Here is a 72089-nt window from a genome sequence, read left to right on the forward strand (position 1 = left end):
CAGCAGGTCGTGCCAGCATTCCAGCCTCAGGAAAGAAGACCTGCCCTAGCTCAGGGGTGATCTGGCAGTGAGTTTTACCCTCTGACCATTCAGTATGTGCAAATCTCTCCTTAGAGCCAAGTCCCTTCCTCACAGCCCACTATAGAGAACTTCCCCACAAACCACTGAGTATTTTTGCCAAATGCAATCCCAGCAAGACCTGTTTGGGGGCAAACCCTTGCTCCCCACACTCAGTACAGGAGAGGGGTGTTACACAGTGGAGCACAGCTTCTGGGATCCCATGGATGCTCTGAGAGTTTGCTTTTTGAAACACTGACAGCAGAATGCAGCTGGATCTGTCCTCAGGAAAGCTGAGACAGCCTGCCCCATCACCTCCCATCCCCGGGAACAGATCCCAGCATGGGGAACAGCACGGGGGCTGCAGCCTTGGAAAGCAGCAAGGAAATGAGTAACAGCAGCAAAGATCCCGGCACATCCCAAACCCTGCTCACCACTGCGGTCAGAAACCCCGTTTTCTTGAGAGACATCGGAAAGGTTAGGCTGGAGAATTAGAGATCCCTCTTGATCCCCTTCCCTGTGCTTTTTCGAAACTGAATCCTGCCCAGGTTTTACTGAGCCCTGGTCTAAGGCTCACAAACCACAGGCCATGTGGGAGGTGATGTGGGAGCTCAGTGACCTGTTCACATCCTCGCCTCCTCCCATAAACTGAAATCAATGTATAAATAGAAGTATTTGCAGGACAGACTCAGGAGGCTACCCCAGGGGTGGAAACCAACATTCAGCTCTCCTGGAGTGCTCATACACAGGGCTATTAGGACCAGCTGAATCCCAGGACTAATGATGGTTTATGTTTGTGCTTTCCTCCAAAGCAGGCAAAGCATTGGAAAATGGAAATCTGAATCTTGACCGTCTCGCTGCAGTCAGCAAAGTGAGCTCTGGCACAGAACTGACAGGAAACGGGGTATTAGCTGGGGGAAAATAAATGGAAGAAATGTCCTTCAGCTTGGCCCCCTTTCAGGGGAACTGTAGGTTCTTCCCTTTGGTCCCCAGGTGAGCTTTAAACCTCCTGTTTGTGGCTACTTCTTTAAGCTCAGTGTAGCTCAGCATCTCTGAGTTGCTACAGAGCCAAATAGCAGCGAATTTTGGTATTTTTCCTTCCAGTGCACCAGTGTCCATGTCCTTGACTCAGGATCTGCATCTTTTGTTCAAACACCTATCATAACTAATTTTGGGAACATTTTATTTTTGTCTTTTCAGCATAAAGTCATCAAATAAATACAAAATAAGCAAATATTACCACATAGCTCGACTATTTTTCCATCATGTAGTTGGTTCCTCAGCTGATTAGAACATGAATTCTATTAATTACATATAATTTTCCCCCCTCTATTTTACTTGATTTATTTCACATTGCCCTATGAAAGATACTAACATCACTATTTTCATTTTTCACTGCCTACCTCAAGCACAGAATTGCTGCATATAGATTTCAAAAGACTGTCTCTTACTGAGTCCTTGTCCACCACAAAATGGTTCACATTTTCCTTTATTTTTATCATTGACAACTGTTTAGTATTTCTACTATCTCTGATTCCCACTGTACAGAGACCAGAAAGGACTCACTCATTCTGGCAATAAAAGGGGCTCTTGAAATGATCCCACAGCACAATAATGCACGGGTGGATTTAGTACCCCTTTTTAAAGCCAGACCTAAATTTTAAGTCATAACTCATCTGTCAGCTTCTTTCAAACATCCTAGAGATAAAGAGAACAATTTAGGTTTACAATACAATAGACTTGAGGAGTCTGGATCTGTAAATCTGAAGGAGGAAAAGAGAATGGAAGAAAAGTATCCAACCCCAGTATTGTATGGTGAAGATATCCCATGGGAGATATGTAAAATCTGAAGCATACAATTAATAATACTTTTCAAAGACGTGCCAAGATACACTTAATGACTATTTTAAAAGTACTTGGAAACCCTCAGAATGCAAATGAACCTAAATGCAAGACAGCAAATGGAGCACAACAAAGTCCTGATGACAGGAACGGACAAGTATGAGCCTCTAAAAAATACAAAGGAAAATATTACAAAAAAACAATGTTGGATGACTCTAGTCCAGGCACTCAAAACTACACTGTCCAGATGCATTAGATTATGAAACCTCTTCAGAGAGCCTATTTTTACTATGCTTCAAGCCCCTTTCTCCCATGTCTTAAAGCCACGTAGCTATGTGTTATCAGATCTGCTCTATTAGCAATTAAACCAGCCTGCACACTCCTGGACAGGAAATCACTGGCAGGGGTGCAGCGTGTGCTGGCAGCCAGAGGCAGCAGAGCTGAAAGTACAGTCGGATCCTTGTCACCTCAGCACTTCCGCAGAGCGCAATGGAGCAAAAACGGCCCGCTACGGACGGTCCCGAGGGAGCACGGGGCCTCCTCGAGGTACCACAGCAAAAATAATTAACAAACAACAGCACCAAAGGCCGGGGGTTTTTCCCCCAGTAGGCCAAGAGCTGCTCCATGGGCTCAGTGTGTTTCCTTTCCTGTTAAGTGAACAGCCTGGGCTCTGGAATAACTTGGGGTGTGCTGCTTTCCCACAGCCCGTCAGGCAGTGTCCCGCTGGTCCCACTGCTGCCGTGGCCTCGCTTGTGCCAGTGCATGATGGAGCTCTGAGGGAGCAGCACAGTCTCAGCCAAAGCTGGAGACACACAGTGACCAGAGCAGCCCCAGGCTCAGAAAATTGCTCTGAGACAAGGGCAGGACAAGAAATGACACTGCCAGAACTCTGCTTCTGAAAACCACCCCCTCCCTTGCCCCAAGGGGAAGAAAAGCCATGTCTTGACAACAGGCCTGAAGCTTTCCTCACGGAGAAGCACAACATAAAAGGGTTTTTAATGCCAAGTTGTTTGCAGAAGCCATCACAAACCACAGAGCTGGAAGCCAAAAGTGAAAGGCTGATGCCTCCCAAGGCCAGGAGTGCCTGAATCTGGTGTTTGTTCACTCCTGTAGCCATCTAAATGTCACAACAGCTTCCTTCTGCATCTTCCTGTTCTTTTGCCATGAGCTGCGGACAAAAAGGGCTGGGAAAATGATCAGGGAGGCTCAGGGCAAAACTCAGCAAGGTGCAAAGATGGTGAAGATGTCTGAGCAATCCAAGGCAGTCACAAGTGAAGATTTCTGCTTAGTTTATAGAGTTCTGTTATGACTACAAAAGGCCATACACTTCTAAAAAGATACTGTAATTAGCACCAAAGCTGACAAGGACCAGAGATAAATGTGAAAAGAAATCTCTTTGCTACTAAGAAAGGCAAGATTCATAACTCACACACTGTGCAGGTAGATGGCTCCTGTGCTAGAATTAAGCCCATGAAATCCCCTTCCTGCCAATCTCAATTGTGCTGCTGCCCCTCGAGAAGTGCCAGCTGGAAGCTGAGACAGAGTTTTGCAGATAACATTACTTGGTTGCTACCAAACTCCAGTTGCTGTTTTATATATTTACTCACTTAATTCAAGGTTTAGCAGCTAACTCCAGGATAAAAACCCTGCACCAATTGCTTGCCACATGTGAGACAGACAGCAGCTAACTGCACGGATAGAAAGACAATCAGTCTTCATTTTAACGCTGCGCTAGTGGATGACAGCCACAGCTGTTCTGGGCAAGGCAGACTGTGCAGAGCACAGTGGACTGCAGTCCACTGCAGGGAGAGACAGACCTGAACCACAGCTCCACGGAACCCACCTTCTTTTCTTTCTGGGGTGGGACATCAATGCCTAAAACTCAGATCTGCATCTGGGCTTCAGATCAGGCTCAGTGAGATGCAGACTGATTTTTTTTAAATCTTATTTTCAGTCTGAAAAGGGCAAGGAGAATTTCACAAGATCCGTTTGTCTCAGTATTTTTTTTCCAATTTTAGCTGACCACATGAGTACAAACATATGAAGGTTCAGCAAAATCAAAACTGAATCCATATCTTAAACGTGTTACAACTGAATTTTAACGTTATCCCCTAGTCTCAACTCCCTGTCCAAGACCCTACCCTTGAAAGCTTTGCTTTTTTCTGAAGGCCTCAGATTATTATTAAGTTATCCACTTAACTGGAGGGGCTGGTGGGGAAATGGGGGGAAAAAAAAAGCTAAACTTTTGAGGTTTATCAATGAGATGATTTCAATCTAGTTTGTACTATTAAAAATCTTGAGTAACTCCCTTTAAATCAAAGGAGGAGCACCAGGACAAGCTGCCAAAAGGAGTTATCAGATGGAAGATAAATTCAAGTTCCCTTAATTCAATGTCATCTTTATGTTTTCCTTTAAGACAAATTCTGGCTATTAAAATTCCATTAATTCTGAATTACTTAGATAGAGGGATATGAAGAAACCTTCAGGTGTCCTGAATGTGGCATTACTGATGCACAAAGAAATACTCATTCTAATCTCTTTTAGCAGATGTGAGCCAGGATAAAAAGCTCTTCTGATTGAACTCTACCCCCTGAAAACTCTGGCTCGAACATGGGCCATCAGAAAGGCCTTGCTGAGGAATTACTTACAGGGAATCACCAGGATTATTTGAACAGAGTTCCCCAGTGGATATGGAGAGCAGCTTTGTTTCCAGTGTGTTGGTGGTCTCTGTGAAATTCCTTCACAAAACTCCTCCTTCCTCTGGGAGGTGCAAAAATTCATTGGTGAGATCAGCAGCAATCAATGAAGGGTGGTAAAGACAGACCAAGATTTACTTCAAGAGATGGCAAATCAGTCTCTAGGTTCTGAAAAGACTTAGCTCCTGATTCACATTCAAACATCAACTGGGAAATTTAATCAGAGTCCTTCCATAATATTTATTTTTTTTCCGTGAGATACCACAAACAAAAAGGGATAAGTGAAATCAGCAAATGTGATTTAGAAGGGAACCCTTGCAGGGTGGGAGTTTGGACTGAGAGGCAACAGGTCACACAAACTGAGGTATCCCTGAACCTCCCTGGATTTATAGGACACCAATGCTGAAGAACAGATATGCATTATTTTTTGCTTTAATGTGCAAGTGTGTGCAACACAGATCAGGCTAGAAGAGAATGAAGCCTACTGTTTTGTGGGTAAGAAAAAGTAAAAAGCAGAATGAGGAAAGACAAGACTCAAGTTAAATTTTTAATAAGGAGCATTTAGAAGCATCTTCTGAAAAGCCAGTGAATCTTTAATGCAAAAATTGCTTTGAAAAGGCAATTATCCAAAAAAGAAATTACTCTGCTCTGCAGAGGGACAAAATTTAATAATTGAAGTGCACACTGAGAGATTTTACTGCTATTTTAAGTACTTTCCTAGTTCAGCCCAACTATGAAGATTCAATTGTTTCCTCCCTTATGCAAGGCCAGCAGGCAGTTCAAGCTAAACTTCCTGTAAACCAGGATGTTGTAGAAATCTGACTGCCTCTGGCAATCACAGATAGAAGCAGATTCTCTGAGAAGACGAGGGGGATTGTTTCAGAGAGAATGATGCAAAGAAGTAACTTCAAAAAATAAAAACACCCAGGTTATCTACAGGATGAAGGCATTAGCCTGATGTAAAGCCCAGTTGCGTCACATTTCCTGATCTCAGGGCTTCATTTGCCATCTTTCAAGGGACATTTCAACCTGGCTGCCTTGGTGATGGTATTATGATGGCACCTAGGAAGAGACAAAATATTTCATTAGCAGTCTCAAAAACAGCAATGGAAGAACCAAGAACCCAACACAGTGACCCCCTTCTTCTCTTAGTCCTTTCACACTGCTCTCCTGAGGGGGTTAATAGATTATAAACATGTCCCTTTTACTCCTCTCCTCCCTTATTAAATGACCTGGGGTAGGATGCCATGGTAACCTGCTGGAAAAGGAGCTGACATTCATGCATGCCAGAAGGACTCAGTGCAAGTCCTCCTCACTCACCCAAGAGCACTGCTGCACAGGCAGGGGGTGCAAAACAAGTGCCCACCAAGCAAATCGGTGTCTAACATCACAGAGCTCTGCTGATGCCTTCACATTTCTGCGTGTTCCCTCCACTCCACTCACTCTGCCTAATCAGCAAGGGGGAAACCTAAAACCAAATGGCAGCAGAGGTTTGTGATGGGTGTGGAAAGCACTGAATGTATCTCAAATGGGACATTTTCAACCTAGCACCTACTGAAGTGATGGGGATTTTGGAAGGAATTTTGAATAGGTTAGAGACAGGACCTCTGAGTGTTTTTGATAATGCAGTTTTTTTCTTATCTTTTGCATAGGCAGGAAGGGTGAGTTTGGCTCACATCTTTAGTGCGTGGTTCAGAAGGTCACAAGACCCCTAGTTACAAGACCTTTTAAGGGTTTATTGACCAATAAAACACCGCCAGCAAGGATATTTATGTTTTTGACCCAATCCTTAAATATTTTCTCCTATAGACTCATGCTACAGTGTAAACTTTCTTAGCCAATCATGTTATGACACACAAACTTCCAGTATTGCATTCTAAACTCCTTGTTTACCTTCATTACTACTTTTATTTTTATATCTTAAACTCTGAAACTTTCTTCATCTTAACGTGACTCTGCTTTAAACTATAAATCCACATTCTTGTCTCTAGCACCTAAGTTTGGAAACCTTTTCCAAGGTCTCAAATCAAATCTTGTATTTAATTCTAAGCTTTGGCTTACAGGCCCAAAGTTCTGAGAGTTCCTTGCCTTCTGGATTCCAACATGAAACAAGAAAAATGAGGGGTGCAGAGGTAATGCTGAATATCAACTACAGCAAAGTGCCTCTAGGGCAGCAGAGGCTTCCAGACAGCACTGGGGAGTGTCTGACCCCTCAGGATATGGAGGAAAGAGGCTGAATTTATATATCTGTCCATGTAGACAAGGCCAGAAAGACTCCACAGATGAGGTTCTGCCAGAATCTCTTAGAGCCCAGGAGCTGAAAAGACTAATAGACAGCAAAGACATAAAATAACTAAACTCTCTTTCCCTTCTCTGACTTGCAGGATACATTATGCTCTCAAGATTACAGTAGAAATAGCCTCAATTATATGCTCCAATCCTTTTTTAAGTAATAAAATAGAAAGGTAATGTGATCTTGAAAATATATGCACAGTTGACCTAACTGAAAAATACTGCTCACATGTCCAGGCTTCTTGCTTTTCCCTTCTCCTTCCCCTTTCCCCGTCCTTTTTTTTACATACATGGTCTACACAAATATCCATCCAATGCTGAAAATTCAGGAGGTTTTTCACTTATTCATAAAAGAAGATTTGTTGCTGTGCTTAGAGAGTGTTTTTTGTGATGTATTTTATTTTTGACAGTTTTGGTTTTTTTCATAGCTGTTCAGGACAAGGTTGCTGAGAATGACCATGGCTGTCCACTCAAAGATTGGTGTCTGTGTGAGATTTAATCAGCAGCAGTGAGTGCTCTAGGATTTTTTCTGAGACATTCATAAGGGTGGTTGGAGCTCTCAGGCTGCACCAGAATTCTGCTGTCCTGTCTAAACCTGCCTATGAAATTTTAAAATCTTTTGTTTATTTGAAATACTATTCTGCTTTCAGAAACCGAGGTGAGTTTCCCTGTTCTCTCATCTCCTCAGCAGAGTTCAGGTTGAGTGGAAAGGGCTGAGAAGAAGGAAAATGTATTTATTTTTAGCTGCATGTGACTGAGAGGTACTGCAGGAGAAATCAGAAAGACACACCAGAGGAACATATCAGGGAGTCATGTCTCCTCAATTTGGTAATTAAATCCAAGCAAGCAAACTTTTCCTCCACAAAAGGAGGTATGGAAGAAGAGGAGGATCAAGAAAAAGAGCAAGACTGTCTGGGACCATGAGCAGCTGGTTTCCATTCCCTGAGGAAGAAGAGGGTGGCTCCAGGGGAGGGTCTAAGGTGATGTAGTGGCTGTCAGTGCAAGAATGAGAGGGGAGGGTGCTGCTAAAACACACTGTGGTTGTCATATCCAAGGCATCTTGTTTCCCTGACATCTGATCTCAAATGGAAACCATCAAAAATGCTGGAGACAAATATTGGAAACAAATGCAGAATAGATAGGTAACTGAAAGCAAACACTGAAGAAAAGCATTAAGTTGGAGAAAGAAAAATACTGAAGAGCACAAGAGTTCACCAATATTAACAGAAGACAGCAGCAATCAGGTAGTTTCACACCACTTTCTCCACAATTATTTTAGTTAAATTGCGTTTGGTTTTGCTTTGGTTTGTGCTTTGACTTAATTCCAATCTTGCCAAATATTTTCATCTTATTTATTGAAGCGGCTCACAAACCCAAACCAGGGGAAAGCTGAGCAGATCAGCAATTAAAAGGAAAGGTGTGTACTCGGGGCCAGACGGTGCCTGAAGGAGAAGGCTTGGATTGAAACTGTCTGCAGAGAGGAAGAGCAAAGATGAGCTGATATTGTTTTGGGCAATAGGTACAACCAAGACGCTTTGGAGCCAGTAGTAGAACCTCTGCTTACAGCAGGGTCAGCATTTCACTTTCTTGTTTTCAGTCTTGAGGGTTTTTTCCCACATATTGACATGGTGCTTCCTTCCCCATAAGGGTGAGTTGTCACAGGTCCTAACCTTCATTTTAGGGCAATATATAGCAAAGCAGCACTCTCAGAGCAATGATATCAATGTCAAGAGAGAAAAACCTCACTGACAGCAGCTGGGCAGTGTCTGAGAGACTCAAAGCCATGGGAACAACTCTCTACAGGCAGCACTGACAGGGCTTGTGCTACACTGAGCTGCAGCTGTGTTTGTGCAAACCCCTGGCAGTACTGACCAAAAAGGACACTCAACACCCAGATTCAGGCTCTGTCTCTGTCCCTGCTCCCTCTGAAAACCAGATCAGCTGCTGCCTTCCCAGAGGTGGAGTTAAGCCTGAGCTGTGCCTTCAGGAGAGCCTCAAGCCAGCTGAGACTCACCACCATAGAGAGCTGCCAGGCTCCAGGAGATTTCCCAGGGAAGAGGGGGCCAGGGGTGACATTCAGGCACTGCAGATTTCCCCATTCCCTCCAGCCAGGAGGGACAATCAGGACGTGCCACTGTCTCCCCTCCCATCCTGCACCCCAAAGCCCCTCTGGAGAAGGAAATCCTCACACCCAAAGCACATCTGTGCAAATCACTGGCAGTGTAGGGAGGTGTCTGGGGCTGGCTCAGGTCCACAGCCCCTGCAGATCTCTGGGGAAGGGGAAATGCTCCCATCCTCCCAAGGACAAACCTACAGAGTACTCCAATTAAATGCAAGAAGTTAAATTACTCCCATAGCTGGCCCTGCATTTTCTCCCCTCCACTCTCTGGGTGTTGTTCAGAAGCTGTCAGATAATGAAGTGCAAAGGCTAAGATAACATAATTTGAATAGCAGCTAATGAAACACTCTGCAATTATTCCTGAATGTGTTATCTGTCTTCCCTCTCTCACATGGTAACTGCAATTGCCTCTCCCAGAAATCTCCAAGCAGGTGATGATACACCAGAAGTGCACATTCTTCACTTCCATCTCTCCTTCTCTCACCCAAAAACCTCTCAATCCACCTCTCATTGCCTCTGTCAGAGGGGATTTCTCCTGGGTCTGTACACAGAGCCCACTCCCCATCACAGCAGCCCCATTTTGCTCCTCTCTCACTTCCATTCCACACCTGCCCTCTACCACTGTGTGGAACTGATCAAATTTTGCATAGGAAATCCCTGTGAGAAAGGAAAAAGAGAAAAGATTAGGAAGCAGGAGCTGCCGCTCTCACCTCATAATCTGTGAACATGCAGAAGAAGCAAAGCTGGCTCAAGGATTTATGGGAAGCAGCACAATTTGCTGCCTTAAGGATGAGGATGATCACAGGAGCTCATGGTCTCACACCTTTGTTTCCAGCCTTTCCATTCGAGGAAGCAGCAGCTTCAAAAACTTCTGTGGGTAAAATTATCCCCTTTGCTGAAGCACCTGCACTCTTGTGGAAAGACAACAGTCCCTTCCCTGAAAAGAAGCTGTGATTTATAGCTGCACTCCTGAATTTTTCACTGAATTTAATTTGAGCTCAGTGTGATAAAATCTTTGCCCACTGAGACAACAACATAATTTACAAAACATAACTCGGGTGTTTATTTATAACAGCTTCAAAAGTATTTCACCCACAGGTTTATGGCTTGTCTGGCAAAGTGAGGACTTGACCAGCTGGAAAAGGAATTACCAGGAAGCTCAGTATAAAACCACCTTCCTGATCTGTTTAAGGTATTCAAATAAATTACTGATAGGAGTCAAGTTTGGACAGGTGACATGGGAACCATCAGCACAAGAAATTAATCTCCAACATGTCTGGAGGCAGAGAGGTCAGGAAACACCCAGGAAAGGGTGATGTCCAGTGCCAGTTCAGTGGAAAGACTGTGCTGTAAAAAAGGCAGGGGCAGCACTGAGGGATGCTGTGCTCGACACTTCCAAAAAGCAGGAGATGCTGCAAGTACAATCCTTGCAAAGGAAAGTCATAGATCAGGGCAGAGTATTTTTAAATGAACTTGTAAGTTAGATTTGTGGGGGGTTTTATTCTTTGGTGATGCCTTTTCTTTTTTTTTTTTTTTCCTCTCCCCCAGAACTTCCTCCTCTCTGGAAGGCAAAAAAGTGGGAAGTGTAGTAAGAGTAGTGGGAGAATAACAGGAGGCAGACAGAAGTGACACAAATTTCTGCTATTATCCTTGGAACCACAGGAGAGACTGACTGGAAAAGTAGCTGAATTTAAATGAGAGGATATGTTGTAAGCTGACAGCTCTAAAACAGAGTAGGAAGCATATCTAGAACTCCACATGAGGCAGTAGGCTTTAATTCTGTAGTATCCACTTTATTGGACTCTGCTGGATCTCAGGTTCCAACATGACCTACAGTTTATGTGGAGCTGTTAGATCCATCTTTATAGAGTTACCACCTGGTCTCTACAGTCAATTGCCTGTAGTAAATGAAAATATTGACAAAGGCTTCACTAGTCCTGGTTTCCTAGTACTTGATGGCAGGTCAGGAAGGCATTTCTATTCATCTAAAGTGAATTTAGAACTGCTTGGATAATAAAGCTTACATCTGAGCAAAGGGCCCTCACTGGATGCAAGAGGATTCCACAGCACACACAATCCAAATGATGGGGTAATATCCCAAGTAATATGAAACAAAAGAGGGCCCACATGTCTGTGGTGTTTTGCTATAAGACCCTGAGAAATGGTCATGGACAGATTCACAAACTCCCTAAACATCAGCTCAATGTTGCCCTCCAAAACCATTCACTCAGCTGGAGAGAAAGGTGTGACTGGAGGCTATAAACAGAGTACAGCACAGCAGAGTTTTCCACAAGGACTGCAAAATCAACCCATCCCAACTACTTCCACATGTGGAAAATTACATATCTGTAAGCTGAACGGGGCAGTGGGACACTTGTCCTGAGGAAGGAGTTACCTTGGATGGATCTCAGTCAGCTGAAATTTGACCAGAGGAAAGGAACTGGCTTGGACAGTCATCAGAGGTAAAACCTTCTGGTTTACAGGAAGCACAACCTCATTGAGTGGTGCAAAATAATAAACCATAAATAATAAACCAGGTCGGCTAGAGGAAGGTATTGAGTGTGATAAATGCTCTCAGGATCTCTACAGCACCTGATGTGTTGGTCCTGCTGCTCCATGCTGGAGCAAGGAGTGAAACCCTGTACTTTTCCAGGCTAATCTGTTACCTCTAAAACACATTTGAAAAAAACCAATTGCCATTCATTAAAAAATATTGTATCTTAACACTCACTTCAATGTAAAGCAAAATGCAGAAAGTTATAATGTTAATTCATTTCAAGCAGTCAGGAAAAAAAAATCAGCCTTCCTAGGCCACCATATCTGCATTATCTGCATCTCCATCTTCCTGGCTCTCCACCACCCAGCTCCCAAAGGCAAGTCCTGGTTACACCTGGTGCAAAGCATGCCAAGAATATACATTTAGAAGCTTCAAAGGAAAATGAAAGAGGTCCTAAGATGAAACAGAAACCCTGAAGAATGGATAATTCATGCATATAAAAAAGCTGATAATTCACTGATTAAATAATTGGTTTCATTAAAAGATAAATATCCCTCTCTCCTAATGACATTACTGTTGATATTACTCCATTGATAACATCCAGCTTAACATAACCCCTACAGAGTCATGTTCTGCTTTCCAAAAGAGCCTTTGCCTTGAAGAAAAATCAAAGAACCTTGTTCGTGACCTGAGCTCTTCAGCCATCAACCAGTTCTTTTCACACAGCCCCTAAGTGATGGATAGCTACATCCCAGCACAAAGAACCAGAAAAATAAACTGTGCCAGACAGAATTAATGTTAAAAAAGGGGTATGCATTTAGAACAAAAGAGAATGGAAAGAAAAGAGTGTGAAATATTTATTCCCTCCCCCCCCCCCAATAACACTAGGCAGGAAAAATGGCTGAAGAACACTTCTTTATGTTATTTCTTAACTTCTCAAGTGTTATGAAAAATCATTCCATTTCAGAAAAGAGCCCAAGATATGCAGGGCCATGGAATATTTTGGGAGAAGATCCCAAGCGGACTGATGTGTCTCTATGGAATTTCAAAGCCAGAGAAGAATATATATTTCAAACACAGAGAAGAATGATATCATGAATATATCAACTATTTTAAATACTGGGCAAATGCTAACTCTGTTTTCACGAGATGTATTTTCCCTGCTATTATAAAAGGAGGATTACACCATAGTAATATGATATTCCCTTTATAACTATGATTGATCCTCATTTTATCATAACTGAAAAATTATCTGTAATAAAACTATACAAAATCTGCCTCTTGTGCATTGAGAAAGCTCATTCACAATCATAATTTGAATAATAATTTGAATCCTAATTTGAATTGCACTCCTCCAGAAGATGGCTTTGTTGAGGGTGGTTAGCCAGCCCCAGACAGGGAGCAGAACACACAGCACATACCCAAAATTGTTGTATCCATATTCCCCTGGACTCAAAACCCCATGAGGAAAACAAGGCAGCACTCAGGGGTAGCATTTCATTCCAAAGGACACTGACAGTCACAAGGCCTTGTCATGATCTTAACTGACTCTGCCAATTGAAAATTCCCAGAAAGATCACACTACATCCTGAACTGACAGCTGCTGGGATGATGGACAGGAAAGGAGAAAGTCTGGATCCCAGTGCTGCAAAACTGGGTACCTTTGCTGCTTTGGATGTACAAGAGCCCATAAGAAAAGGTATTCCCCTTAAACACACTCCAAAGTCTCCCCCGATCAATAGAAATATTTCCTCTGCTTTTACCCAGTGGCAACAGGACTAAAATGTGAACTCAGTCTGTATTTGGTAAGGGTTTGCTTGCTTTTCCTGAGGGTTTTTTTCCTTTCTTTTTTATCCCTATAAGAAAGCCTCCCAGCCTTATTCAGCCCTTATGTTTCCTGTCCTAAATTCATGCTTGACATGTTTCAAGATGAAGACATTAGTGCAGTGAGAGTGGAATGAGTGTGGCCACATTATCATCAAGTAATAACTTGATCAGTACCCGAGATAACTTAAAACCTAACTCAGCTCCAGACACAGAGGCTTGTGCTGCACTTTCTGTGCAAACATTCCAGTGCCTCTCCAGCTGCTGAAGGATTGAATAATCACCAGAAAAAGCACATTTGCAGAAAGTTGGTTTCAGAAACATCCTACAGCTTTTGGTTCTTGCAGCACTCTGCTGCAGGTTGCCCAGGAATCTGGTGTGCTCCAAGTTTGGATGTTTTTGAAATGATCTGGATGTTCTGAGATTCCCACTCAAGAAGCCCCACAGGCCATTCCCAGCCTCTGCATAATGAAAGCAATGCACCTGCTCCATTTCGTCAGCTACAGAGCAGTAGAGACACAGATGTGGCACTTTCCTGTCACAGCAGCCCTGCCTGGGGACAGTGCCACACTCACTGCAGCCATCGTGCCCATAAAGCTCAGCAAAAAAACGTTAGGCAGAAAAAAATTCCAGCAATTCTTTCCCTCCAGTTACAATAAACTTGCTTCCAATTTGTTGTCCATCCGTTGCTAATTTCATTATCATTTCACACATGTTAATGAGACACATGCTGGTCACATGACCTCCCCTTTCCCTCTGGGGCCTAATGAATTATATGTCATGAATAATTAAGGGCAGTTTGTTTTGGCATACAAATTCATTAGTGTTTTAATATAAAAATGCACAAAAAGGGAATTAATGTTTCATGACAACTAAAATAACCCTTTCTGTTAAAGATGTGGCCACATTGAGACCATTTATTTATGCTTTTTTTTTTTTTTCTAATTAAGTCAGAATTTAAAGATCTCCAGACCACACCACTAAGGAGTAGCTGAGTATTTTAAAAGCAATAGTGTGCAGCTTTTGGCAGATTTCCTCCAGATCCCATAATGTTTCCTGATGCTCTGGCATGACTGACAAGAGTTTCTCCCCCTGTGAGTGCAGAGATTTCTCCCCCTCCAGCAATTCACTATCAACATTTGAAGAGGGAGCTGCAGCTTTTAGTTTGAATGCCACATTAAACAAGCTGATAAGGCTGTCATTTTTTATTTTTAAGCTGTAATTCAAGTGTAGACTTATATGGCTATGGCAAGAATCTCATTTCATAGCATCTAAGAAATCAGCTGGGCTTCTCAGATTTTTCAGAGGAAAACTGAAAAGTGAGAAGTCAACTGGAAAATTTTTGTTTTAGGTGCAGATAGTGACATTGCTTTTTTAACCTTTTCATGCCTGTTAGAAGGATCTTTTAATGCCCTTCTAAGGAGCACACCCTGGTAACACTGTCAGCATTCTGTCAGCCCCGCACATAATGATCAGCCCAACTGGTTTGGATATGAACAACCCCACAGCAGAGAGTGGCCAAAATTCAGTCTGACATATGACTGGAAAATGAGAAAGACTCAGATATTTTCCATGGAAATCAGGGGTAAAATCTAAACTTTTTTTTTTTTTTTGTACTCTTGGAGTGGGACATCCATTCTGCAGCTTTGCTGGCCTTGAATTCTAGATATTTCAGCATTCTCAGAGAAACACAGAACCAGACAGACAGAAAGGCACCTCAGAAGACCAGTAGAGAGGCCATGTGTTCCCATCCCTTGCCAATCACCTGGAAGTGCTGAAGCACCAAAGTGCTTCAGGACATGATTTTTTGAAAGCATGAGCAGTAACAAGATTTTGATACAGCTTTATGAAGACATACATTGTCAGTTTTAAAAGAGCTCTCATAACTGCTCTTCACAAAATTCAAGTGCCTTCATACTCTGCAGTGAGCAGATTAAATTTGAAAGGATGGGTTCAAGTATGCAAGACGTGGCCTTTGCTACCCCTGTTAAACATTACCTGGTTCTGAATGAGTTCTGGCTGAGGTGAGGCCCCACTCAAGGAAGGTTCAGCACTTTCAGGCCAGCAGCTGGGTTTTCCGAGGGCTCCCTGTACCCTGAGTACCCCTGGCTCCCTCTCCTGTGGCCATTTTCCCCCTGGGGCTTTGGGACTGCTGCAGGATTCACCCCTCTCGTGCTGTAGTGGCACTTGGACAGCAAGGAGGCTGGAAAGAAGTGGGCTCCCCGGGATGAACAAAAAATAAAATCCCGGATGACAAGAGTGGCAATAGAGGAAGCAATTTAGGACAGAACTGAAGAAAGTTCTGACTTCTTCAGCTGGAGATAAGAGATCTTTGAGCATGAAGGCTGGAAATGGGATCAGAGCACAGAGCACATTAGGGAAAGCTGCATCACCTTTTTTGGTTATTGAGGAAGGAGTAAGGGTGGGTGAAGTCAAACACTGAGGGCTCTAAGCAAAGCCAATATACATCTATCTCCCACTAGAATTCCTGCAGAAGGATCTGGGTCCTGCCAGTAAATCTCATATATCTAAAATAAAAATGATGTAACTATATTATAACACATAGCATGTCCTGACTTTGGCCAACTATCCTGAAAGAAGCTATTCATATTCCCCTTCATGGATAATAGTGAAAAATCTGGCCTGATACTAATCCCAGTTCTTCTCTTTATAAATGGAAAGGAAAAAAAAAGAAGAAAAAAGAAAATTCAGATTAATCAATCACTAAATTATCCCACTGACTGTAAAGGAAAATACAACTAGAATATAATTGGTCTAGACTGAGATATATTTTACTACCCACCACTCTAGAACCAGTCTGTACTTTCACTTCCTTTGTTTTACTATTTTATTTCCCATCAAAATCACAGCATAAAGTTTGAGCACACGTTTTTAAATGATGGAATAATTTATTTAGAATCATGCATTCCCTAGCTACTTGTATGGTAAACTGTGAACAGAAAAGATTAAATGAATACTGTTGGACATACTGAGAAAAACAAAAATTAGGTTGAAATACAGGAAAAACATCAAAATGTTCAGAGAAAAATTCTGCTACATAAAAGTAACAGAAAGTGGATGATAATGCTCTATCATCAAATTACATATTACTTACATGGTACAGAGGGACTGTGAAAATCAAGATGCTATTGGGATGTACATAATAAATAAATAAATTTTAAAAAAAACTTATAAAGACAGCAATCACTTTAGGAAGTAAATGCAGTAAGAGGAAAAAAGAATTGGCAGAAGCCTTTAATGGAATCTTTTACCTTCTGCAAGTCCTTGGATATAAACCCTGACCTCTCAGTAGGTGCAAAGGAGACAGAGAAAACAAGGCAGAGTAAAATAATCAGGTGGCCTGGGAAATATAACTTTTAGACTTTTGTGTTTCTAATAATGGAAGGAAAAATCAGGTACGAAATAGGGTTTTTGTCATGGAGGATGTGAATCCAGAGACAGAAATGTTAGCTCTCAGTGAGGAAATTATGTTGGTCCTGTACAAGAAACAGTTGTCAATGAGCCTGAGCTGATGTTCACATCTGCAGTGGAAAGCCACAAATGCCAATTAGAGACCAGGGATCCTGAACAAGTTCAAGGTCATCCAAGTAGCAGAGCAGAAATAGTAAAGCTAAAATCTCTCATCTATTGACAAGCTCATCCACAGGGTTTATTTAATTGATAAACACTTAAAACCTATGAAGCATGTGCTAATGCACTGGCTTGTGAGTTAATGAGCCAGGACATTCCTCTGGATAGACTCAGAACAACTTGGCTAAGGTTCCTAAGCCATGATGGTTTTCTAAGATTCATGTGCCAGATGCCTGTAGTGTCAGGCCAGGTAATCCTACTGGTTCTTTGAGCTTTTAAAAGCCTCGTGTCTTTTGCACAGTGGCAATTTGTAATTTCTGAGAATCAGCCTTTTTCTTTCCATTTCTGATTCTGTATAGTTGTTTAGCTCTGTTTTGGCTCACTATTTTGTGGCCTTGCTTTGCTCAGATGTTTTTCTCTGATAAAAAAATGCATAGTTTTTCAATAATGTACTTCTTTGTGCAGTTAGGGAGAGTGATGCTGTAATGGACTTTGTCTTTCAGAGTTTGGTGTGGGTTTCTTTACATGCTTCTCTAAGCCCTCCCCTGCATGGATTTTAATTCAGCGAAGCTGAGAGCAGAGGGGTGGAATCCCCTCCCTCCACCTGTTTTTGGTGCAGCTTTCTGGAGTCCTTCAGAGCCCCACCTGTATCCATGGATTTATAACTCTGTGGAAAGGGAGGAAAGACAAATGGCTCCCCATAACCTCAGAGATGTTACCTCCACCCTCACTCCTGTGCCAGATGTAGAAAATCTCCCAGGCATTCTTCTCAGCTCAAAGAGAGCACCAGCACCAGCCAGGAGACACTTCCAGATGCAGAAAGTTTTAACTGATGGTGCTGGATATGCTCCTGCTCTAATCTCAATTTAAATTAGTAACTAGAGGCAACACACTGGGAGCTTTTCTAGTCTGCTTCCTCAAGAAGTAAATCAAATCCCAAATAAAATATTCAGCATTTGGAGGCTAAGCACAGCCCTTGGTGTGCACTGAGGAAGCACCTTTCCTAAGACACCAGAAATGCTGGCAGCTCACTTTGGTAACATGTCCAGTTTTATTTGTTTTAGAATCTCTGCTCCACTGGGGGCATGCAAAACGATCTCAGGCACTCTGGGGAATTTCACCTCTACATCTCTTTACCCTTGCACTTCTCTTCCTTTTGATCTATTGCTACCCACTGCCCAGGGCTGACTTAATTTGCTGTACAAGCCACTGTCTGACCCATTCTCTCCTATCCTGATAGCCAGAGCCACCCTTCCCACTACACCCAAACTGCTGATACTGTGACAGCTCCTAAGTCAACACTTCATCAGCCAGGAGCTTTTATCAGCAGGAGAGAGGAATCCCAGCACTGGCAGCAGTAACAGCCCTGGCCAGCAAAGATGTTTTTGGAATTATATTCTTGGTGCCTTGCGGCATCTTTAGCAAAGCTGGCAGTGACTGCTGAAAACCTGCCAGGTAGATTTGCCCAGAAGAAGGAAATGGGATGTGGTAGGGTGTGGTGGTGAAGAGAAAAGAACATTTCAGAGCATATTCCCATTTTCTCACCCCTTAACACTTGGGAAGGGAGAGACATTACTTTGAGGGCCATGTCCCATCCAAAGAAACAAGACAGTGGGAACAGACCAAAGGGATCCATCAGCCTTGTAAAAACCATCTCTTTTCCACATCTGGCTTGACAGATCAGCACAATACTTAGAGGGCACAAGCCCTGCCTGAATCAACACTCTGCTAAGCTTGTAGAAAGAACAAAATGAATTGTGCAGAAATGAAAGTTCACACAAAAGGTCTGGGTTTCATATCAAGATCTGCTCACCAGCTGCACAGCTTCAGATACATATTTGTAATGCTCCATGCCAGAACACCTGCAAGATTAAAGCTCTATGATACCTAAAAATCACAAGTTCTGCTCCAGTAAAGACCAAAATCTAAAAGTGAAGTCTAAAGACCCTCAGCTACTTGCTGAAACTCAGTGATGCTGAGACAAAAATCCATTAGTCTTAAGAGGACATATTCATATAACCATTAATTTCAGCTCCTGCTCTGTAAAATGTGAAGAACAACTGCTTTCTCTCCTGGATACTGTAAAGTACAGTGTTTTAACATTTGTCAAGTATTTTCTGTCCTCATGCAGCAAGAAGTGCTGCTTTGGGTACTACATCTATACTGCCAGTCAAAATAGTTGGCTGTCTCTGCCAGAGTGGTTAAATTTCTTTGGGGTAAGTGAAAGCAGTCATGTAAATTAAAGTGAAAAACCAAGCTAGTGACTTACTTCAGGTGAGAAAAGAAATACAAGTTTTTCAAAAAGATCAAAAGCATCTTTGTAAGAAAAAAAAAAAAACACAAAACAAAACCAAACCAACCAAAAAGCCTACAAACAAACAAAAAACCAAACCCACTCCTGATGCTGTTATATTTCCCTGAATTCCATGGTTACAGCTGGTAGATTTACAGAAATACTTGGGAAAAGAGCTGCTGCTGGTACTATGGACTGGACAAGACAAAAGGATGAAGGGCTGAACCACAAACCAGCCCTTTTTGATATATTCTCCATACCAAGATGGCAGCCAAAGAAGTTTCTATAAAAGCCACTGAAGTTTTTCAATGTTTATCACCACAGGGAAACCAAAACTAAATCCAGAGATTGTTTTAGGTACAGAATGGATTTCTTTAAATCCCATGAAGTTTCTAGAACCTGGCACATCAAACACAGGCTTTGGGTTTATACTCTCTCCACTCCCACCATGTCTATCTCTAAAGATCTCTCATCCGTGCAGAAAAACCAATCATGCCCAGGGAACCAGTTGCAATAAGGTCCTCCCTGACACTGACCCAGCAGAACTTTTTTCTGTGAAGGGAAAACTGTTCTGTGGTTTTGTTTCTGGAGGATCCTGCCTCATGTACCGTTTGCTTTTCAAGCCAAGGGCAGGAACATGAATTGCAGCCATGGTTAGGCCATGGTTGTGTATGTTCTGTAAAGCACTCCTGGTTTCTCCAGTGGCAGAGACCAGGTCCAAAGGACACAGCTTTTTACAGAACATCTTCTGCAGCTCCTGGTGGGCATGGTCACAGATTTGAACCCTATTAGCCAGATTTGGACCCAATTAGCACAGCACATGTCATCCACATTAGTCATCCTCTTTGCCCGTACTGTACTAAGGCAATTATACTCAAAATCAGAGTTTACTTATTCTGTTTCAGAACAACTCCATCAGCTAAGCTTGTGTCATTGTTTCCAACCTAGGAATGCCTGCATTTCAGACAGGGCATCAAGAGCATCAGCTGTGAGTGCTGCATCCCTGTGCCTGACTTGTCCTTTAATGTACCACACAATAAATAGGGACATTCCAAGGATTTCACAAAGCCCTTCACAGAGGCCTCATTTGCATGTAAGGCAACCAAGTATTTTGAATCATTTAGTTCACGTCCCTGGGGATAAACCCATGGAAAGGGTCCAGGACCTGACTGTCCAGAGGCTGGGGTAGGTGGCTGCAATGTCTCCATGGGGGTGAGTGACTCCTGGTCTGGCTGGTGGTGTGTCAGCTCCCACTGCCACCTCCCAGAGCACATTCAGTCACTGGCCTCTGTTGAGAGGGACAAGGCAAAAGGAGAGGTAAAAAAACAAAATGGAGGGAAAACACTCCACAGAAGAAGATGGGATGGAGTAATTAGCTTCACCCTCTGCAGCCTCCAGCATGCTGCCAAACCTTGCTGCCACAGGACAGGCAGACAAAAGGCTTTTTCAGCTGTCACACATTTCACAACCCCAGCCAGGGACAGCAGCCACGTCCTCGTGCCTTTCAGGGATTTGCACACACGTGCTGCTCTGTCTGCAGGCCAAGAAAAAACAGCCTTAGCCCTTACCAGATGTACAGATACAAAATGCTCATTGCAGTGCTGCTGGCACTCAGCATATGGTCAGCCTAATTTATTTCTGTTGAAACAAAGCCAGAGCTTCTTCCTGCCTAGGCCGTCTGTGGTAGAAATAAGGGGCAGTCTTTGTCCTAGAGACCTTAATTCAGCACTAAAAATGACACTTTGTCCTCACTCTTTGCCATCATTTCTGGATGCAGGCACTTGAATAGAAGGAAGCCAAGGTACAGATATTACACGTCACGTATTTCACTTCCTAGGAACTAAGTGGTGAGTGTTGCTCATGCAACCTTAAAATGAAAGTGTGTTACAGGAACAGACTGTCCTTTTTGTGTTTATTCTGCTCAGTAAAAAAAAAAAAAACCAATAACATTTAAAAGGATTCACCCAGCAGCAAGATGGTTTTCCACCAGGACTGCTGGAACATGAGTTTCTTTTCTGAACATGTGCATGTCTGTGTTTCTCACAGATGCTCATGGGAGCTGTGGTTTTCAGCTGTGTGCAGAGGCAACAAGGACAATTAGCATAAAATTAACATGTCCTACCTCTGATTGTAATCCACATGAGGAGAATGACAAACCCCTACTCCCTCTCCAAACACTGACTAAATCCATGGGCCTGACTTCATGTAACAGCTAGTTAAATGCCTGAGACCAATTGGGATTTCAGACATTAGAGAAATAGAAGTTATTAATTGGATGATGTGTAAAAATCTGTGACTTGGTGTTAGGGTGTACCTCACAATACCAGTCAAGTTATGAAATTCAGACACAATTACATGCTGGCTGAATACATTTGCCTTATTTCACTATAGTGTATATTAAACTTTCCCTTTCATGTTTGCATAATAAATCTGAATGGAGTTCTTTACTGTATTCACACTTGGTTGATTGCTTTTGGTTATTTTGTAGCATGTTATAGGGGGAAAGGGAAAAAAACAAAGGTTTTATTACAAAACTGTAAAGCAAAACTAAATATGATGAAGATACTTCATATTAACTTAGAGATGCCACTTTTTATCACTGACGTGTAATTGCTGATGATATTATTGTTATTATTTTGGGGGATGCCTCAGTACCAGAACACAGAATAAAGAATGGTTCCTCAGTTTTATTTGCTGCAGGTGCAATGCCATGGGGAGGCAGACACTGCTACAGGAACACCCTGTGACTTGGCCACAGAATTTTTTTAAGGAGCTACCCCAGGTGAAACTCTCCTGGTGGCAGAATGACAACACAGAGCCTGAGCAGGGTGTCAGCCTGCCTCTCACCAGCTCTACAGACCACCAGTGAGTCTTACACAGCTCAGATGTGGTGATGACTCTGAGGAGGGGTGAATTCTCACCTTCTAATTTCTGTTCTCAAAATGCCACACAGACAGTGCATGAGAAAAGAAAGATTTGGGGGTTTCCACTCTTGCAAAACAGGGATGAAGAACCTGCTCTTTGCTGAGTGTCAAATCTTTCAAATCTTTGGCAAACCATGAATTAACACACCCCAAATACACACCAAAAATAAACCACAAAAACCCAAACAACATTTAAACACCTCTCTTCCACCCCCTCCAATAAAAGCTGTCACAGTAAAACAAGAATAAAGAAGGTATCAGTAGTAAAACATTACATGTGAAAACACAGAAGTCTTGCACAAACAAGAAAACAAGGAAATCATATACAATGACAATAAGGTTGCAGAAAAATATAATCTTAAAGAATCATTGAATAAAGACATAAAAGCTGATATAAACCAAGCGTATCAGGAATAATGAATGTGAAAGACAATCTAGAGAACGACTGGATGAAGAAACAGAGAAAAATATTAAACCGGTACATTAGAAGCAATCCACAATCCCACAACCCAGCTAAGGGTTCTGTCTGCAAGTGATCAGTATTTGGTTATATGAAAAGCAGGCTGAAAGAAGGACTAGTACATTTCTTCTCACCTTCTGGCAAGGTGTGATTTAGAGATTCTCTAAAGTAAACTTGCACCTTCATCTCCTCAGTTTTACACACCTTCATCATATATCCCAGTCACCTTTTCTCCAAAATGAAAGCAACAAGAATGAGGAAAAGTATGCAAAGTGTGAGGATGAAGCAACAGGGATTCTTCAAGTAAGAAAGAAAAAACTGGCCTGTGGGCTGCTGGCAGCTCTATACAGTCTCAGGTAGGATGGAGATAAACAAGGGATGATTACTCACTCACTGTTTCTTAGAAACAAGAAATAAGAAGTACTTACTTAGAAGCTTACTTACTTACTTAGTTTCTTAGAAGCAAGAAGTAGGGAACACTTGAAAAAAATAGCACATACATGTTTTATAAGAAAGGAAAGGCAGTGAATTTCCAAGCCATGTACTGCCACAGGACATGCAGATACACAAAACAGTGTAAACAGGTTCCAAAAAGACAGACTCACAAAAGAAAAGCCTGTCAATGACTAATAACCATCAAAGGCTCTACTTCTCCAGAAAGTGCCAAAAGCCAGAGACAGCTAAAAGCAATGACTTTGTGCCCGGGGTGGTTTGTCTTTACATGCCCTGGGTTTGCATTTTTTCTCTAAGCAACTGCTACTGATGCTGGGTAGGAGAGATCCTTAGCCTTTCCCAGATTCACATGGCAGTAAGGCTGTGCCATTAAAACACACATTAATTAAACATCATGTTATGAAATGAGCCCGTGGGTTATAGCTAGGTCTCAGGCTCTGGTGCCTATATTCCAACTTTCATGCAACTATAAATATTAAAAAACCAAACAGCTCACTTGAATTTGCAAAATGCAGGCTCATCACCATTCCAATACTGCATTTTCTGATAGAAACAATTTATTTGCTCATCAGCCCATCATATTTTTTTTCAAGTCCAGTAAAAACTATCATTCCATTGTTCCAAACAAGCCCTAATCTCAATATGCAGCTCTCGATCTTATACAGATGCTAATTATTATAACTGCAGGGCAAATCAGCACAATATGACCAAATGAATAAATTTTGCTGAATACATAAAAGAAAACCTCCCACAACCTTGTACTTGTTGATTCTCCAGAATCACAGCTTTACAGTGTTAATACTGTACTCATAATCCTAATAGAAAATAATCCCTTGAAAATTAATTACCACTAGACATTAATAAGCACTTTGTTAATTAAGCCAGTAAGCCAATTAGGCCCAAGGTGAACTCGAGGGCAATCAACTCTATAAACAGTGTGAGCTAAGTCTTAGAAGTACACTCTAATTTTTAAAAAGCTTGTTTTTGGAGACTAGATAGCTTGTGGGATTGCTCATTACTGAACAAAGCTGCTGCCCAAATGCAAGCCAGGTCAGGAGCAGCCAAGAGCCATCATCACCCAGCAGCTTATCTGTATCCTCAGAGCAACTGGTCTAGACCTCATATGAGATCTTACCAACTTGTAATTAATAGCTTCTCTAAGTAAACCAAATCAGAAAGCCAACAAAAAGCAATTCAGAAGTGCCTCCTGGGAAAGGGCCTAAGCTGTAAGGCAGGGCAGGGTGTAGAGAGCAATTTACAGCTGACTCCCTTTGACTACGAGTAAGCACCAGGCAGCTATCCTTTCTCCTCCTGCTGGGCTTTCACAGACCACGGGACACTGACAAAACCTGCACAGAAATGGCTCAAGCCATTCTGAGATGCAACTATTTGGCAGCTCTTCCACCTCCAAAAGTCTGCATTGCATGGTATAGTAAAAAAGGGCAACCCCGACTGCAGGAAGAAATGATGATGTCTGGCTCCAGATCAGAAGGCTGAAGGATCTGCTTTATTAAAACTATACTATATGGTATTAATATACTATTTAAAGAGAAACTATCCTATTCTACATATTTGCTTCTTACTTACCTATCTAACTAATTAACAAAACCCGTGACTCTCTGCTGAGAGTCCGAGACACAGCTGGATCCAATTGGTCATTGAACCCAAACAACCTTCACCAGAATCCAATCGAGCAATCTTCAGGTAAACAATCTCCATACCACATTCCACATGGAGAAAACAAAGGAGGAGAGATAAAGATTGTTTTCTCTTCTTCTCTCTGTGCTTCTCTTGAGAGACAGAATTATGTCTCTCTGTCCAGAGAATGTGAATGCCACAGCGTGGCCTTTCTTATTCACTGTCCAGGAGCAGAGACAGCACAGGCAGTAGTGCAGATTTCTCAGAAACCTTCATTTCTGCCTTTCCTTTACAACTGAGAAGCAGATCCATTCCTGGGTTCCCATTCCTGAGGAGAAACCTGTGTTTCTCAATACATTGCAAACAGGAAATCTCTTAAGGGAGCACCTTGCTAAATCACTCCTCTGTGGGCATGGCTGAGGATCTCCCCAGGGCAGTGGTCACTGCCCCAAATCTGCCAGAATTCAACAAGCATTGACTGGTGGGACTCTTGGGGCTCTGCTGTTCAGGGATTTGGACTTGACAATCCCTGTAGGTTTCTTCCAGCTCGGGATATTCTACAATTCCATTATTTTCTCCTCCTCCAATCCTCCTCTTCTGGGTTTTTTTTTGTTCTGTCTTTTCACAGGTCTGAGCAAGCTCAAATACTTCAAGCCAAAAGCATCCTACTTCCCCTTCTACAAAGAAGTTTGTCCATACAGTGAATTTGGCACAGGGCTGGAGAAAATTAATTTTTTTCTCTAATTGATTCCATTTGAAAAAAGATGCCATTAATCCTTACACATCTGTTGGCACTTATAAATGTGCCCTGTGTTTTGAGTGTTTGTCTGAAGGCCTTGCAGGCTGGGGCCTTAGCTCTACCATCACCTTCTCACTTGTTTTTTCCAGTAGTGTGTGGACACTGAACCCACCAAACTGGAGGAATAGTGCCACTCCTCACACTCTCTCCAGGGCTAACCATTCCTTGTTACTCCATCTTTCCCATCCCAAGCTTGGACTGCAGTAACTTGTATGGGAAAGTAACATGTGCAGTTAAAAGGCCTTAAAATTCACAGGATGCAAATGAGCAGACAATTATTCTGTGCATAATGATGAGCTGCTAGGTTGGAACATGTTCAGATATACAGTAAGTCTCTGTAATAATTTTTATTAATTTTTAAGAATGCTGGATCATCTCATCTGAAGCCAAAACCATTAATATTTGCATTAATTAGTGCTCATAATACAGTATTTCTTTTGAGTTTTACTGCAGTCATTTGAATCTTTCCATACATTGACTTTCTAAAAATTATCACCTTGATGAAGAGGGTTTAGGGATTTTTTTTCAGCCTAGTGAAAAATAATTTCCTGGAATAGTGGTCAGTTTTCTGCCTTTGTTTTTCTTGTCTTTTTTTTCTGAGTGTTGGTTGCTTGGGGTTGGGTTTGTTGGGTTTTTTTTTGTCTCTTCCTGCCTTAGTAGAATATGGGGATAATGAGGTAGTCTTGCATATAAATTGAATCATTTGCAATAATGCTCTAAAGTGCCACCAGGATGGAATTCAAAGGGCTGTTTGCAGAAACAATTGCTTTTTAAAAAATTAATTTCTGAAAAGTAAATGTAGAAAATGGTGAGATGGCTCAGGGGATTGAAAATGCAGAGAGACTTTCTGGTCACTGCTTCAGACCCTATTCAGGCTGAAGCACAACTACAAAATGTTACTGTGAGAAAAATACTTTGAGTCTCTGCAAATTTTAACAGAATAATTTGTGCTAAGGTTATGAATTAAATTGGAGTTCACTGAAAATAATAGCAGAGGGTCAATTCTACTACATATTTTGGAAAGCTTTGGTTTTTTTTAAAGTCATTCTACCGACAGAATATAAATCTATCTTTCAAATAACAATCATTTAATCACAGACATTGTAAAGCAAAACAGAATTCATATCCTTGGCCACAAGTAGAACTGGTTACCCTTTCTCAGACCTATATAGACTTTTGCCAATATTATCAGGATAGATAATGTATTTTCATGATAGCAATCACATGTGTTGAGTTGGTTATGTAACAGGAGAAGACAAAGGGCATTTAAACCACTTAAACCAGACTGGAGGAAAAAGAAAATTATGTTTTCAGGATGGGGTCATGGCTCAGTGATGTCAAAAATCTCATGCAGTTTAAGATAAATGCAAAATCACTTTACACTTCCCATCTATTTGTAAAAAAGACATCAACAATCCATTTTCCTACGCAAAACTGCCAAATATGTCTATGTATTTCAGTCTGCTGATTTCTGGTCAGGACCAGAACTAGCCCTGGAAGCTTTAAAATTACCCATGTGGATTTCTGACTTATCAGACATCAGATCCATCCCTTCCACAGAGAGAATCAGATGCTTCAGAGAGATGCTTCCCCAGAAGCAGGCTTGCCTGAGGATGGGAGGACGCCCATTTGGATGGACAGGAGGGACAAACCATCACCAACAGCTCCACAATGAAACCCTATGCTGGTTTCCAAAGCCCCTTGCATGGAGATTTTTAAACACCTCCAGGAGCATGCACTTCAACACTCCTTAAGGTGCCTAGCAAGTATCTCAGGAATGTAGTTATTGATTTCTGGCAATATCTCGTATCTTAAGAGATTTCCAAACAGAGAAGGAGGAGCAGCCTGTGGCCTGAACAGGAAACACTGAAGATTGAAAGCATGCTATGACCAAGTGTTGAAAAGCTGCCAGCAGCAGCTTTCTAGCAGTGCAGGCACTGTGAGAGGCTACTCCAATGTCAACACAGAAAAGAGTTGAGAGTTGGTTTTATTTCAAGCTTGAATAAACCTGCTGCCAGTTATTCACCTAACTTTGGACGTCTGCCTGCTCATTTCCCACAGAGATGACCATCCTGAGATGGAGCTTTGGGGTGTCCATGAGGCAGCTGCAGGATTGGGAGCAAAGGGAGCAAGAATGTGAACATGTGGAAATGGACTGGCCTTCTAGACAGGGCTGAGATGACTGGAATGAACTTGAATGAACTGGATGAACTTGAATTACATGAGATGCAGCTCTGAGCAAAGTCAGCACAATCCCAAGCACTACTCTGTGGAAGGTGGATGTGGATGTACAGCGCTGTCAATCCAGTGCTGCACATGAACTAAGACCAAAGAGATGGTGTGGAAACAATCACTGTCATCTCTTTCTAGAGAGGATATTTACTGCTTCTGAGGGCAGGAAAGACTTTTACATCAGCTTCATAAGGCACTTAAAAAGCAAGTTCCAGAGGCACAGGCCCTGGCTGCTGAGAACAACACAGTCAGTGGAGCTGATTTTCTGCTGTGGGGACATGAAAAGAATAGCAGAGGGTCAATTTTACAATGGCTGTGACCACCCTCTGACACAGCAGTGCTCTGCTCCAAAGGTGGTTGAGCAAACAGAGAAACACATCTCTGCTCAGAGGCAGACAGCAGAGAAGAGCTCAGTGATCTTTGCTGGATGCCCTTCATGATCAGGCAGTGAAACACTGTGTGTTTAATCATGGTGAAGGATAATAGAGAGCAGAGAACCAGGGAGGCAGCTCAGCTAACTCCAGGCATGCTCTGTTAAACCCTATATGATATAAAAATGGTTTATAGCCCATGCAGCATACTTGCCTTGGATAAGGACCATCGCACACTGAAATTAAAAGCAATTAGTGTCCCTTAAGCACTCGAAGAGAATTGTTTTTATAAAGCGTTTCCTTCAATCTTTAGGGAAAAAAAAAATACAGGAAAGGCATTTTTCTGCAGGATGGCATTTGTTTACAACTAACACCCTAAGAGATTAGACCTGGCTTTCAGGCCTGTTATTACAGCTACAAAAAAGTTGCTGTTAAACTCCCATTGAGGCTGACTGATAGGTCCACTATGTGTGAATGCAAAACACATTGTTTCAGGATGCTACAGCAGCTCCACATGTGCAGCATGGCACTTTTTATAAAGCAGGAATTTCATGTTGTCTATTAACAAACTCCTTCCCCCACAACCATCACAGAGTTTCATTCAGCCAAACCCCACTGTTTCATCCTCTGTTTTATTTGGTGATTAATCTGAAGGACTAATTTCCATACTAGCATTTAAACAGCAGCCTGATGCTAGGAACACAGTGGCCTACATTTTGAAACCCAAAGAATGAATGTTGTGCTTTATTTATGAGCTATTAGTTTAACAACTTATGAAATATCCATCAGAAGCCACAGACATTAAACAAAATTAAGAAATTAAATACAACTTAATAAAAACAAAAGCACTGATAAATCCCCACTCCTCATTAAACCTCACATCACCCTGTAAAACCATGTCCTTAGACTATGATGAAGAGTTTGAAAAAGTACTGAAATTTCTTTGCCTTGTTTTTAATGCTTTATTAGTTTAGATTCTACCACAAATTGAAATATTTATGACCAAATGCTCCAGTGCTGTATAACAATGTCCTCTAACGCTCCACTCTGAAATAATTTCTAATTGCTGTGCTGTAAAACACTACCAAAGAGCTACAAAGAATGGAGCTGGACATCATCTTGCAAGGCTTTTCTACAATCACAGTTACATTTACTGATCTTTAAAACTGTTCAAGATCCAGAATCTTCTCCAAGGTTAAACCTTCAGAGCTAGCCATGAAATAACAGAAATTAGCATTTCTATAAATGGCGCTAGGTTTGCCAGCATGGGAAATTGTACTTAATTACAAAATATCTCAAGGGCAGCAGTAATGATGTTTACTTTACAGTAAATAAACGTGCTTCAGCTTCATCTGATCAGCTTAGGAGCTTGTCTGATCCCTGAGCCTGCTGTTGAGGAAGGCAGTGCAGCTGCCAAGTGGGATGAGCTTTTGAAGAAACACAGTCACAGTGTGGTCCAGAGGAGCCTGAGAGTTTCTTTCCATATGCCACCATCCCCCTCCAGGACACCATCAGCTGTGCCCAAGCTGTTCTCCAGGTGCTGGTCACCTCACTCCCCAGCAAGTGACAGTGACAATGCCATCTCCCCTTGTCATCTGTTTTGCCATGCATAACCTTTATTTCCTTTTTAAAGCTTTCCACCCAACACCTCACTTTGATCTTGCTGCCTGCAGTTTCAGCTGTTCCCTCTTGCCTTACCAAGAGAAATACATCCATGTGTGTTCCTTTAGAATTGCCTTTACATAGAAATACTTATCTCAGGGCTTTGTGACTACAGCATCCTCTAATCTCCTAAACACTCCTTTCCTTCCTTCACACTGCTGTGATTGAAGAGAACCCATTAGCTGACTGCACACAAGCATGAACACAAGGAGAAAAGAAGAATTATAAGTACAATATCAAGCAGCATATGGCAAACCCATTTATGCTTTTCTACAGCAGGTCAGGCAATGAATGGGACTCATTCCTGGGAGTCATTGTTGGCAGTGTGGAAACTACCTCGGTGGTCATGGCTGGAATACTGAGTGCTCTGGGACTAATTGCATATTTGATATTCATGTGATAAATTAATTAGCTGCTTATTCCCAATGAACAGCCTGGATTCAAATAAAGCTGTCAGATGAAAGGTATGGTAGAAGCACATGTGTTAAAAATAGCTCCTGAGGGGTGTGTGTGTAAATATATATATATAAATACGTGCATCAGTCTGCTACTACAATCATTTAATTTAGCTTTGCCCTCAGCCAGGAGTTGCCTGGAGACTCACTAATAACAGAAGCATTCAAGATACTTTTTCTTTTGTGTTCCCTTGCCTTTTTGAATAGATGTGTTTTACACCTTCAGCCTCGATGTAAAATACATAGAAAAGCTCTTCAACACGGCTTTAATTTATGCAAAACCTAATCTAAATAATGGATGAGATTAAAAAAAAAAGAACTATGACTTTTAACTAGTATAGGACTAAAGCTGATCCCAGTTTTAGTCTTACTGGTGTGATTTAGCTACTAGTTACTTCTAAGGCTTTTGCTCAAAATTAGTGCATCTGAAAGGGGTTATATGTCCCAAAAATGAACTAAGAGCTTATAATTTTCCCCAAAATAACAGCCACGTAAATGATGGAGACTTTATTAATATTCTCACCCATGCAAAAAAACGCAGCTGCACTGTCTTGTTCCTGGTGAACACAGATGCAAGACAAACTGGTCAATCCCTACCAACCCAAAAAGAACAATCACAAACGTTTTACCTTGTATACAAAACCCTGTTGCAAAAAGATATCGAAGCTTAAAAGCACCTAGGTTTTATTAGAGCTGAAACTTGTTGATTTAGCAAGTGCTCTTGCAGATGAGACTCCACCACTGTCACCTACATTTGTCTTGTAGTTCACACCCTAGGGGTGTTCACAGCTCCTGGTTTGAGATTAGATGTGGGAAAAGGCTGGGAATTCCACCCAGAAAGGAGTTTTTGAGATATTAAATATGAGATTGTTTCAATTGGAAAAGAGGAGATATGGTCTCCTGAGGGACTTTTCTTGACCCTTTGTAGACTGAAGTTTGCAGATGATAGAAAGAAGTACTTTTAAAGACTTTTTCTTGAAGGAGGAATATTTCATCCTGAAAACGTGTCAGCAGAACACATCAAGATGGGATGAGCATAGGATTTTCCTTCTATAACTGATTTTCTGCACCACTGGCATAATTTCACTAAATAGTTCAGATTCAGCTATGATCCTTTCAACATTTAAAAATATTCCTGGGACAGTTTTCCCACAGCCCTACCTGTCTGCATCACTGATGAGCTCTGTACTGCCTGCTGTGCCTTCCCTTGGCTCCCACGAAGGAGGGAAGCACTCAATGGGACAGCACACCTGGACTTCAGCTGTGCTGCTTTGTCAGGACCTGAAAACAGCTGGAAACACTTGCAATGCTTAAAAATACCTCAGAAACACAAAAGTATGGAGGCAGGAAAGAATAAAACCGAGTCTAGCTCTGCTCTGACAGCCCTGGCTTCCCTGTCATGGATATTTTACATCAAATCCAGCAAACCATGTGTGTGTGCAGGCCTGAATGTTGTCCCAACAGCCAGAACCTGATGTGCTCAAAGCAGAGGACACGTGAAGAATAGAAAGTAGCTGCCAGCATCTCCTCAGTGTTCATGGATGGTAAGATGTCCTTGCAGCTGTGTCCCCAAGAAAATTCCCAATTTCCAAACAGGCAGGGAATATTACCTAGGCTAAGTGCCTTTACCAGTGTTTAAACACAAGTAAATGAAATAAAGATTGTTGTCACCACAACAAAAAGAAATTGTCAGCTCCATGTCCTGCCTTGCAGCCAAACTCCAGGAAGCCAGGAATGTGTTGGATGTCTCACATCAAAGCAAAACCAATCTTATAGCTATTCCACCTTCTGAGAAGGATCAAAACATGAGAGGAGGAAGAAGGCAGAGGGATGTCATATAAAATTACACTGACCTAAGGCTCTCAAATATGAGAAAGGAAGTATAAGAGCTCAGGCTCAAGAGCTGTGCTTTTTTTCTGGGGAAAAAAAAAGAAAGAAAAAAACCAGCACACAACAAAAAAAATAAAGCACCCCAAACATATTCACTACCATAAAGAAATCTTAAATTACATTGTTTAAATACTTTCTAAGGAAAGCTGAAAGCTATAAACAAAGGATTACTGATTATATTTTTATCTCATTAAAACTGAATAAATTATATACATTTTACTACAGAAAATAGTTCCTCTTAAGCTGATTATATCTGAGCAGTTTTATCTGAAATTCATAGCTGCAGATATATTCATCTGCAGCATTTATCAGGTGCAGCCAAAGAAAAGAAGAAATTATTGGCTTCTGTCTCCTGTAGCAGTTTTACATTATATGGAAGCAGAAATCAACTTAGCCTTCAAAAAAACAAAAAAAAAAAAAAAAAAAAAAAAAAAAACAAAAAAAAAAAAAAAAAACCAAAAAAACCCTAATCCAAATTTAGGGATTGGGGATTTTCAAATTGTCTAATCCACAGGTTACTAAAATCAAGATATTCTTCTATATTCATTGTTTGAGAATTACCTTTAGATTCTTATTTTCTTAATTTTTTAAGGTCAAAGATAATTATGCACAATATCTTTGTACATAGAGTGAATTTATAAAATAACAATAAAACCACAAAGGCTTCCTCAGAACATTAGATTGCATGACTAAGCAAAGCAACACCCAAAAGCACTGAAATTCAGGCTGTGCTCATATTTTAATTGAGCTTTCCCCTCTCTTCAGCAAGAATTCCAGGATAGTGTCACAATCTGGTCTGGCACACAGGGACTGCTCTACATTTTGAGTGTTTTACAAATGACATTTAAACTCCAATCTTGGATATATAACTTGAAAGTTTCATTTCTTGTAGCCCTGGACTTCACAAACACAAGTTGCACTCTATTCTTTGAAGTACAGGCGCTCAATTCTTAAATCAGAGAGGCAGCAGAATGGGTTGGGGTTGTATTAATTTTTCTAACATTCCCAAACATTCCTCTTCTCTCCCAGCACAGCACCTACAGCACCTGCATAGGTAACAATTGTTCTGTATGTGGGAGGGGGAATCCCAACACTGAAATAAGCACAGATCAGGTCAGGAATAAAACAACAACTAGTAGAGCTCCACAGAGGAAGTCACATCAAATTCTCTGGTTTATGAGCACCAAGCACAGAACAAAACTGAAACCAACTCTTCTCCAGGGACCTGAGTTATCTGTGCAAGGAATGCTTGACTGGGAGCTTTGTGTTTCCTTAAAAGCTAATAATGACCTTAGGAAGTTTTAAGAAGTGTTTGGGAGGAGTCTTTTTGGGAAAAGAAATCCCTTTTTGTCCAAAGATAGTACACTATTCCCATGGTACACACTTGAGGAACCTAAGAACAAAACAGGATTTAAGTATCTTTTTTAAAATATCCTCCAACAGCATTTTCTGTTCTTGGTACTCTTCCAGATGCTTTCTCTGAACCAGAACCACATAGAACCTCTGCTCTTGCTAAAATCACAAGAACAGACCTGAGGTTTTATTCTCTTTTGTACTGTGCATCTACACTTTGGCCAGTGAGGTCTGTGAGGCAGAGAGGATCACATGAGGCTTTGCAAAGAGACACTGGATTATCATCATTTTCTTCTCTAGTGCAAGGAGATTTCCTGTGTAGCCCCATTTATGCTGTCACCTCCTGTCCTCATCAGTGTGAATAATCCTGCTGTGTTGCTTTCTTACTTATGCACAAGGTTTCGTGACTGGCAGTAAATCAGTAGGTTATCCAGAAATAACCTGAATCATTCCTTTTGGGAAGGCAGAAACACAAAACAGGGTTGCAGATATTGGCCAACTTTTTCCTTCTTTATATAATTTTTCTCTAGTATTCTTTTCTGACTTTATTAAATACACTAATAAAAGTAATCTAGCCTCTTGTCAAATATATTGCTTTTATTATGCCAAGCAGAGAGATCAGGCCTTTTTACTTTTCCACTTTCCAACATCTTCATCTCTTAGTTAATATACAAATCAGGGACAAAGACTGGTGTGCCTATAATAAAACCAAAAAATCGTTCACATGTTCAAACATCTGACAAAAAGGGGATTTGTCACTTGGCTCAATGCACAGCTCGGTTTGTTTCTTTTCAGGTGCTAACAGTAAATGCCATGGAGCTCTGTTTAATCAGCTCAACCTCCCATTATCAGTATTAGCTCTGAGCAATTCTCTCTCATTTTTCCCTGGAAAGCTGTGGGACTGCTGCTTTCCAAAGGGGTCTGTGGGGGAATGGTTTGTGTGGGACAGCTCTGATGGAGGATTGGACCCGGGAGCAGAGCAAAAAGGTGCCAGGATTAGATTTTTTTTCCTCCCACATGAATTTTTTTCTGAAATGTCCCTGCTAAAAGCACACACCTCATAATTTGCTGGCTGCAGCAAGACTATGTTCAGAAATACCATCAGCGGTCTTGAGAGCTGTGAGATTTATTCAAGTTGAATGTGGGGAATTGGAAGATTTTTTTGCAGAGTTGCTCTCCTTTCATACCACCAAACTGAGTTATTTTCCATTATATTTACACCTATCAATCCATACTATAATTTGAACTGCTAAGATGAGGAGATCCTTGGGACACAGAACAGACTCGAGCGTTGTTCAGCTCAGTAGCTTGGCTAATGAGCCAGGCTCCACGACATCCCAAAAATACAAGTGCATAAATCAAAGTAATTTTTCCTATTAGCCAAAATCCACTAAGCAAGTATTTAGAAACTGGACAACCAGTGGCCCAGAGAATGAGCAGTTTAGCTGTGGAGGACTCAGTGCTCTGCTAGTTCTCACAGAGGATGGGAATGCAAGCATGCTTCCTCTAAGGGATACACATGTGTGTCTATAAATTCACATATGTGCACAAAAATAAACCTCCCAGACAAAAGGCTGATGGGTGTAACAGGAGGTGACAGATACCACAGACCTTCTGCTTCTCCTCTGAACAAGCAGGAACACCCAGGGTGCTGCTGCAGGAATAGATCTAACGCTCCATGCATTCAGGGACAAGGCTGTCCCTCCCCTTCATTGGACTATGAGGCGAAACTCCAAGAAAAGCATGAAAAAAACGGGTCCAAAGCAAAATACTCTGGCCAAGGCAGCCTACGCTGAACTGCCTGTGATTTTGTATGAGCCCCTGTAAGCATCATGATGTTTTTCACTGTTTGTACTGGTTGTCTTCCACCATAGTTCATTCAGTACTTCAAATTACTGATGCAATAAAATCTGTTCAAGCAGCTTAAACACGCAGCTCAAACACATCTTTCAAAAACACAGCATTGCTACATAAACCCCTCCTACAACGTCCTGAAATGAGGCATAAGAGATGACCTAGTGATACACATATGACATTCCTACCTCCCTAGGAACAGCTGTATGAAAGCCTGAAGAAACTTTTCTGGGAAGACACTGGAACTGTTGCAGGGTACAAGTCTTTCCTTAGGCCTAAAGAAACACACAGCACTAAAAATATTGTGACTAAATTCATCCCACTTTCATGGCCTCACTGGAACCTACTCAACTGAGCCTGAGTCACCGTGATTTCCAGGAGGATATTGGCGTGAGTGGGCTCAGAAAATTGAGTCACAGCTGACTAACAACTCACAGCAGGTCAGGGAAACTGCCTGACACCGGCAAGGAGCCCTTCCAGAGAGGGATCATTAACAAACAGCTATTCACACTTCCTATCCGAGCCATTGTGTCAGCGGAAAAAAAGAACAGGGGCGTGTTTAGTGCTCTTTTTGTGTGCAATCAGAGAAGAGTTAAAGGGGCACCTTTAAAGGGGATGCTGCCAGGTGCTAAACTTGATCCCATACACTACCCAGGCGTTGTCACTCGGTTGATTACACGGGAAGCAAATCTTGCATTGTCAGCTTTATCCTACTCCTGTTTATACCCCTTGACCAGCCCATATTCCATATTAACCACCCCAACCCTGATGTTCAGTCACAGCCACATACAGGGTGAACACTTGGATGTGTTTTTATCATCCCACCTGTGTTGAGTGTTTCAACCAATGTCAGCACACGAATCCACACCACCAAATCAAAACCTAATACAAATATATGGCCTGGAAGCCTAAGAAACACATTTTATTGCTGACGTTGCTGCTTAGCAGAGTTTACTGTTTCAAAGGAAAGCTTTCCTCTTTCCCCTCCTATCATGGAGTGGCATCCTGGGTATCTCAGCCAGTCCCCTGCCTCTCAAAACAGGGAAAGTCGATCTTGGCAAGCATCAGCAAGAGTGGTAACTGCTGTGTATTCCTACCCATCCCTTTTACTCACATTTGGTGATGCAAATGTCTATAAATTAAACACGAATATTGCATGAGCAAGCCAGCATTTCAGAATCAGACCAACTGGTCCTCACAAACTTATTTGTCTTTGGCTTATGTGTGCCATTGACTATTAATAACCCAACACACACTATGGAAAAAGTCTAATAAAATAAAATCACTTGTTAAATCCACTCATTTAGGACATCTATCAACCCATGCTAGTCCACTTTTTGTTTATAAAAGCACTTTCATTTTTTGCTCCTGGTCTAAAAAAAACCACCTTTTTTTTTTTGCCCCCCCAGTAACTGAAAATGTTGGTCTAGTTGGACAAACAAAAACTGGGAATTCTTTTTTTCCAGGAGCTTGCTGAGCTTGTCTGCTCAATGGGTCTGATAAAGAACTGTGCAACAACCAGTGTGTGTTAAAATGTTAGCCTCAATTTGTTTCATTGAGTGTTTTTTTTTAATAGTCTGATGTCCTTTAGAATTATTTTTGTCCTACATAAATAGGATCTGTGCAGGGTTTTGAAACTTTAGGCATGCAAAACAAAAAGAAGAGTACAAGGGAGAGCTGCAGAACATGAAAACTGTGGTAAAATCCCAGCAGCAATTATCTCCTCTCAAATATTATGGGAAAACAAAGAATTTTGTTTATGTACATTATATATATATATATTTACACATAAAAAACTCATACATGCACACCTCCCCCCACAACATTTCTTATTATCACTGTCCCTTAAAATGAGATGCAAATGAATGCAAATTGCTGTTGTCTTCTAAGCACAGTAAAATAAACAGAACATACAAATTATTAGAGGCTGTAAATGTTGCTTGCACAATAAGAACAAATACATTTGTCAATAAATACAAAATTTTGTTTTAGCTACACAATGGTCACAATGAGAAATTTCAATGTCACTATTTGAAGTTATTTATCCATATTTACCAATTCAAACACATCTTGGGATGTAGATTCTTGTGAAACAAGTGATGCGAGGGTTTGATTTGCAGAACTAGGATGATTCCATTGTTTTTTGGGATTCCTTAAAGCTGCCACAGGGTGAGTTTTGTTCCTTAACTGGAGAAGGTCAAAATGTTTGGGAAGTGGGAAAACTGGTGGTCAGAAACATGTAAGAAAACTGAGAATTCATTTTGTCAGCATATGTGGAAACTCTATAAATCCCACTTCTACTGTATAAACTGTAGAAATCCTTTGCTTTATATGATCTCTCACACTGGCTGGATTTGATTGCTGAACAAAATATTAAGGAGTCAGAGGAAAATGAAACCATAAAGATGTGTTTGTTCCCAGAAATCCAAGATCAGCACCACTGGAGTCTGGATCTGACATCTCAAAACACAGGGAGGTCTTTCCTCCACCAACTTCAGTGCATTTGAGGTCAAACCTTTCTGGAATACAGACATTAGAGACTGCCCAATTAAATACAAATAATTTTCCTTAGGGCAACTCCACAAATCTGCTATTTACATAACGTGACAAAGGCCGAGACAGTTTTGCTTATCTGCATCAGCAGATTGTCCCTTCCTCCTGACAGAAAAGTGTCTGATGCAAGCCAGCCTTAAACAAAAGCCACTTAAACACAATTATGTGTTCAAGTGTTGTATTTTACATTCAAGAAGATAATTGGGACAGTGGGGCTGAAGAAACACTCCCCAAAAATAAGAGTGTTCCTTGGGAAGGTAATTGGTACTGTCTGGTAAACCCAAACAGACTTTGGCATTTGCAGACTCAAGAGTTCAGTTGATATTTGCCTCTCTCATGACCAGACATTAAAATTACACAAATTTTAAAAAGCTGGTGATAAAAAATAACTATATTATGTATAGGATAAATTAAATTAATGCTGTGCCAATTCAATTTGGTCTCCAATGTGATGTTTGGATGGGAACTTATGACAGGCTTTTGAAAAAGCACAGTTTTGCAGACTTCCCTCCCTGTGTGCTTCTTGCACAGCCTTTGGTGTGAACATGTACTGATCAATAACTGGTTTGGCTGAGGTGCTAGCACAGGATAAATTATTATGCTTACTGTAGATAACTGTATTTCAATAATGCAATATAAACCACAGTGATAAATGGAAAGGACTTTTCCCAGTTTTTATGTGCCTGTGAAAATATGAAACCACTCCCAGCAGCATCCTACAGAAGTTCAGAGGCAACTACATCCCAGATTCCTGCATGAGCTCCCAGTGCTGCAATCTGCCTTGGAAAGAGGTGTGTTTGCAAATGTTTGCTCTGTTAATAGATGACAATACAATCAATATCTATATATTTCAATCAATATGCTCTTCTCCTTTACACAGGTCAGTAGCATATCCTGCTGCCTACAAGAGAAGGCAGTAGAGCACAATTCTAAGAAGAAAATCTCTATTTTTCCATTAGAAGAGCTGTGTCAGCTCCTATATTAATTTACACAGAATACACTGGATGGGATCCATACATTTTTATACAGATCAAGACCTAATAATGGGCAAAGTGCTATCTTAATCAAAATATGTCTTTATCTAGACATCATCAGTTAAAGTGACCTCAAGGCATCTCAAAAGCCACAGCAGAAAACAGAAAACCTATTTTTATAGCACAGGGGCCAACATCAGAAGCTTCTTCAGGACCACGAGTGGCTAAACTGTGTCTCCTTGCCAGCACAGAGGGTAAACTGTTTACACAAACCAAGAAACTCTTGTGAGTATTCTTTCCAAACCAAAACCCCTTGGCATCACAGAGCAGAATGAGTTCACAGCACCAGACATAAGACCATGAAAAAATCAGCCCTGAAGCCTCAAGCTCCCAGCCTGGTTCCTCAGAGCCCAGTTAACCCATCTGCCCTTGGATTTAGATTCATCCTGAAGATCTCACTGCGGCTCTGGCTTCTCGTTGACCCCTGCCCAAAAGCCACAGGTGGTGAAAGGAGACTCCTCATACCCCACCCTGTGTCAGGAAGGTCGTGGCAAGTGCAACAGCAAGGCTGGAGGCCAGATCACCCCTGCGTCCATCTGCCATTGCAGCCACAGCAGTGTTATTGTGCTGGGGGTTTGCTTCGCATGATATCTGGAAGAAAAAGGGTGGGGATTGCTAATTCTCTTTGAATCAGAAGAGTTAAGGCATCACTGCTCTAGCAGCATCTAGAAGTGCATCCAGCACATGGCTTGGAGCAGAAAAGCCTGAGGGTGAAAACAGGACTACACTTCCATCATTGCTGGGCTACCCTGAGAAACTGAACACTATAGCAATCCCCAAACAAATCTTTGGGTTATACTGGGATTAAGAAGACATTTAACACTACATCAACATCTACAAACCAACAGCTTGACCCTTCCTTCTCTCTGAGTGACTTGCATGCTAACATGTATCAAAACCTAAGCAATTCATTAGCAGATGAAATAGTACCTAGAACAGCACTTCAGAAGCACAGCAGGGACTCTGGCTGACAGCAAACAAATGATGTGGTATTTCTGAACACAAACACACACAAAACCTCTCCATGGGGCAAAGGCAAAGCAGGCAAATCAGCCCAACCACTGAGCTACTTGTCAAAACACATCTACTTGTTTTTTCACAAGAGACCACGTAGTTGAGTGGAGGCAAGATGGATTTATCTGTTCCACTCTGGGAGGTGTTTGGCACTGCAGCCAATCACTGAAGCAGAGCTCTGCAGGACACAACACTACCACATATTTCAGAGAGCAGTCTGTGGGTGCTGTCATCAGCTCTGATGTTGAGAGCAGAAACATCAACCTGGCCAAGGTCAGAAAAGGGTTAACTTCATGTCTCTATCTTGGTCTCCCGGTCCACAGGTTGTCCTTGCTGCACCACCCACATTTTCCCTCCTTCCCAGATTGTTCTCTCCCTTCTCAGGTAGGTGTCACAATCTCTTCCCCCCCAGGGCCACATTCCCTTTCCTTGGGATGACTCCCACAGCACTCTCTTCTTGCACTTCCACTTCCACCTTAAAATCCAGACCACATCTGCTTGGCAGTCTGCCTTACAAGACTGTGGGCAGTGAGGAAGATTCAGGCAGACTTGTGCATATGCCACTTTTTCTGAAGCTGAAGGATGCTTTTCCTCAGGTTTTTAAGCCCTATGGCTCAGCCAGATTTTGGGTTGGTTTCCTCCCACTAGCCTTAAGACAGATCCTACAAAGGCAAATTAGAACTGCTTCTACTATTGTGTTTTTTATTGTAGTCACATCAAAAGGTAACAAGGTCCCTGGTGAAATTGCCCGGCTAAGTATTTCCCCATAGCATTGCATTTTCTAGGTTTGTTCCAATGGCATGAATCAAATGCTGATTTAAGGGGACATCCACCCGAAATAAAGACATACAGATGCATAAATATGCACACACCAACATGCACTGGGTATAAATCAGTCAGCAGGTCTGATGCCAAGAAGCTGATTGTGAGTGTGTAATAGTGGTTCTGTATAGCCTGGATTGTGCAGGGGTTGTGCAAGGACACAGAGGATTCATCCAGCCTGGACTTATTTCGCTATTGACGTTAAGGATGCTCCAACAAAAGCACCTAGGCCAGAACCTATTGTACCAAATAAGCCTATGAATTAACTTACACCCTCTCCTGTGCTAACAAGCAAAGGTCACATCACTCACAAGCTTTGTCTAAAGGCAGTTTGGGCTGGAAAAAGGTTGGGCTAAAATCAAAGTACAAAGATGACAAATATAAATATAAGCCAGGATGAAACCAGCAAACACAGGTATCTGTAGGGACTGAAAACTCCCAAAATCCTTTCATCTCAGGCTGCATCACAAAACTTGAGACATGGATTTATTCTGCCAGTAAGTTTTAAAATATTCACAAGCGTTTGTGGGATTAGGGCCTCGGATAACCAAGATGAGGAACTGATCTAATTCATAATGTAATGCTGCTGAGGAGCACAGTGCCATCAGCCATCAGATCAGTGCATTGTGATCAGCATATGATTCATTGAACAATAACCTATAATCATATTTGATCACAGTGAGCCAGCTACGGCTGGAAAAGAATAATTACATCTTCTGCTATCAACCATCAACTCATAATTTACCACAATTATTGGATTAACTTTGCTCCAAGCCCTGGGAAATTTTTTTCCCCACTTCCTACTGGATGAGGAGGATGGAAGAGGATGAACTAGTGTTAAACAAGGAGGAAAAAAGTTATTAAGCTGTACTCCAGTCATGAATAACTAACTGCAGGCAGATCTCTGGATATGGTTTGACTGACCCACTGGAAAGAGAAATGTAACCTGGAAAGGCCATTTGAATGAATAGGAGGTATAGTTTGAGCATATACTTTTGGGAAAGGACACACTGTGTCACCAGAAAAAGAAAAGCCAAGTCAAGGAGCAATACTGAGTTCATTTAGCATGGCATGTAGCAAAAGGCTCAGCTAGGGATCCAGTCAAGGACCCAAAAGATCTGTCCATAGCCCTGTTTCAACACCTTAATCCCCCCTGATATTCCAAATAGCTTTGCCAAATCACTCAGTTTTCAGTAAAATGTGTAAGATTAGACACTTTGACATATCTCAGGATTAGGCCCAGTAGAACTGATATTACTCAAAAAAAAAAAAAAAAAAAGCTCATTTTAATATCAGTATAGAGATCTGGGCAATTGCTGTAGTTATGTAAGGAGCATAAAAGGGAAAATTTCCTGGCAGTAGGAACTGTGAGAGCTCAACTAGCACATGAACAGAGAAAATCAGAACCTGCTTATAATGGATGCTTTGCATGCTCAGTCATACCTCTGGTCCAGCAGCATATATCTGAACACATTAAAGACAAGCAGCATGTGGTTGGGGTGCCAAAAGCTCAGAGAGGTTGGTAAAAGTAACTGTCAGAGACATTTCAGGCACGTTGTGATTCTAGTTCTTGGCAAATCAAAATTCTCAGAGGAGAAGTGGTGAAACCTAACTGATACAAATTAGTAGGTAATTAGGATATTCTCAAGGAGTCACAGCAAAAACCTTGGCTACAGAAAAATGTTGGATTCTAAGTCCATAGCACTGACTTCACAAAGCTTTATTTTTCATAGATGAAGAATAAAAGAAAATTAGACCATGAGAGACTTTATATGCCAAGTATACCCACTTATTAGTGAAAGAGAGATTTAAAACTATTCTTAAAGAAATCAAAGCAAAATGTGCCACCAAACTGCAGGACACATCTACCCTATTTCCACAAGTGGGAAGAATTCCTATGGATTGTCACTGTGAGCCAGGTAAAAATGGAAACCACTGCCAAAAACATTGAGCTCTGGCCCAGGTGAAAGGCAGCTGCATGCTTTGGCATGTGCAAAGCCTGAGGCTGGACTGGAGGAAGAATTCAAAGCCAAAACAGGCTGGTTTTACCATAATGGATGCTATGGTCAGCTCTTATTGAGAAGCAGAGGGACAAAACTGCAGGAGCCATGTGATGCTTGGGGCCAGGGAGGCACACAGGTACCAAGAAGCCGTAGGAGGGCACGAGAACACCTCTCATGTACAACACCACTAGCAAGTTTTGTCTCCAAGAACAAAGACTCCACCTTTTTAATCTCTCCACAGCCCAAACGCGGACGTGTTCATGAGGGGAGGCAGCCCCTCTGAGGCTCAGCTGGGCAGCAGGGATCTGGCATGGGTTGCATACCAAGATTTGTTGCTTGTCAACAATTCTGACATTATCCAGTACTTGCTTTGTAAATCCAAATCTGTCTCTGCAGAAACAGTCTCTTGCTTGCTTCAGTGAAAGACAGCTTATATTTTTTATCCACCTTTGTTTACTTACAATAGAGATCCTGACCATCAACTTCTCTTCACAATGGGAAAAAAGAACAAGACTTTGACTAACAGAAAAACAGGCTTTGGACAAAAAGGGGCCATGGTATTCACTGGCAACAGAAATGAAGCAAGCTGCATTTCAAAGGGTATGTGGTATGACAAGAGATAGCACAGAGTGTGAGTAGTTTTCAGTTCTGACAGTGTAGAGACTTACAAAGGAAAAAACAACCCACAAAATCAAAGTGCCTTTCCACACATTATCAGAAAGAGTAAACATATCAGTGCTGCTAATTATAATTGCAAATTAAAAAAACATCCCCAGGGAAAGACCATTACTGTCACTATTTTTCTAATTGCAGAGAAAAAAAGCATTTTGGGACTGAAGGGGCAGGAAAGACAACATTCCCTCCAGGACAGCACAGGGCTCTACAAGAAACTGCTGCCTCCCACCAAACTGCTGAGTGTGGATGCTTCTAGGTGGCAATGCTGGGGAACACCCCAGGGCAGGGCTGGAAAACAAAAGTCAGCCCAATTTCCCAATCTTCTTCAAGATTTACTGCAATGGAAAATGGAAACACAGATCCTGCTCCTCACTATTCCCACCTTCCCTTCAGGAAAGGAAAAAAAAGGATAGGACCCCTCAGTATCAGCCTTAGTGGAACTAAAAAATTGAGTTCTCTCTTAATTTCTCCTTGATGGGTGGGGAAAATCAAGTGCAAGCCTATCTGCTGATCAGTCAAGGTCTTTCCTCAGTACTTGTTTGGGAGACAAAGCATAGGAGAGTGTTATAGGAGACAGAGGACAACAATCACCTTTGGCTTAAAATAAGTAGAAAAGAATGTGAGGCGGAAAGACTCAAGGAAATAACTAATGTAATAGCCAGAGAAAACAAGAGCAAATCCATGTTTAAACTGGAGTGACAGAGTCTAGCACCAACATCTGTATCAAATGCTTCAGAAGCACATCACTGCACATCACCCTGCAGAGGTGATGGAGAATTTGATGCAGGAGAGAGGGAGGTAGAGACAGATCCAGGGGTCTCTGGGGTCTAGTGGAAGCTGCAAAAGCCTCCTGGGATGCTCATGCATGTGCTGAACCAGTTCTGCTGTCAGACTACACCTCTTGCCAGGCTGGGCTCTTTGGGTGCAGTGAAGTTTTAAATAGAACATGACTTGCCAGAGTCAGATTATAGTTAAATATTCTTTTCTTCCTCCCCCCTTCTTGCATAAAACCTTTCCCCTTGACTGGGGGCAGGGGAGAGAGAGAGAACTCACAGCTGGAGCAGCCATACTGTGGAGTTTATGATTTCACATGAAACAGTCTCACTAAAGATTGCAGCTGTAACATCCAAACTCATCCTCCTCTCTGGTAAAGTCTAAACAACAGCTTGATGCAGCTCAGGAGAGCAGAGAAAGGGCCATGCCTCAGAGCCATTTGGGGAACAGTTGCTTTGCTTTGTCAGAATAGCACAGGGGTAAAATGTGCTCCACAGCTTCCTAAATCTGCTTTATTTCCAGCTAATTCTGCCCATCTACAAACAGCCCATTGAAATCTGAGGGGACTGCAAGGCTGTATTTGTTACAGTACAACATCTCTCTGCTTGCAATTTATGGGCAAGGATGGTAAACTGTTTAAAAAGGTTGCCAGTTGAAAGCCCCTGTAACAGCCTTAGCCCAAATCACTTCAGCCTCTTCTCACCCCTGACCTCTCCTTAATAAATTATCACAGAGCCTCCTTTTACAGCCCTTTGCAAACTAAACATAGTAAGTGCCATAAAGGATAAGAATCATTACAACAGTTTGACTTCCTTGCTCATGTCCAGAACACAGGTATTTATATTAAAGGCTGTAAAATGCACAAGTCATTGAAAAATGAGACGTAGCCAAGAGGATGCAAGTCATAAATACCTGTGCAAAGACAACACAGGTTTAGGGTTATGTAATTTACCCTCAGCTCCAGTTGCCTGCCTAAGAGAGAGGAGAGTATGAGCAATTGGCACAGTACCTCAGGGCCACAGTGAAAAATATGCTAGAGAAGTTCTCCACCCACACACCCTCCCCTCCAATCTGATCCACTCCAAACTCTTTCTCAGCTTGGATCTATCACTTACATTGCTATGGACAGGAAGAATAAAAACCAGAGTAAAATGCTACCATTTCATTGACAGAGAAATGTCTATACAGACCTTAAGATATAAAAACTCCTCAATTTAGATTAAAGATAAATTTCAAATGCCTAGTTTTTAGAAAAGTCAAGATTTTATGCAATTATGCTATTTAATCATAGAACAGTTTGGGTTGAAAGGGACCTCAAGAATCATCCCATTCCAGCCCCCTGCCATGGGCAAGGACACCTTCCAGTATTCCCAGGTTGTTCAGAGCCCCATCCAACCTGGCCTTGGGGCACTTCCAGGGATGGGGCAGCCACAGCTTCTCTGGGCAACCTGTGCCACTGCTCCACTGCCCTCACAGGGAAGAAATTCTTCCATATATCTAATCTAAACTTCCCCTCTTTCACTTTGAACCCATTACTCCTTGTGCCCTCAACTCCAGTTCCTGATGAAGAGCCCCTTCAGATACTGGAAGGTTGCTATGAGGCCGCCACACAATCTTTTCTTCTCAAAAGTGAACAGCCCCAACTTTCTCAACCTGTCTTGATTGGGAAAGTGCAGAAATGATATCATAGTCTCTATTTAGAATCTCATTTTCAGTCCAAATTTTCAGAGGACCTTTAGAGTCAGATTTACCATTCTACCCTATTTGTAGAAAAACACAGTTTTACTAAGCACATGCTTAAAATATAGTAGGTAAATTTTAAATCAAACACCTCTAGGTGAGACTATGCCCCTGCACATCTACCTCCCATAGTTTGGGAACTACCCCTTTTCTGGAGAACCTCCTGAATTTCCTGCCCGTTCTGCCTTTGAAGATGAGCACAAAGGCAGAACAACACAAAAGGGAGGAAAGCTAATTTGAAAGTGCAGCTCTCTCCTTTCTGGGACTTGCTTGGCTGTGTGTCTTTTGTAGATTGCTCTGCTCAAGCACCATGATATCCCTCATGCTTCCACCTTCACAGGGTGTGCAGTGCTTTGTCCTCCCAGCTGGGCAGCAGCCTTTCCAAACACAGCCCTATTATTTCTTAGGGTAAGTGGGATAGCTCATCTCAGTTTCCATTGGGGATGAAAATTAAAGGCTGCTGCTTATGCACCACACTTACCAGACCTTACATAACTGACAGAGACTGCCCTGGCTCTGGCTGAAAGGGAGCTGCGAGAAATCATCTGGCTGGGAGGAATTATCTATTATAAATAAATCACATGCATGCACACAAAGAACAGTTCTCACCCAGACTAAACACTTTTCTCCAAGCGAGTTTTCTGCTTTGTGCTCTGTGAACAGAAAAAATCACATGTCCTGCACTTCAGATCAAAATGCTTTGCAGTATAGGAGACAGGATAATCACTTACTCCAACTATCACAGCCAAAGCCTTGAAAATTCACCCAGTGGCTAAATTCATCCCATGTTGTATTTCTGCCCATGCACTTAGGAACAGAACAGAGTTTTGCAAAGCACTTTTACGCTGTCTCTGCTTAATTTTGAAGGGCTCATTCACTCCAAATTATCTCTCCAACATCCTGGAAGTTGCTATACAGTGGATTCTGCAGTACCCAAGGATCCATCCAGTATGTGTATCCCACTGCAGCCAAAGGAGAGCTCCTCTCAGGATACTGGGGGTGCTCCTCAGCATGGTGACCCCTCCCACTTGGGCTGCCTATGAACTGTGTGAGGGATTAAACTCCTCTCAGTTTCACCACTGTGATTTTACTGAAGCAGCCACAGTTCGGCAGTATCCACAAGAAGGAAATCCAACTGGTGACACAAATTCCTCCTACAGCCACACTCTGTGGCATCAGGTTTCAGCAGCTTGCTGCAAGGTTCACCTCCTGATGTCAGCACAAGATTTAATAATTGTCCCACCACCTGGTAACTGGGTCCCCTACAAAGGACAGGTGCTTTTGGGTAGAACCCACTCCACAGGTGCAGAGACACACTGAGGAGAGATTAGATATGTGAGAAATGATGCTCACTTCAAAAATTTAAAAGGTTTATTAAAACCTTATCAAAAGTACAACAGAAGACTGAATAGAGAAAGTATTACAACACCAGGAGCAAAGGATTTTTCCCCACCATGTGCTCATCCACACAATTGAGTTTTTGCCTCTTAACCCTTCAGCCCCTCCCAAAGTTCTGTCCATCGACTCCTTCACTGCACCGTGGCGGATTTTATTTCCTTAAATCTTGATTGGAGGTCAGGTACTGCCACAGTAGCAGCTGACCCTCCCAAATGTCCTGAGTACCCAGCCCACCCCATGATAACACAAGGGAGTAAAACATTACTATAAATCTATAAAAACTCCTCTTAACATATATACATGATATTTGCCTTTTAATTGTGAGAGTCAACCATCACATTACTCATATATCACAGATACAAAACAGTATGGCAATGGTACTGCTATTTACAATAGGTGTTGTTTAAGGAAAGAAATTCTTCATTTGAATCCACAAGGCTGCACCAAATGCAGATATTTCAGCAGTCCATCAGCCTTTCCCCCCTCTCATGTGCCAACCATGTTTACAACTCAAGGAATCAGCATCTTGGAGAAGTGTTTTAAATAGGGGTCCAAGGTGATCTCGCTGTATAGGGAAGAGTTTTCAACACACTACCATGAGCCCTCCCATTTCCTCTGGGCACTTCCAAGCAAACAAAACCTAAAAGTGAGGAGCTGAAACCTCTCTCTACAACTTTTCCTTGTGAACATGTCATCCCAGGATAAGTGAAGAGGTCCTCTGAAGACAATTCTAGCTATACAAACAACTTTCAGAAATTAGTCACAAAGGCAACAGTGGTGTGATAGGGAGCCATAAGGCCAAGCCTATGCTGAGCAACCCTGAATTCAAGACCACAGCTTCTGCTAGCCAGGAGATCTCTGCAGAGATGCTTTCAGGTAGAAAAGCTCCTAGGCAGGCAAAGGGAAAACTTCCCAAAAACTCAGGCACCCTTTCAGTGCATGTTAAGCTTACTGAGGAATTACATTGAATTTTGCTGTGATTGCTACTGCTCTAACTTTTCTAGCAACAAAATATACATTACACTGTTACCCAGATCATGTGTGTGTTTACCACTTGTCTTAAATTGCAAATACAGGATGTGGCCGGGGAGTGTGTATTTTATTGCCATTTGTTAAAAGTGAGGCAGTTACCTGCTGTTCCTTAGCAGTCACTTGTCTTTTCAAACCAAGACATCACTGTATTTTAATCTCTGAATTTTCTTTAAAAAAAAAAAAAAAAAAAAAAAAAAAAAAAAAAAAAAAAAATCCTAGAAGCAATAAAACAATACCCACCACAACACAAGGAGGAAAGGGAAATATGAGACATTAGTATAAAAGGATATAATCTTTAAAACAAATGGCTTGACACATATAAAAACCATTCAGGAGCTTGGCCAAGCAACAGGGCTCAAGTCAATGCTCAAAACCATTTTGTTTTGATTCCTGTGTCCTCTCCTCTGGTCGAGGAGCTTTGCACTCCTGGCTATCAGTGTCTGATACAGCCTCATTTCTAGACCATAGAGACATTTGGAATTTCATCGTATATACTGGATCCTTACCTCAAATTCACTATTTGAAGCTGTTGGTTTCCTTCCTGCTGATAAAGCAGCAACAAAAGCAGTGCCTAATGTTACTTCTTTAAACTAATTTATACTTGATTTAAAGTAAACCCAATTGTCATCATACTTACCTTGTTTAATAATGATCATGCTAATTATTATTACACTTACTATAATCTTTAATTTATTTCATTTTCAACAGTGGAGCAATGCCCTCAGCTCTTTGAACACTCTTCTGGGGTTTACAGCCATGTTTTCCCCTCACCTTCTCTAAAACATAATTTTACAGTCATTTTTCAACATATTGGTCAGCACCAGGATCAGAAGAGAGACAAGTTATTCTACATGAAAGCAGTTAAATTGAAAAACTGTCTGAAGTTGAACTGCCAGGAGATGAATCAGAGAGATGCTGCTCCTGGGGTAAATGATATGAGCATTCCCTTCCTTGTAAATCAGGTACTCTACAAACCAAGTTCATGCCAAAGGGATTGAAGTATTTGGAGGTATCACAGTGTCCATCTTCCAACCCAAGCACCCTAAGTTTCTGACCTATGTTTGTAAGTGGGAAAAAAGCGATGGAAGTCTTCAACAAAAGTACAAAAAGAAGAGTTTACTAGGGGGAAGAAAAACAACAACAAAAAAAAAACCCAAAAAAAAAAAAAATGCAGCTGGAGGGGTACACTCTCCCTTTTCTTCTTTACTGATCACTGGGAGATTCACTCTTTTTAGCATCCTCCAACATGGAAGGGAGCTGAAGGAAGCTTTTGCTGCTCTCTAGCACCTTTTGCCCTGCTGCTGCTCCCACATCTCATTGATTTGTTCCCAGTGCAGCCAATGCCAGTCAGGCAAAAATGGAATATTTATCTCTGCAAGGCTTTGTTTGAAAAATCTCAAACTCTGCCTTTCAGTAGGTGGCAAGGAAAAAGTAGCTTCTTTCTGAAAAGGAACATTTCCATACAGGATTTAGCTTTCTCTCTACTACATCCTCAGAAAATATTGGGGTTTTGTGACCCTTATGGCCTGGAAGGATTTTCAATTCAGTTGCATGGATCAGATTCAATGTAGTAGCTATTTCACACTGTCCAAATGGTGTAACAAAATGAAAACACGTTAATGAGTTACACTGACCATCAAGAAATACACTGAGTCTACTTTATCATCACTTTGTATTAAGGGAGAAACAAAACTCAGGTTGGAGGAGAGATATGCAATGGGAAGAATGGGGGAAGGAATGTCTCAATAGCAGAATCAATAAATCGTGTCTGGGGGGGGGTCTTCATTGTTGACTAAAAATTTTTTTTTCAGTCTAAAACTAGTAGTAGTTGCATTTCATTTTCACATTCTCAAAACTTTTTGCCCAGTTTCAATTGAAAAAAAAAAAAGTGTGTTTTTTTTCACACCAAAGTGTTTCACTTTTAAAAATCCTTCCAAATGATTTTATTTTTTTTGCCCTTTAAGCAATTTTTCCATCCCCACCTAAGGAAAAAAATAATCAGTGTTGGGCTGGACCCATAATCAGAAATATTTGTAAAAATTTTGAAATGTGTAGCCTGGATTCCCTAGAAAGTGTAGCTTGTTTGACAAGAAAGACACATTAAAAGAGAGGTGCCCTATGATAAGTCTGAAATACAAAAATTGTCATTGCCACAGAACCATTGGGCTGGCAGGGATGGAATTAGCTATTAAGTGATTATTCCTCACAAAATTTATATTAGGCTGGCTATTTCTTTGTGCCCAGAGAGAACCAGGATATGCAATCAGTAAGGGAAATTTCCATGTCTTCTGAAATATATAAGGCAGGACCTGAACAAAAATCTCCCAGCACTGCTGGCAACAACAACAGCTATTTATTTTGTAATATTGAACAAGAAGGTGCCCAAGCAACCAAAAGCAGACGACAAGATGAAGATGTGAGTGGTTGGAAACAGTAAGCATCAGGAAATTGGCAACAACAACATCTGAGGTAGCAGCCTTTCCAAAGTGCTGGGAAATGAGGATGTAATGGCAGAGTTTATGGAATTACAACGCTCACTACAAACACTCAGCCCTTCCACAGCAATCTCCACATAAAAGGTGTCAACCACAGACTTAATTTTTAAGAGGACTAGATGATCATAGATCATGCTATTAGTTTACATTTTTCCAAAGACTTATCCCCTGGAGAAAAGCACTGGGACCAACAGAGCCAGAAAGCAAACATCTTCCTCCCTTCCCTGAGGCTACCTGAGAACTACTGCAGCAATAAGCTGCTGCTTCCACCTAAGCAGAATTTCCTGCCTGTTATTTCCTCCTCCCAGGTTTATAGTCAAGCTGCTCACATGGCACAAGTGCTATTTTATTACCTCATGGCTGCAGTGGGCTAAAAAAGATGAAGAATGGATGCACAGATCAGCCCTGCCTGGATCCTGTCTCCATCCTGCCTCAGCCTGCAGGGAGTTGCCTGGTCCCAAAGGATTCTCAATGGGATTCTGTCCCCCTGGTGGTGTCCCCATCCTGAAGCAGTCATATGCCACCTCACCCAGGAGCATCACAGGTAAAGGAAGTAAAGGAAGACCTACCTCTGGCTCATATCTCCAAAGTAAGGCAAAGGAAGAAGGGAGACTCCAAGAAAGATGGAGAGAGACAGTTTGCAAGCACCTGGAGTGATGGGACAATGAGGAATGACTTCACACAGACAGAGAGCAGGCTTAGGTTGGATATTAGGAAAAATTCCTGACAATAAGGGTGGTGAAACACTGGCACAGGGTGCCCAGAGAAGCTGTGGCTGCCCCTGGATCCCTGGCAGTGTCCAAGGCCAGGCTGGAGGGGACTTGGAGCAACCTGGGACAGTGGAAGGTGTCCCTGCCCATGGAACTGGATGGGCTTTAAAGTCCCTTCCAACCCAAACCATTCCAGGGTTCTGCAGCACCATTGGGTCAGACAGCAGTGCAGACCCCTCTGTGGTTTTACTGAGCTGACCCCTGCTGGAATAGCCCTTGCAAACCTTCCCTAAAACCACCACTGGCCATGGTTACACACACAGGCATAACACTGGGTTCCTATTCACAACACAAACAGCCCAACCCTTCAGCAGCTAAACTGAGACCCCAAGAGCAAATCTGGGGGGTGTCAGCCCTGCTGGAACCCAGGGGCGCAGCAGTCATCAGCCCCCAGAGCACAGATCACAATCCACCAGTAAGGAAACGAGATTGCTAAGTAATTAAGTGCAAATCATTTAAGAGATCAGATAATTTCTTGGCTACTATTTTTTAATGCCAGTGTTACTTTATTCCTTTGTATTTTCAAAGCAATACATTCCTATTTAATGAATTACCAGATAGTTTCTCATCAAAATGAGTAAAGAAATTACAGCAGAGATTTTTTTTATTATTTTATCGGGTTGGCAATATCAGAAGAGATAATGCAATGTCCCCTGGCACCATAAAATATTCAGCATTGTGAATAAAGTTCTTGATGAACTTTAGCAGAAAGCAGCATTTTATTGAGGCCCAGTGCTTTAAAAAAGCATGCTTTTAAATGATTTAATTTAAAAATTAAATCACATTTGAATAATTTGATTACTGTTTAATAACAATACATAATTCATATCTTGGAAAAAAATCAGATTCTGCTCTCTATGGCTATATATATATTTTAAAAAGGATTAGTAATTAGAAATATTTCCCTCCAACCAGCCAATTCTCACACTGCATCTTCATCCTGGAGAGTTCCTTTCTCAAGTTGCATCAAGGAGCAAGTCAGCCCTGGGCAATCAGAAAGAGTCAGAAAAACTGAAGGATGGTTTAAAACTGCACTCTGTTTCCCTCCCTCTCATTTTTTATCATAAGTTCATCTGATAGCCAGAAATGTGATATTTTAACCTATATTGAAATTAATTCTCTTTTTTGCTTTTTGGTCACAGGAAAGACAAGCAGAGGGTGGGAAAAGAGAAATATTTAGCACTCAAAGTAGACCAAGGTGTTCACCCCTTGGGGCCTATTCCCAGAGGTAAGGAAGTGTCAGACTTGCTTCTAAGAGCCAACACAAGATTCTTGTCACACCCCTTCAAGGGCTAATTTGTACTCATACATTGTATATAAAGCCAATCCAAAGCAGAGTGCTGTGTGAAGAGTTTTTCTGATAAAATTTCACATAAAGTTTTGAAGTACTACCAGCTTAAACAGAAAATAAACCCTGGATTTGCTCATTTCCCTACCTAAGGGCTTTTTTTCCCTTGCATTTCTAAAACTGAACAAGCAAAAAATTGAGTGGTGGGAAAAGAAAAATATTATAAAAATAAGATGCTTGGTGTGTGTGGAAGAAAATTTTTTAGAAGTCCAGCTGGCTTCTAATAAAAAAAAATTAAAACCCTTATGAATATTTTTGTTGGGAGGGATAATGATACATCCCCCCATTTAATCCTAGCAAACAAAAGCTGAGCCACGGTTATCTGGATTAAATGAGACTAATTAAATTTCCTTTTGGAGAGACATCACTGTCTAAATCTCCCTACCTGCAAGCTTCAGCAATGTTTCATCTTTTAGAGGTAAAACCTGTACAGAACTCCAGAGCTCCCAAAGGGAACAACTCTCCCAAATCACAAGGCAGAAGCAGCTCTGTCTTCAGGCACTCCATAATAAGCCTTGTTAAATATTAGCCAGCCAGGATTGTATAAAACCTCACATATTTCCTCCTCTAACCCTGAACTAAACCATATGTAATTCTACAGCTCCAAGTCCAGCTTGCTTCTCCTGCAGATGAACGAACACAGTTGGTCTATAATCGGAGCAGCTGCCTCACAATTAAATCTCTGTGCAGAAAAGCACATAAATCTGTGGGGAAAAACTGTCCCAAAAAGAAAAACACGTGATTTGAGGCTGTCAGATCACAACAAATGTTTGGGAAGGGTTTTTATTTAATCCACTTCTTGTAAACACAGGCAGGTATTGGAAACATTGTAAGCTCAAAGAATGGAATTTAAAGCAAGTCTTTCACTGAAGGAGCTTCAGGCCACTGGGGGATATTTGAAGACTAAGGTCACCCACTCTCTCCAGCTTTTAGAGTTGCTTGGTCTACACATGTTAAACCACATTTCTGGAAAAACTGCAAAGCACTGAATGGGGATAATATACTATGCATTCAGATTTTATTTTTCCCCTCCCTCCATAGAAAACAGCTTCTAGACTTCAGTAGATGTGGGCTAATTTATGCCACTCAGGGTTCAGACTTTTCCTACTTCTCTACCCAGGACACAGCTGTACATTTAGAGAAGCTTTATGCCATGTTATAAGCTCTTTAATTAATCAAAGTTTCTGATCTAGTCTCTTTATACTCTCCACTTGAGAACACTTTTTTTGAAGGAAACATTTTACCTGGCTCCATATGATATTTAATTCTGCTTCTCAAATATCAGTTAATCTCATAAAGGCACACTGCTCATAAGTGTTCCCGCCTCTCGCTTAATTAATTTTTAATACTTCAAAAATGGCAGTTATCAAAGAAGCCAATTAGAATGATTCATCCAAAAAAAAAACCCAGCAAATACCATTTCAAGATGACTCAACTGCTTGTATTTATTATATTTGCCCAAGTCAATGAGAGGAAACTATTTTTGAAATTGGAAGTCAGAGTTATGAAACAAAAACGGGATTTATAACAAAACAGCCACGTTGCTCAGCATTTTTTGATCCAGGAGAAAGTAGCCAAAGCATGACATCCAAATTACAAAGAAAGCTGAGGGATCACTGAGGAGGCAGTAAGGACATGGATGTGCAGGAGCCACAAGAGTGGGATGGGGGCAAAGGGATTTATCAGTGTTTTGATACTTCCCCAGGCAAGCTGAGACCAGGAGGTTTTCCTCACATGTCCATCCATACTAACCCTTTCCACAGACTCTCTGGACATGAACTAGGCTGCTCCTTGAGTTGCAGCAGCTTGCTGTGAAGGATGGAAGCACTGAATTGGAGAATAACTATTCCTAAGTCACAACAGATGCTCACACTGACTCCTACTCTGCCTCAGGCATTGCAAAGTCAAGTTCCCCTTGGGTTTGAATCCTTGTTTTTCCTTCAAGGACAAAATGCACTGGGGGAAAAATACCTGATTTAAGGAGTTCTTTGTTGTGTCTTTCTTCTCCTTGCCATTTATTTCGTCCCTCCTCTCCCTCCCTATTCATTTTTAAAAATAGGATTGTCCGCTTGTACAGTTTCACAGTTAACTGTAGTTAATCAAGTGTGTGATAAGGATGGACTTGATGAAGGGGTTCCTTGAATGTCAGCTAAAGATGGTCTATATAAAAGATCTCTGCACCCATGTGAGTCCCTATAAAGTTAATCCAAGCAAGCAGAGGTAGTTTTAAAAAGCCAGACCTTGGTCAAAATCTTGTGGTTGCACTGGTTCAGTGCCAGCTTCAGGCAAAGCTTCCACCTACTGAGTGACCAAACCCAATTCTGGCATTTTCACCATGTCTCCTTAAACACTCATCCCCTCCCTCTTCAAGGTGATGCCCAGAACAGAACTGAAAACAATCCCAAAAGCTGCCATACAGCCAACCTACATACAGCCACCTGCATCCTTATATTGAATAGAGGATAACTTCATTTTTATAGGCTCTTTTGGACAAGTAGGTTATCAAAAATCACTAGTGAAATCATTCATCTGTGGTGGACTTGTGATGTTAGAATAAAATTACAAAAACTTACAGAAAATTACAGCACTACCTCTTTGTGAAGCAAAAACCCTAATATGTTTATGTAATTCCCCAAAGATAAAAGGTAAAAATAGCTTAATGAGAGAGGAGGGACAGACACCAAGGGAAGGGTCACTTTCAAGATAATGATTGGGACTGGCAGAGTCATCACAGCCTCAGAGAAAGACAAAGAGTGAACATTCTTTGGTAGTGGAAAGCTAGAACACCTCATGTGATGTGAATTCTTACATTTTGAGCTAACCAGCAAATCATGTTCCCCAATAATTTACACCTACGTGGCAAGAAGTAGATTGTAGCACATGACAAAACAGGACAAAATACCGTGCAATGCTAAAAAGAACCTGCTGGAGACAGGAAAAAATAAAATCCAGATTTATTTAGAAGAACAACATGGTATTCTATTTCATCATCTCAAAAGAACATGCAGCTAAGAAAATTCCATACAGCAAAAGCTGAAAAAAGTCCATCTCACAATGATGAAAGCATACAAAGTCTCCTGATTTATTAAAAAATGCAGCACTGCTAAATTCTTCTAGAGTTCCAAGGCCGTAGTGAAGATAATGCCACTTCATACATCATTGCTTCTTCTCTCATTTTAAATAAGAATATAAAGTTAGTAAAGGCTGGAAGAATTTGTTTGGTTACTATACACAGCCATGGCAAAGTCTCTTATGATTTGGCATATGGCTCACTAACCTTTTGACCCTTAGTTTACTTGATAATAACTTTTAGGAAAAAAAAGAATTTGATACTTAGTACATACTCAGGTGCAGAGCCTCGGCCTAGGCCTATGCCAATGAGGTGAAAATAAGTCTTATTTTGCACAGCAAGTGCTGTTAGTAAGCATTAAATTATCATCTTAATTAACCAATTATTTTAATTGTGGTATGGATGTCAAATCTTGGTGCTCATTAATATTCTACTCTTTAAATAAGCATGACTGTAAGGAAAGTAGAATTCAGTGGGGCACTGGAGTCATCAGAAGAATTTTCTAAATATAGGTATAGCTGCCACCTAAGTGGCCAAATTCCTACATCAGTTTCAGCAGCACGAGCCAAGATAGATCTGTAAGCTAAATATAGAAGCAGTGAAAAGAAAGAATAGGAATGAGTAGGCTGCAATCTAAGTGGAAAGGGAAAGCATCACAGCCATCCTTGAAGTGTCCAGTTCTCCTATAGCTTACTGAAATGGATATGTCAGGGACAGGACCAGGTATGCAGTGCTGTTTTACAAGTCATATTCTCAAAGAAACCATGTTATTATAATGTACATCTATATAATAAGTGCTTACATACAAAGGAAATACTCTCAGCAGCTGGACTTGAATAGGGACTTGAAAAGGGATCTTTGTGGGTCCCTTCCCAACTCAGTCTATTCTATGATAACTTCATTTTTAGTTCCTCCCAGGGCTAAAGAATACCACAAAATACAGAAGTGACAAAACACACAAGTTCTCTGCAGTTTTCTAAGTCTATGAGAATTAAAGTAGATTTTTTTTCCTCTACAGTGTTGACAATAAGTGCCAGGATGGGAGCAGAGTCACCCACCTGGGGGGAAAAAAAAAAAAAAAGGCTAATATTTTTCCCCTTATCCCAAGCTATCTGTTATGATGGAGTTGCATTAAAACAAATCCAGTGGGATTTCAGGAGGGCCAGAGAGGATGAGGATGAAACAGCCACCCTGTGATAGAGCATCAGCACAAACCAACTGGGAACTAAGCTGGAAACCTGGGATGTTCTTGTGGGATCTCATCAGTAACTGACAGGCAAAAAGGACAACAGATTCCTCAGCAGTTTATACCCAAGTGCTCACAATCTCTCTAGCTGTATATGTATTTAACCTTCTATTGGAAATTAGGAAATGCAGAAAGCTCCTATAATATTCATCCCAGTGCTTCACTAGAGTAAAAAATCCTAGGAAACCACTTGTGATAAGCTGAGAGCTCAGGTACAGAGCAGCAGAAGCTGCTGATAACAGCACATCACAGGGAGATAAGAGATCATGAGTATCTCCAGAGATGCCTCACTCCCACACTTGAGCATTTCTGTGCACGTTGCCCACATGCCAGGCAGCTGTTTATTGTCCATGTCACAGAAGAAGCTGGCAGAAGTACTTCACAGCCTTTGGCAATCTGAAAATCCCTCCTTTGGACAAGAGAGCAAAAATTAAGCCAAAACCTTGAAAGGATTAGAATTATTTCATTAAGACTGGGTCTGAATTTAAAAGTTAGATCCAAACCTGAAACTTACACTCTACCCATGCTGAGAGGGCTTGGATTTCATGTTTCAAAGCTCAATTAGAAAACATGTTTGTTGTCCCACAAAGTACCTATCACTTTGAGATTGTACTTCTGTGGCATCTGACAAGAGAGCAAGAAAAAGGGATCATGGATATAAAGGGAACACATTTTCAATTTAGCAGATTCAAGCACAGAAGTATTTTGTTCTGGGTACAAATTTGAAGGCATTTCAAATGATGTGCATAGTAGAGTTATGTGGAGTCTCTCAAAGTCAGTCAGCTCCTGACACACATTTGGTTTTGAGAGAAGCAGCAGAGAAATCAGAGAATGAGAACTCCAGTGCTGCAGGCACACTGCCCTACAAAACTGAACATCAGGCAAGGTGAGAAATTACAGCTGGTGTCACACACAAACCACTGACTGCTTACTGCAACTACTCACACCTTTCTGGCTCCATTTTAAAATACAAAACCAGGTGCCTGTCTTAAACTCACCAACCTTTCCCCACCTGGCTCAATGGACACTTTTTCTATTCTATACTAACTCAGCAACTGCCTCCCCCACAGACACCTGCCCAAGAACAGGTTTTTATCCATCAATATATAGGAGTTGGTCTCCATATATTTTCCATTCATTAATTCATTACACACAAATATATATTACACAATGAATAGAGAACAGTTGAAAATGGATAATCTTTAAGGTCTCCCTTCCAATCCAAACTATTCTCTGACTCTAATTCTGAATGCAGTTTTCTTTTACAGTCTCCTGACAAGGTTCTGTAGCACTGGTACAGGAACAGTGACCAAGAGCTTGAAGCAAGCTCCACAAGAATAATATGTGGAAAATTCCCTGTGACACTGGGGCCCAGGGGCTGCTCTGGGCTCAGTCCTTATCAAAGACATCCCCATGGTGCTGCACAAACAACACACAACTGTGTGGACAGTAGCCTGGTTACTAACAGAAAGCATAGAGGAATACTGCTAGGATTAACATAGCACAGGATAAAAGCCAACTCCATTTCCTATCAAACTCTTGATGCTATTTTGTATAACCCCTCTGGACAGTAACTCTCCGTTCCACAAGCCAACAGCAGATGATTGCTTGCAGCATAGTGCTGACTTGCTTCCTCACACACCAGCACCTGGCCACAACAGGAAAAAGCCCAGCTTGACCAGACATGCCAGCAGCTTTGGGGACACAACACATTTTAGAACCTGTCCTCATGACACTGTCCAGTCAGACTTGCTCAATCAGCTCTGCCGACTCAAAGGAAAGCCTCCAAAACCCTCATCATCCCCTCCAGGCAGTTTACAGTGCAGTACCTGTCATTTTGCTTTGGGCCAAGGTCAGTCACCACATGGACAGTTAGTACAGCTGTGTCCAGGAGCTTCCCATCCCTCAATAAAGGGCACACCTGGAACACCAAACACATTCTCAGCTCCAAGCAACACTCAGCAGCACCATTTTCCTGTGATGAAGCACCTGTACATCCCAAAGTACACAAAACCCTCCCAGTTACTGAGCTATCCCAAACACAGTTACTGAGGCACAGGCCAGGGGAATGCTTAAGATTATACCTCAGATATCCCATCCCTCCTCCAACAACCAGACATCACCATCCTCTTCATCTCTCACTTATTGAAAGTAGGCACAGAAACATTTATTAGTGTGTATAGAGGCTCTGCCAATGAAGAAATAACTAACTTGGCACATTCCTCCTGGCTCAGTATTTTGCTTACACGTCTCTTCTTTATCTCTGATCTACAGATGCTCAGGACAGGCAAGCTAATAGAGGAACTGTCTCCAAACTAATCCTGAACTATCAAGACACACAACATAAAGACTTGCAAGCTGCAGAAGAAACTGTGCTAAGAAAGTAGGACTCTGTCCATAGTGGGGGCAAAAGTTGTCTGCATTTTAGTTACAGCTTCAGCATCTGCTTTACAGGGCAGAAAGAGAATTCTTTCCAGTGCTAAAACCCTCAAGAAGGTAAAACCTGTGCTGTTGGCTTTTGTTTTCCCTTTTAGATCAACTGTTTTAACACTCCTTATTTAAATCCATTAAAGTAGGAAAAAAGGTGAGGATTCAAATAGAACTGAATGGACAAAGCACACAGCAGCCCCTAATCCCTTCTGCTGGAATTGTAATTTGTTTTAGCAGGAGAGAATTGTGTGCATGTGTTTCTGCATGAGCTATGCTGGTTCTCCTTGCCTACAGGACTTGGCACAGCACTTCCCAGAGAATACTGAAATAAAGCCAAAAATACTCTGGCCTCTTGGTCCCCTGGGTTCTCTGGCCTCTTGGTCCCTCTGGGTTCTGTCCCCTGGCAGGACAACTTACAGATGCTGCTGGAAGGCAGCAGGCTTGGCCCTGCCCTCCCATACTGTCCCCATCCCCCAGTTTGTCAGGTGGCTGAACACAGGTAACATGCTCATGGCAGCACTCCAGGCTTGCCAGGAGTTTATCAGCAGCAGGACATCCCAGCATGGAGCTCCTTGGAAAGGGTTCCTTCAGGAGGCTACTTGTATATCCAAACAGGGCTGTGCACTGTTGCTTCTTCTAGAAGTAAAGTGTTGAAGCAATAATTTACTAAATGTATCACACCCACATTTATAGCTGCGTTGCCTGACCCCACAAGCTATGGGGGGCAGGGAGGAAAGGGGAAAGAATAAAATAAAATCTCATTCTTTTCTTGGGAACAAGTAAAGGTCAGTTGTCTCATCAAATTTCATCCCTTAAGATTATGCCTGTTCCCTCAAGGAAATTTCTAATTGTTCCTGAATCTTTTCAGTCTTTGGCTTCTGCAATGTTACTGAATAATTATGCTGTAAATTTTAGGAGCTTCTTTAGGGGAGAGTCCCTAGTTTGCTCTGAAGAAATCCTAAGTAACCCAAACAAGAGGAAACTCTTATCATGCATCATTTGCCATTGAAATGTATGACAAGCACCAGACAGACTGTGAAGACAACACACGTGCAATGACACTACTGCCACTTGAGATGTTTCTCTCACAGCACAGGGAAAGGTTTGGATGATATATTGATTAACAAAATTCATCATTTTTAGACAAAAGAAGTCTCTTGATATCAAACCTTTGATTTTATTTATTAGGTGTCTGGCTCTATAAGTTGATCTTCTCCCTGACACATCAGCACCTACACTCACCTACACCACAGCAGATGCAATCAAACCAAAAGAGAAACGAGTTGAGCTCCTGTGCTGAGCAACCACAAAGCAGCACACCCCTCATCATCTCTTCTGTCTTTCTAGAGAGGGAGAATTTTGAGTTATTGCACGTGTCTGCCAGAGCAGTGCCAGAACCTCATCTCAGCTAAGAGCCCAGCACTCACAGAGCAAAGGCAAGTACTCATTCCACAAACAGCCACACACTCAGGTGCTTCACTTCAGTGCAACACCATAAGCTGGGCTGAATAGTAAAATTACTCAAGTGTTGAGCTATGGGAATAACTGTGTACAAGGCATCAGGCTACAACATGTAGCATAATGTATAATTAGTTATCACTAATTGCAGGCATTGTATTGCAGAAATCTCTTTACCATTAAATTCAAAACCATAAATAGGAGAAAATCACTTTTTTTTTTTTTAAGTAGAGTAAGACTCCTGCGGTTGCCTATCACAAGGATGCAACAGAGAGGTGTATGATCCACAAAACAGTTGATTAATTTTGCCCAGCACTCAGCTTTAATTATAGGACATCCTTAAGGCTAATATCAAACCCTTGCTATACAGACTCTGGATAATCACAGGCTGCGTTCTGGGAGTTCTTCCTCTGCACCAGGGGACAGGAGGCCATTTGACTGCCTCTTCTTTACACGTAGTTCACACCTATTTCACTGCCATGCAGGACGTGCAGGGCTGCTGAACCTCCTGGATTTCTCCTGCCTCCCTTCTGTTCTTCCACAGCTGCACACTTGCTCTTTGGGGGAGCTCCCGAGGCTGGACAGATGCAGCCAGCAAAGGAGCTGGGTGGGAAGAGGTTAAACAGTCCACCCAAGGCTGGGGCTGTAGATACAATCCATGTTTTCTGCCAGCCCACTCCCCAGTGCCCACACTGATGCCTCCAGAAATTGCCTCCTTTCAACTGAATGATTTGACATTTATGCTAAACATGTGCTTGCCTTACCTGTAGGCATTTTCTGGTACATAGAAAGTTTTCCTCTTTGGAAAAGGGAGACTGGCCTTGTTCCAAGTCAGCATCCCCTGCTCCTCAGCCCCTTTGCTGCAAGAGCCCATTGCCTCTGCACATGGACAATGCACACGTCACAAGGACCTTAAATGTCAGTGCAAGTGCACATCTTTCGTGAGGACTTTCAGGCAAATTTATGATTAAAAGTAGATATTCAAGCAGAAGATGAATACATTATGTCCTCAGGCTCCTTAAGTCATGATCCATATTTATAATGCAAGGCTAAGGCTTCAGTTGAATAATTACATCTTTTGCCTGCCCATTCTTCCCTCCCACCCCCATATGTATACACTCACCACAAATGCATATATAACATTTAAAGTGAGCAATTATTCAACCCAAAGGCAGAATATCCTTGAGTATGTGCATACTAGAGAGGGAGCTTAATTCTGTAATTGTCATGCAAGGTCTGCAGTAGCAAACCTTGCTGAGATTAATACACCTTACTCAGCACAAATAAAGGTGAGAACAATGTATTCCAAAGGGGCTGGAGCACACCATAGCTAACAAATCCCAGGACTGTAGGAGCCACAATCATTCCAACTCCAGGTAAATATTTCCCTTACAAGCAGAAGGCTCTGATTTGAAGTTCTTCACTTCTTACTTAATTAGTTCTTCAGAGTAGAAGGTGATGCTTTATAAGTTAATGAAAGGCACTTTAAGACATTTGGCAGCCACTGAATTCAGAAATCTACAACAACTCCCCCAACAGTATCACAGATATTGCTTTTCAACTAATGTTGATCTCCCCTCTATTATTTGAGAGCTTTCTCAGCAACAAGCTACTGGATGACTTGAAGTCAGAAAATTGGTTAGAAGGGGCATTTTGACCAGTATCCTAGAAATAGAAACCTGTATTTCTTCATGCACCCTTCTCAGGACTACAGATTTCATTATAGAAGAGGGAGAGTACAGATACCACTAAAAAGGATTCCACACAACCAAACAGACAAGAACAGCTAGGAAATGCAGCTTTTACACACAAGAACATGTATGTGTATGTACATGCAGGCAGGCACTTTAATTCATCAGAAAATCAGAAGATTTTTCACTAAATTGAACACTCTCCATCAGCTCTGGAAGTGGAAATGCTGTCAGCAGCCTCAAAGTAATATGCTGCAAACAAAAATGTTTATTGACAGCACCCCATCTTCTGCCAAAAACTTTATTAAAAAATCCCTAGCAGGTCTCATCACTTGTTACACCTCCCCTAAAATTTGCCCTGCAATACACGAAAGGAGAAGGAAGTGCTGGGAGCCTGCACACAGCAGCGTCTCATGGGCTCCACTAACCCAAGAGCAACTTCCATGGCAAATTTATCACCACAGACCTAGTCCTAGATAATCAGTGCCAATGAAATGCATTTAGCTAAGTGGGATTACTCCCATGATGTTATTTTAAAATCAGAATCCCTTATAGTCAGGCAGAAATAGCAATCACAGTGACACTGGTCCACTGAAGAAAAAGGTTACAGCTGCAACAATGGGTGTCACATATTCTGGGGACTGGCAGAGCCAGACAAGAACACCACCCATGGAGCAGACCATTTGAAAATTAAGCTCTTCAGCTCTGAGCAGGCGATTGAGACATCACTCAAAGCACACGTATGGAAATACAAGTGATATTAGGCAGCAGAGGTGGGGGAGTGTGAACAGGGATGGGCAGAGAATCATTGAAGAAGCTACTGACTTCTTGTTTTATTCATATCATTGCTCAAAAAGACAAATGGAAGAAACTCCTGCCTTGTCCATTGCTTGTGGCTTAGCAGAATCACAGTAATTTGTCTTTCTTTTTTTTCCCATCCACCTCCAAAAGAGATAAAAATCATTACCTCCTTTCATAAAGAATTTCACCACATGCCCTGATCAAGAAGCACGGTGTAACCAAGCTTCCGCTGAGTTGTCCTCCCATCTCTCTTGTCCACAAAGAGCAGAGAAACAGAGACTTACTGGTCTTGACCTGCAACAAATTAGCTCAATTCTGTAGCAGATAAAGGAAGTCAAGGCTATACCAACAGCCTCTGCAGAGGAAAGAGACAAACAAAAAATGGTATTCCTGAGGTTGTGGTCTAATCCCTCCCTGAAAGATTTTTTTTGTTAATTCAGAATGGTTCCAATATTCCATCCAAGCATTTGTGTCTGCCACTAAGACATGCAAGCCACAAAGAGGTCAAGCTGCTGAATTTTCACAAGATAAAATTAGGCCCCTGGAATCTTTAGTTCCTCACCAGTAGAATTGCTATAAACACAGATGGATGGCAACATCCAGAGACAGATGTATTGACTTGCTCTGCAATCCAAACCCTACTGTGAGATCTATCCTGCACCACTTCTTAGCACACTGCAGCATCTCACACCAGAGATGTCTCATTTCTACCACTCACCGCAATTGCAGCAGAACTCAGTTCCTAAGCACAACTTAGAAGAAAATCAGCACCAAAAAAAAAGAGGATTTTTGTAACTCAAGGTAAATTTTTGGGTTATTGTGATGCATTTTGCTGCCAGAAAAAGAAACCCACAACAAGACACAGCCACTGCATTTCCATGACATGCATCCTCTTGTTTAGTCCTAAAGAGATTGCATTAGTCATCTCATGACACACAGGACATGTGCTGTGCATTTCACTTGTTCTGCCAGAGTTTTATGCTGCAGGTTTCCTTGCTGCTGTGCCTCATTCCTAGAGCATCATTTAAGCCTGGTCTTTATTTGGAGTGGCAGGTACAGAAAGCAGTCCTGCTAAGATACAGGAGAACATCTGCATCTGAGCCTTGCTCCTGCTTTGTCATTATGAATATATAATATCACAGCCCTGGGAAGGGAGGAGGCATATTCCAAGTGTTTGATGGGCTGGGCAAATCCTGCCTATAACAATAATTAAGAAGCTGAATAATTAAGAAGCTGATGTACTTACGTCACACTAGTAATAATTTTTGGAGACAGTTTAGCATTCAGGAAAGGTCAGATGAGGTGAGGTAGAAGCTCACCTTGAAAAGCCAAGGGGTGACACCTAAGTCAGTGTGACACAGTTTGACACAGTGTGCCAAACTGAACAAAGCAATTGCAAATAATTTCTCAACTGCATCTAGACTACCATGACAAATAATTTCTCAACTGCATCTAGACTACCATTAGCAATGACTGTGCGCCCATTCTTGCCAAGTGGCTTCTCTGTGCATTCCACAGCATCCCACTGCTCACAAACAAGCTCCATGTTGACTTCACTGTCTGCCAGTGGCTTGCCTGGCTGAAATCTCCAGGATAGTCCTCAAAGAAGAGATTATCCCTTGGAAAGCCCTGGACACCCCTGAAGAGGAGCTTCTCTTAGGGGTGCCACTGCTTTTTCCATCTGCTCCTGGGAACTCTGGTGCAATTGTGAGCCTGCTTTGCTCCCCGTCCTCATCCTGGTGCAGGTCTGTTCACATCAAATGCAAACCTGGGGGCTGCAAATGCCTCTGGCAGAGCCTGCAGGAGCTGCCAGCACCTTTGGTCTCATTAGGGTGACTCTGCTACTCTATGGGGCTCACGCAGACTTTACAAGAGGATGCAGAAATACACACACAGAATGATGCCACAGAAGAGTGAAAGTGTAAACAGACAATTCACAAAAATTCACCAAAATCCACATTAGACATCAACTCCTCACATACATGGAGCTGTCAGACCACAAAACAACCGTGACTTTCTGCCATTAAGAACCAAACCTAAGGCAGGGAAAAATATACAGAGCAGCTGAGAGATCTCACACACACCAAGCCCACCAGAGCAGTGCAGATAAGGTCTACCAAGTGTCCATGTCATAAAGGAAAATTTATGGCAATTGTGAAGACTGTTTGACTTCAGACTCCAAAATACAAATTTAAGAGCAAATAAACTTCAAAATGTCACAAATACACTCAGAAAAGTTTTAGCACCACCTATATGAACTTATATTATTAAGGGCAAATGAGCTCAGCTACAATAGAAATAAAGATCCAAAACCAGCCCAGTATTTAAGTCTTACAACCTGCTTTTACTCATGAAATACCCAGTTCTCTTCTGGCTGATTAGAGTAACAGGATACCCTGAGAAAGGCTGCTTTTGTATTTCCCTGACTTTACGGAGTCAAAATAATTTCATAAGTTTTACTGGGATTTCATGCTTCTTCATTAAGTAAGGAGGTGAAATGCCTGTTTAAAAAATTCCCCAGCTACAAAGGAGATGAAACTCCAGTTTAAAAAAAAACCCTAACTTTTCCCAGCTACAAACACCCAAGTCATTATTTCAATACTTACATTAAACCATACAACCTGTCTTTGCTTTAGAAGCCTTATGTTTTTGCTAGGACTGTATAAAATGTGGTTGCCTCCAGAGACCAAATCTAGAGGAAGAAGAAATCCATTCCAGAGAGCTGATGGGCTCTCTTGCCATACATCAAGATGTATGCACCTTCTGTGATGCCTACAACAAATTCTTAGCCAAAAACTGACCCAGGTGACAGAGTACCCCATGACATCAGAGCATCTTTGGGTTATTTCACCACACACTGTACAGTAATCTAACCTAGCACAGTCCTTTACCCATGAGAACAGTCTTTATCCTAATTCAAAAATAGTCCAACTTCTGCTATGCTGACTTAGAATGTTCTTCCCCTTGCTTTTTAAGTCATTACTGGATTTTTTGGGCAGTTCTGCTCTAAGCACTGCTTTCATAAAATTATTTTCCCTGATTCAATTATATATTCACTCAAACATTATTTAGATTTAATTATTTTAGCAATCTATTGCTTCTCAGAGTTGAAACTATTATTTTAAGATAATCTAAAGCACGAGGTTAGATCATTTACTGAATCAAATTAAGAAGCAATCAGAAGACTCAAAGTTAACTTTTGGGAATATCTGGGCAAATCTCACTTCCTCTTTTCATGAGCTTACTCTTCACAGTACCATTTAGCTAAAAATGCTCTAATCACCAGAAAAACTTGTCAGTGCAGTTTGTCAAGTTTCCTACAAGTCTCATTTATGTTGCCTTAAACAAACATTACCTAAGTGCCCCAGAGCCCTTCTCCCTGCACACCGCATCTTTTTTGCAGCTCTTTTTTTGCTGTGGTAAACATCCCCCGGGGAGGTGACTCCTCATCTCCTAAGCCAAAACTCATCGACACCCACAAGCTCCAGAACAAGGCTCAGATGGATTTCTCAGGATCCACTTTCTTTCCTTGCTGCTGGATGCCTCTGGAAGCAGGGATTTGCAGATTTGCAGAGCAAGGATAAAGTTCCCTCTAATCTCTCCTCCAAATGGAAAGATTACGTGAGAGGTGCCACTGTCTGACCCCAAACTCTGAGAGGTGTTTCTGAGAGTGGTACAGGGTTTGCTACGCAGATATTTTTACAGGTCTGAGTTTGATGATCTTTGAAATGGAGAGTTTGCTGTTCTTCCACAAGAAACAGCTTCTATATCTGTTCTTCATACACATCTGCTGAGAGGAAAGGCTGAGGGAATTGGGATTGTTCCATCTGGACAAGAGAAGGCTTTGGGGTGACCTCATTGTGGCCCTGTAGTGCCTGAAGGGAGCCCACAGGAAAGATGGAGAGACTCTTGACAGAGGCCTGGAGGTACAAGACAGAGGGGAGGTTTAGATTGGATATGAGGAAGAAATTGTTCCCTGTGAGGGTGCTGAGGCCCTGGTACAGGTTGCCCAGAGAAGTTGTGGCTGCCCCACAACTTTTTCATGTTTCATTTCATGTTTGTACAGTCAAACAGCAGCTCCTGAGATAAAGTACTGCTCTACTTGCAGGAAAACAAAATATTCCCTACCAAAGGAGAGCAGAGCCATCCTTGCAAACACCAAGCACACAAATTTGCAAACGCTACTGGCATCACAGTTCTCTGAACATTCATCCCTTAAGTTGATGACCCCACACAGAAAACCAGTGGAAATTAGTCCTTTGTCTTGATACTTTTTCCAGTAGCCTCTGAACTGGTCTTTGATTAGCATGTCTATCTTTTAATAAGTTACTACACCATCCAAGCTGAGCAGTGCAGAGATCTACCTGTTATTTCTGGGATTGCTAGCAAAAATTCCAGAAGCAGGTGATGCCTTAACATCACCCTCCGGATGGAGAGAGCTCAGATTATTCTTCTGCACTCTGACCTACTCTAGTTAGAGCACTTAAGCATTTCTCAGTAGGGGAAGTCTCATTTTCCAGCTATGCAACAAGCATAATGACATCAGGCTTGATGGGATCCAGGGTGCAGCTTGCCCTGAACTGAGAGTGCAGCCTGGAGACATAGCAGCTGGCACTGCTATAGGGCTGCACTTGTGAACACAGGCAGCCAAAACCCTATGATTGTGCAAATATCACATTACTACTGAAAATGCATTTTTTAAAAAACACATTTTTAGGTGCTGGGAGTACTTCAAGCATTTTTGATGAAGGAGGATTTTTTAATTATTTAACAAGCAGATGCAATAAGCTTGCACCAAGTCAGAGGAAATTGTTACAGTCCTTTTGCCATTTACCTGACTACATTTTTCTGGGTTGCCAGACATAGCTTAGTTTAAAATAGAGATGTTTAATGATCACCCTCTTTATTTCTACCTTACTCTACAAAATTCCAGTATGTGCAGCACAGCACTATTCATGTGGGACTCAATACCCTGAGTAGAAAATTTTAGTCCAATAGGCTCAAAAGCTGTTTTTCAGTTCCATTATTGCCTCCAAAGAGACAAACATAACCTCATTTGTTCCACAAATACTAATGTAATTTGGCTTTGATCTTGTCTGGACCAAGATAAAAAGTATCCTTTAAATTACATTCATTTGGGTTTTAACCCACTTTAAACAGAAGGCAGATTTTGCACAAGCTCTTAAGCATGTTACACATCTTAACAAGGAGGACAACATCCTCAGCTCCCTCCTCCAGAGCATAACCTCACCAGACTACAGACACCAAGGACAAACATCTCCTTCAACCCTCTGAGCATTTAAGCATCCTCTACAGACAAAGGGAAAACCCCACAGAGAATAAAATTATTCCTCTTGCATTACAACAGGTGTCTGTGAAATGACTTGCCACATTTACCTTTCCAATGACTAATGAGAGAATAGAGAAAGCTCCAGGAATTTTAAGTTAGAATAGGTTGTTCCAGCTGCATTTATTACAGGAGGAAGACAAACACCCATCTAAGAACAACTTGATTCTTAATTTTTGGCAAGCAAATTTAGGATTAAGTCAGTCCTGGCCTTTTAATACAGGCAGTTATTTGACCCAAGTTGACTCCTCCTGCTTCCAATGCTTGGTCTACATGTTTTAGGAGTTAAACATTAAGACCACGTGCAGTCAAGATTTCCCACCAGCACCTCTACCTTCCCTTGCATGTGCTGCCTTTCAAAGAAATCTTGATAATAGCTCTTTGTTTTGGAGTCTACATGGATGTTTGACACAAGCTAAACAAGCTGCAGGAGCATCAAAGAGTTTAGATGGCTGAACAGGTGAAGAGCAGCTTTTGGTTCACCCCCTCTGCACTGAAAACTTGAATATTAAGCATTTGACATTAACTGCCTGTATGTACTCTGTCTCCAGAAACACAGCAAGGCAGAATCCACAGCTGCTTGGTCCAGTCCTGCATCCTGACCCCAGGTCCAGCACATGGAGTTAAGCTCAACCTTCATTTGCAGTCATCAATGGATCCTCAAGGACCGAGCTACAAAAGAACCCTGAACTGAGTCTAAACTGAACAATATTTCATCCTTATGGACCATTCCATTGAGGATTCCACACACAGCATGCTCTATCAATGCACTAATCTGACTAAAACCAATCTTTTTTTGGAGGTGGGGGAATAATTATTGACACTTAATCCAACACAGCCAGATTTCATACATTTTGTAGCTCATCTGTGTCAAGAGATATAAAATCTATAGGCATTCATGTGCAACTACTGAAAAGTTAGGCACACTGTTTGCATAGATTTATACTGTACCAAAAAAATGTATTACACTATTCATGTGTAAAATCTACCAGAATGCAACTTATTGGAGCAGTAATCATAAAGAGCAGGGCCTGTCTTATTGCCTCCAACAAAAGCCTTTTGCTTTCTCCAGCCATGAAAAGGTCAAGCACCTCCCACATTTTAAATAACTGCTCAATAATCCCCCTTTAAAGCATGTAACTGTATCAGACTTCAACTCCTTTTAAAAGGAAAAAAACCCCAAACCCACAGCAGCTCCCCCAAGTCCCCTCTGGGTTATTCTAGGTAAAGCAAGGCAGTTACAGCAGTGCTGCATTTGGAAGCTTTCCAGAACCACATGTGACTGAGAACACCAGGTTATCTTTTCATAATTTCTCCAAGTAAACAGCATTGCAACACTGCTCACACAGTGAATTATGTTCTGAGGCACACAGAGGACAACATGCCCATGCAAAACCTCAACTGCATAAAAACCCATGGTTTCACCTGCTCCCAAGGCTCAGGCACTCCAGCCTCTGTTATCCCTCTATCGATCTTACCCTTTTCTGCAGAGCCATAAACTCAGCTGACAGACTGGCAACTTGCTGATCCAAGCACTGGTTCTCCCCTTGTTCTTGTTCCAGCCTGACTTAGTCAGCACGTAGCCTCATTTGTAGCTTGTGAAACTGCAATAACGAAACAAACACACATGAGAAGCTTGTCAAACAAAGCAGGCTGTAAAGTTATCAGAGTGGAAATCAATTTATTATATGATGAGCCACACCTCAGCTGGCAAATTTCAGGTCCACAGCTTGATAAGAGGGAAGAAGTGGCTCCAAATTTCTCTGCATTAGCTATGACAAAAGTCTCATTAAAAACAAGCCTGGAAAGCATTTAAGGAGTAACACGTGCACATATTCATTTGGATTTCCCTTAACACTGCATGCATTTTATCAAAATACTTTCTTTCAGCAATTTAATCCTCCTGATACAGCTCCTAGTTAAACAGTATTACTACTACATTTTCATTAAAACACATGAAACTTTTACACTGTAAAAAACTTTTACAATGTAAAATTTATTTCACTTTGGCTTCTTCTTCATCCAGTGCATTTTCCCACCAACACAAGATTTGAGCAGCTTAGTGATTTATGCTGGTAGTAAAGCAACACACCGAGTATTAATTATGTCAAGTTACAACATTTGCATCTTTCATCTTTCAAGAGCAACTGCCAGCCTTGAATCTATCTTTTACATTAAGGGCATTGCCAAAGGATTTTAAAGAAAAGAAGGCAGGTGACAAAGGCTCATATCAGCCAGGAATTTGTTCTGCAGGTACAAATGCCATCCAGGGACAGGATGCTGAGGTAGACTGCAAACAAAAGTCAAGGAAGGGAGGAACAGACCCAAGCAAATCCTTGAGAGGCAAATGGCAACCTAAGAAGAATGCATTTTTCAATTCCAGTCAGCAACAGTGCGGCAGGAGTTTCCTGGGATGTTTGCCTGCTACAAATATTTGAGCTGGTAATTATTAATTTTAAGGCTTTTTCCCAACTCTAAGCATGTGGATACACAGATAACAGGAAAATTACTCCTTACAGGACTAACCAAACCCTTAATACTCAGTCCAGGTACCATTCAATGCACAAAAAAAAAATCTCAAGCCAGTACTAACTTTTCTTTATGTACAAGTGAGCAATTTTATTAATGTGCTGGTAGTCAAAGCTTAATTTATTATTCAGCCTATGCAGTTATGAAGAATGAAGTTAATATCAGGCTTAAGAAGGGAGCATTAAGGGAAGGAGGTAGGCCAAGCTTTGCCTTTCCCTCCCAAGTGGTTAAAGATTACACCTCAGAAATCTTTAGGTCAGAGTAGATTTCTTACGGAATCCTGGAAGTGTTTAGGTTGGAAAAGACCTCCAAGACCACTGAGGCCAGCCATCAACCAAACACTTCCAAGGCCACCACTAAATAATGGCCACATTAACTCATTTCCCAGTGACATCTCTGCCTGGTTGTATCAGTGTTGTCCTGTGCTAATTAGTGTAAGTGGATGATGACTCAAGAGACAGTAGAGAATCTAGAAAACAACAGCTCCAGGCTTTGTCTGCATACAAGAACACTTGACCTCACAAAGCAGAGCATCAGCTGACAAAAACAGGTGGGAA

The sequence above is a fragment of the Vidua chalybeata genome, chromosome 5 (genome assembly GCF_026979565.1).
Source record: "Vidua chalybeata isolate OUT-0048 chromosome 5, bVidCha1 merged haplotype, whole genome shotgun sequence".
Classification (NCBI taxonomy): Eukaryota; Metazoa; Chordata; class Aves; order Passeriformes; family Viduidae; genus Vidua; species Vidua chalybeata.